The sequence below is a fragment of the Labrus mixtus genome, chromosome 8 (genome assembly GCF_963584025.1).
Source record: "Labrus mixtus chromosome 8, fLabMix1.1, whole genome shotgun sequence".
Lineage (NCBI taxonomy): Eukaryota > Metazoa > Chordata > Actinopteri > Labriformes > Labridae > Labrus > Labrus mixtus.
Genome location: NC_083619.1, coordinates 1,405,750 through 1,472,047, shown reverse-complemented (window position 1 = coordinate 1,472,047; position 66,298 = coordinate 1,405,750). Strand labels below are relative to the sequence as shown.

Sequence of the window (66,298 nt, the reverse complement as noted above, 5' to 3'; positions counted from 1 at the left end):
TTGAGTTGTTTTGTTCACTGTTATTGACATGCTTTACATTGGGTTGTTTTGTTATTGACATGCTTTACATTGGGTTGTTTTCTTATTGACATGCTTTACATTGGGTTGTTTTGTTCACTGTTATTGACATGCTTTACATTGAGTTGTTCTGTTATTGACATGCTTTACATTGGGTTGTTTTGTTCACTGTTATTGACATGCTTTACATTGGGTTGTTTTGTTCACTGTTATTGACATGCTTTACATTGGGTTGTTTTGTTCACTGTTATTGACATGCTTTACATTGGGTTGTTTTGTTATTGACATGCTTTACATTGGGTTGTTTGTTCTCTGTTATTGACATGCTTTACATTGGGTTGTTTGTTCACTGTTATTGACATGCTTTACATTGGGTTGTTTGTTCTCTGTTATTGATATGCTTTATATTGAGTTGTTTTGTTATTGACATACTTTACATTGGGTTGTTTGTTCACTGTTATTGACATGCTTTACATTGGGTTGTTTTGTTCATTGTTATTGACATGCTTTATATTGAGTTGTTTTGTTCATTGTTATTGACATGCTGTACATTGGGTTGTTTTGTTATTGACATGTTTACATTGGGTTGTTTTGTTCACTGTTATTGACATGCTTTACATTGGGTTGTTTGTTCATTGTTATTGACATGCTTTATATTGAGTTGTTTTGTTCACTGTTATTGACATGCTTTATATTGAGTTGTTTTGTTATTGACATGCTTTATATTGAGTTGTTTTGTTATTGACATGCTTCATATTGAGTTGTTTTGTTCACTGTTATTGACATGCTTTACATTGGGTTGTTTTGTTATTGACATGCTTCACATTGGGTTGTTTTGTTATTGACATGCTTTACATTGGGTTGTTTTGTTCACTGTTATTGACATGCTTTACATTGAGTTGTTGTGTTATTGACATGCTTTACATTGGGTTGTTTTGTTCACTGTTATTGACATGCTTTACATTGGGTTGTTTTGTTCACTGTTATTGACATGCTTTACACTGGGTTGTTTTGTTCACTGTTATTGACATGCTTTACATTGGGTTGTTTGTTCACTGTTATTGACATGCTTTACATTGGGTTGTTTGTTCTCTGTTATTGACATGCTTTATATTGAGTTGTTTTGTTATTGACATGCTTTATATTGAGTTGTTTTGTTCACTGTTATTGACATGCTTTACATTGGGTTGTTTTGTTATTGACATGCTTTACATTGGGTTGTTTTGTTCACTGTTATTGACATGCTTTACATTGGGTTGTTTGTTCACTGTTATTGACATGCTTTACATTGAGTTGTTCTGTTATTGACATGCTTTACATTGAGTTGTTTTGTTCACTGTTATTGACATGCTTTACATTGGGTTGTTTTGTTCACTGTTATTGACATGCTTTACATTGGGTTGTTTTGTTCACTGTTATTGACATGCTTTACATTGGGTTGTTTTGTTCATTGTTATTGACATGCTTTACATTGAGTTGTTCTGTTATTGACATGCTTTACATTGAGTTGTTTTGTTCACTGTTATTGGCATGCTTTACATTGGGTTGTTTTGTTCACTGTTATTGACATGCTTTACATTGGGTTGTTTTGTTTACTCTTATTGACATGCTTTACATTGGGTTGTTTTGTTCACTGTTATTGACATGCTTTACATTGGGTTGTTTTGTTATTGACATGCTTTACATTGGGTTGTTTTGTTCACTGTTATTGACATGCTTTACATTAGGTTGTTTTGTTCACTGTTATTGACATGCTTTACATTGGGTTGTTTCTTCTCTGTTATTGACATGCTTTATATTGAGTTGTTTTGTTATTGACATGCTTTACATTGGGTGGTTTGTTCACTGTTATTGACATGCTTTACATTGGGTTGTTTTGTTCATTGTTATTGACATGCTTTATATTGAGTTGTTTTATTCATTGTTATTGACATGCTTTACATTGGGTTGTTTTGTTATTGACATGCTTTACATTGGGTTGTTTTGTTCACTGTTATTGACATGCTTTACATTGGGTTGTTTTGTTCACTGTTATTGACATGCTTTACATTGGGTTGTTTGTTCTCTGTTATTGATATGCTTTATATTGAGTTGTTTTGTTATTGACATACTTTACATTGGGTTGTTTGTTCAATGTTATTGACATGCTTTATATCGGGTTGTTTTGTTATTGACATGCTTTACATTGAGTTGTTTGTTCAATGTTATTGACATGCTTTACATTGGGTTGTTTTGTTATTGACATGCTTTACATTTGGTTGTTTTGTTATTGACATGCTTTACATTGAGTTGTTCTGTTATTGACATGCTTTACATTGGGTTGTTCTGTTATTGACATGCTTTACATTGGGTTGTTTTGTTATTGACATGCTTTACATTGGGTTGTTTTGTTCACTGTTATTGACATGCTTTACATTGAGTTGTTCTGTTATTGACATGCTTTACATTGGGTTGTTTTGTTATTGACATGCTTTACATTGGGTTGTTTTGTTCACTGTTATTGACATGCTTTACATTGGGTTGTTCTGTTATTGACATGCTTTACATTGCGTTGTTTTGTTATTGACATGCTTTACATTGGGTTGTTTTGTTCACTGTTATTGACATGCTTTACATTGAGTTGTTCTGTTATTGACATGCTTTACATTGGGTTGTTTTGTTCACTGTTATTGACATGCTTTACATTGGGTTGTTTTGTTATTGACATGCTTTACATTGGGTTGTTTGTTCTCTGTTATTGACATGCTTTACATTGGGTTGTTTGTTCACTGTTATTGACATGCTTTACATTGGGTTGTTTGGTCTCTGTTATTGATATGCTTTATATTGAGTTGATTTGTTATTGACATACTTTACATTGGGTTGTTTTGTTCATTGTTATTGACATGCTTTATATTGAGTTGTTTTGTTCATTGTTATTGACATGCTGTACATTGGGTTGTTTTGTTATTGACATGTTTACATTGGGTTGTTTTGTTCACTGTTATTGACATGCTTTACATTGGGTTGTTTGTTCATTGTTATTGACATGCTTTATATTGAGTTGTTTTGTTCACTGTTATTGACATGCTTTGCATTGGGTTGTTTTGTTATTGACATGCTTCACATTGGGTTGTTTTGTTATTGACATGCTTTACATTGGGTTGTTTTGTTCACTGTTATTGACATGCTTTACATTGAGTTGTTCTGTTATTGACATGCTTTACATTGGGTAGTTTTGTTCACTGTTATTGACATGCTTTACATTGGGTTGTTTTGTTCACTGTTATTGACATGCTTTACATTGGGTTGTTTGTTCACTGTTATTGACATGCTTTACATTGGGTTGTTTGTTCTCTGTTATTGACATGCTTTATATTGAGTTGTTTTGTTATTGACATGCTTTATATTGAGTTGTTTTGTTCACTGTTATTGACATGCTTTACATTGGGTTGTTCTGTTATTGACATGCTTTACATTGCGTTGTTTTGTTATTGACATGCTTTACATTGGGTTGTTTTGTTCACTGTTATTGACATGCTTTACATTGAGTTGTTCTGTTATTGACATGCTTTACATTGAGTTGTTTTGTTCACTGTTATTGACATGCTTTACATTGGGTTGTTTTGTTATTGACATGCTTTACATTGGGTTGTTTGTTCACTGTTATTGACATGCTTTACATTGAGTTGTTTTGTTCATTGTTATTGACATGCTTTATCTTGAATTGTTTTGTTCATTGTTATTGACATGCTGTACATTGGGTTGTTTTGTTATTGACATGCTTTACATTGGGTTGTTTTGTTATTGACATGCTTTACATTGGGTTATTTTGTTCACTGTTATTGACATGCTTTACATTGGGTTGTTTTGTTCACTGTTATTGACATGCTTTACATTGAGTTGTTTTGTTATTGACATGCTTTACATTGGGTTGTTTTGTTATTGACATGTTTACATTGAGTTGTTTTGTTCACTGTTATTGACATGCTTTACATTGGGTTGTTTTGTTATTGACATGCTTTACATTGAGTTGTTTTGTTCACTGTTATTGACATGCTTTACATTGGGTTGTTTGTTCACTGTTATTGACATGCTTTACATTGGGTTGTTTGTTCTCTGTTATTGACATGCTTTACATTGGGTTGTTTGTTCACTGTTATTGACATGCTTTACATTGGGTTGTTTGTTATCTGTTACTGACATGCTTTATATTGAGTTGTTTTGTTATTGACATGCTTTACATTGGGTTGTTTGTTCACTGTTATTGACATGCTTTACATTGGGTTGTTTTGTTCATTGTTATTGACATGCTTTATATTGAGTTGTTTTGTTCATTGTTATTGACATGCTGTACATTGGGTTGTTTTCTTCTTGACATGTTTACATTGGGTTGTTTTGTTCACTGTTATTGACATGCTTTACATTGGGTTGTTTGTTCATTGTTATTGACATGCTTTACATTGGGTTGTTTGTTCACTGTTATTGACATGCTTTATATTGAGTTGTTTTGTTCACTGTTATTGACATGCTTTATATTGAGTTGTTTTGTTATTGACATGCTTTATATTGAGTTGTTTTGTTATTGACATGCTTTATATTGAGTTGTTTTGTTCACTGTTATTGACATGCTTTACATTGGGTTGTTTTGTTATTGACATGCTTTACATTGGGTTGTTTTCTTATTGACATGCTTTACATTGGGTTGTTTTGTTCACTGTTATTGACATGCTTTACATTGAGTTGTTCTGTTATTGACATGCTTTACATTGGGTTGTTTTGTTCACTGTTATTGACATGCTTTACATTGGGTTGTTTTGTTCACTGTTATTGACATGCTTTACATTGGGTTGTTTTGTTCACTGTTATTGACATGCTTTACATTGGGTTGTTTTGTTATTGACATGCTTTACATTGGGTTGTTTGTTCTCTGTTATTGACATGCTTTACATTGGGTTGTTTGTTCACTGTTATTGACATGCTTTACATTGGGTTGTTTGTTCTCTGTTATTGATATGCTTTATATTGAGTTGTTTTGTTATTGACATACTTTACATTGGGTTGTTTGTTCACTGTTATTGACATGCTTTACATTGGGTTGTTTTGTTCATTGTTATTGACATGCTTTATATTGAGTTGTTTTGTTCATTGTTATTGACATGCTGTACATTGGGTTGTTTTGTTATTGACATGTTTACATTGGGTTGTTTTGTTCACTGTTATTGACATGCTTTACATTGGGTTGTTTGTTCATTGTTATTGACATGCTTTATATTGAGTTGTTTTGTTCACTGTTATTGACATGCTTTATATTGAGTTGTTTTGTTATTGACATGCTTTATATTGAGTTGTTTTGTTATTGACATGCTTCATATTGAGTTGTTTTGTTCACTGTTATTGACATGCTTTACATTGGGTTGTTTTGTTATTGACATGCTTCACATTGGGTTGTTTTGTTATTGACATGCTTTACATTGGGTTGTTTTGTTCACTGTTATTGACATGCTTTACATTGAGTTGTTGTGTTATTGACATGCTTTACATTGGGTTGTTTTGTTCACTGTTATTGACATGCTTTACATTGGGTTGTTTTGTTCACTGTTATTGACATGCTTTACACTGGGTTGTTTTGTTCACTGTTATTGACATGCTTTACATTGGGTTGTTTGTTCACTGTTATTGACATGCTTTACATTGGGTTGTTTGTTCTCTGTTATTGACATGCTTTATATTGAGTTGTTTTGTTATTGACATGCTTTATATTGAGTTGTTTTGTTCACTGTTATTGACATGCTTTACATTGGGTTGTTTTGTTATTGACATGCTTTACATTGGGTTGTTTTGTTCACTGTTATTGACATGCTTTACATTGGGTTGTTTGTTCACTGTTATTGACATGCTTTACATTGAGTTGTTCTGTTATTGACATGCTTTACATTGAGTTGTTTTGTTCACTGTTATTGACATGCTTTACATTGGGTTGTTTTGTTCACTGTTATTGACATGCTTTACATTGGGTTGTTTTGTTCACTGTTATTGACATGCTTTACATTGGGTTGTTTTGTTCATTGTTATTGACATGCTTTACATTGAGTTGTTCTGTTATTGACATGCTTTACATTGAGTTGTTTTGTTCACTGTTATTGGCATGCTTTACATTGGGTTGTTTTGTTCACTGTTATTGACATGCTTTACATTGGGTTGTTTTGTTTACTCTTATTGACATGCTTTACATTGGGTTGTTTTGTTCACTGTTATTGACATGCTTTACATTGGGTTGTTTTGTTATTGACATGCTTTACATTGGGTTGTTTTGTTCACTGTTATTGACATGCTTTACATTAGGTTGTTTTGTTCACTGTTATTGACATGCTTTACATTGGGTTGTTTCTTCTCTGTTATTGACATGCTTTATATTGAGTTGTTTTGTTATTGACATGCTTTACATTGGGTGGTTTGTTCACTGTTATTGACATGCTTTACATTGGGTTGTTTTGTTCATTGTTATTGACATGCTTTATATTGAGTTGTTTTATTCATTGTTATTGACATGCTGTACATTGGGTTGTTTTGTTATTGACATGCTTTACATTGGGTTGTTTTGTTATTGACATGCTTTACATTGGGTTGTTTTGTTATTGACATGCTTTACATTGGGTTGTTTTGTTCACTGTTATTGACATGCTTTACATTGGGTTGTTTTGTTCACTGTTAATGACATGCTTTACATTGGGTTGTTTGTTCTCTGTTATTGATATGCTTTATATTGAGTTGTTTTGTTATTGACATACTTTACATTGGGTTGTTTGTTCAATGTTATTGACATGCTTTATATCGGGTTGTTTTGTTATTGACATGCTTTACATTGAGTTGTTTGTTCAATGTTATTGACATGCTTTACATTGGGTTGTTTTGTTATTGACATGCTTTACATTTGGTTGTTTTGTTATTGACATGCTTTACATTGAGTTGTTCTGTTATTGACATGCTTTACATTGGGTTGTTCTGTTATTGACATGCTTTACATTGGGTTGTTTTGTTATTGACATGCTTTACATTGGGTTGTTTTGTTCACTGTTATTGACATGCTTTACATTGAGTTGTTCTGTTATTGACATGCTTTACATTGGGTTGTTTTGTTATTGACATGCTTTACATTGGGTTGTTTTGTTCACTGTTATTGACATGCTTTACATTGGGTTGTTCTGTTATTGACATGCTTTACATTGCGTTGTTTTGTTATTGACATGCTTTACATTGGGTTGTTTTGTTCACTGTTATTGACATGCTTTACATTGAGTTGTTCTGTTATTGACATGCTTTACATTGGGTTGTTTTGTTCACTGTTATTGACATGCTTTACATTGGGTTGTTTTGTTATTGACATGCTTTACATTGGGTTGTTTGTTCTCTGTTATTGACATGCTTTACATTGGGTTGTTTGTTCACTGTTATTGACATGCTTTACATTGGGTTGTTTGGTCTCTGTTATTGATATGCTTTATATTGAGTTGATTTGTTATTGACATACTTTACATTGGGTTGTTTTGTTCATTGTTATTGACATGCTTTATATTGAGTTGTTTTGTTCATTGTTATTGACATGCTGTACATTGGGTTGTTTTGTTATTGACATGTTTACATTGGGTTGTTTTGTTCACTGTTATTGACATGCTTTACATTGGGTTGTTTGTTCATTGTTATTGACATGCTTTATATTGAGTTGTTTTGTTCACTGTTATTGACATGCTTTGCATTGGGTTGTTTTGTTATTGACATGCTTCACATTGGGTTGTTTTGTTATTGACATGCTTTACATTGGGTTGTTTTGTTCACTGTTATTGACATGCTTTACATTGAGTTGTTCTGTTATTGACATGCTTTACATTGGGTAGTTTTGTTCACTGTTATTGACATGCTTTACATTGGGTTGTTTTGTTCACTGTTATTGACATGCTTTACATTGGGTTGTTTGTTCACTGTTATTGACATGCTTTACATTGGGTTGTTTGTTCTCTGTTATTGACATGCTTTATATTGAGTTGTTTTGTTATTGACATGCTTTATATTGAGTTGTTTTGTTCACTGTTATTGACATGCTTTACATTGGGTTGTTCTGTTATTGACATGCTTTACATTGCGTTGTTTTGTTATTGACATGCTTTACATTGGGTTGTTTTGTTCACTGTTATTGACATGCTTTACATTGAGTTGTTCTGTTATTGACATGCTTTACATTGAGTTGTTTTGTTCACTGTTATTGACATGCTTTACATTGGGTTGTTTTGTTCACTGTTATTGACATGCTTTACATTGGGTTGTTTGTTCACTGTTATTGACATGCTTTACATTGGGTTGTTTGTTCTCTGTTATTGACATGCTTTATATTGAGTTGTTTTGTTATTGACATGCTTTACATTGGGTTGTTTGTTCACTGTTATTGACATGCTTTACATTGGGTTGTTTTGTTCATTGTTATTGACATGCTTTACATTGGGTTGTTTGTTCACTGTTATTGACATGCTTTACATTGGGTTGTTTTGTTCATTGTTATTGACATGCTTTACATTGAGTTGTTCTGTTATTGACATGCTTTACATTGAGTTGTTTTGTTCACTGTTATTGACATGCTTTACATTGGGTTGTTTTGTTCACTGTTATTGACATGCTTTACATTGGGTTGTTTTGTTCACTCTTATTGACATGCTTTACATTGGGTTGTTTTGTTCACTGTTATTGACATGCTTTACATTGGGTTGTTTTGTTATTGACATGCTTTACATTGGGTTGTTTTGTTCACTGTTATTGACATGCTTTACATTAGGTTGTTTTGTTCACTGTTATTGACATGCTTTACATTGGGTTGTTTCTTCTCTGTTATTGACATGCTTTATATTGAGTTGTTTTGTTATTGACATGCTTTACATTGGGTGGTTTGTTCACTGTTATTGACATGCTTTACATTGGGTTGTTTTGTTCATTGTTATTGACATGCTTTATATTGAGTTGTTTTGTTCATTGTTATTGACATGCTGTACATTGGGTTGTTTTGTTATTGACATGCTTTACATTGGGTTGTTTTGTTATTGACATGCTTTACATTGGGTTGTTTTGTTATTGACATGCTTTACATTGGGTTGTTTTGTTCACTGTTATTGACATGCTTTACATTGGGTTGTTTTGTTCACTGTTATTGACATGCTTTACATTGGGTTGTTTTGTTATTGACATGCTTTACATTTGGTTGTTTTGTTATTGACATGCTTTACATTGAGTTGTTCTGTTATTGACATGCTTTACATTGAGTTGTTCTGTTATTGACATGCTTTACATTGGGTTGTTTTGTTATTGACATGCTTTACATTGGGTTGTTTTGTTCACTGTTATTGACATGCTTTACATTGAGTTGTTCTGTTATTGACATGCTTTACATTGGGTTGTTTTGTTATTGACATGCTTTACATTGGGTTGTTTTGTTCACTGTTATTGACATCCTTTACATTGGGTTGTTCTGTTATTGACATGCTTTATATTGCGTTGTTTTGTTATTGACATGCTTTACATTGGGTTGTTTTGTTCACTGTTATTGACATGCTTTACATTGGGTTGTTCTGTTATTGACATGCTTTACATTGAGTTGTTCTGTTATTGACATGCTTTACATTGAGTTGTTTTGTTATTGACATGCTTTACATTGAGTTGTTCTGTTATTGACATGCTTTACATTGGGTTGTTTTGTTATTGACATGCTTTACATTGGGTAGTTTTGTTATTGACATGCTTTACATTGGGTTGTTTTGTTCACTGTTATTGACATGCTTTACATTGGGTTGTTTGTTCACTGTTATTGACATGCTTTACATTGGGTTGTTTTGTTATTGACATGCTTTACATTGAGTTGTTTTGTTCACTGTTATTGACATGCTTTACATTGGGTTGTTTTGTTATTGACATGCTTTACATTGAGTTGTTTTGTTCACTGTTATTGACATGCTTTACATTGGGTTGTTTTGTTATTGACATGTTTACATTGAGTTGTTTTGTTCACTGTTATTGACATGCTTTACATTAGGTTGTTTTGTTATTGACATGCTTTACATTGAGTTGTTTTGTTCACTGTTATTGACATGCTTTACATTGGGTTGTTTTGTTATTGACATGCTTTACATTGGGTTGTTTTGTTCACTGTTATTGACATGCTTTACATTGGGTTGTTTTGTTATTGACATGTTTACATTGGGTTGTTTTGTTATTGACATGTTTACATTGGGTTGTTTTGTTCACTGTTATCACAGGTGGAGACGTCTGTTAACTAGCCTTCAAACATATTTGTCTTTTGACTCTGTTTATGAAATGTAGTCTGCTGTCTGAAATAATAAAGGATGAAAAGCTAAATAATAAAGTTTAGAAAAGCTCTGGCATGGTCCTTGTGCCTCTTGTTTTGTTGCCATGGCTGCACTGAATGATCATGTTGTGTTTTATTATGCCAGGTATCACTAATTCATCCAGGGTTCAGAAATCAAATGAATCAATAACTTAACTAATTTTATTTTCAGTATTTATACCAAAGATTTTGTTGTTACTTCCGCCTCATCTGGATAAAATATCAAGTTTTAGTGTGTACTGCTTTTATCCCCTACCCTGCACCATTCCCTCTTCTCTCAATCTCTGTTGTATTCCTCTTTCCTCGTGGACCTATTCAACGTCCCCTCCCTCATCATCACCATCAGCACAGGCTGCAAGTTCCTTCACAGGTATCAGGCCATAATCATTGAGGAAAGCCTCCACGTCTGTTGCAAAGAACTCGTCACTGAAGTGTTTGGTAACTGCCAGGAAATTACCAAGTAATTCACCAGCTTTATAGACCAACAGAGCAGGAAGGACCTAGACGGACAGTGACAGGGGTTAAAACATACTTTAGCTTTTTTAGAAAAATATAGTTCTTAATCATATATGACAATAACAAATAAATGCATAGAACAGAATCCATCTTTGTTGTTGCTGTAACATACAGGGGTAAATGATTATAGCACACTTTAGTGTCCAAATACATCGATTTATTTTAGAAACTTAAAAAGTATTGTAACTTTGAAGTATAAAGACAGCTTTTATTTATCATTGTTTTTCAGATTTTTATTCAAGATTTCAGCTTTTGCTTGCAGTTGAAATATGAATGCCTTTGCTATGTTTGCACAGAAAGTAGAAAGTAGTGCTATGATGTTGGATGTCACAGAGACTGTGACAGATGGAAACTACCCTGTTCTGACTTCATAAAGAAAGTAATCTTTTTTTTCACCCAGATTTTATGACTTTGGTTATATGCTCTTTAAAATGGAATTTTTCATAAATAAAGATTTAAAAGTGTATGCATGCATGAGACAGTGAAACCTGCATGAGGGGGTGGGAACATAGTAGCTAACACGTAGCTTCTGGATGAGCTGTTTTTGTTTTGCTCATCTCCTGTTTCTTATTTTAAAAACCCTCAATAAAAAGTGAATTAATAAAAAAAAAAGAAGCAAACACTTAGACTCTTAGCCTCAATAATCGATTATTGCTCTTTAAAGTTGTTGGATATAATTGAGTTTTGGGTTTAATTGATAATTAGCCTCTCTGTGTTTATACACTCAGTTAAGATCACAGGACTAAATCACACCTGTAATACTCCAGCTCTTTATCCCAATTCTGATGAATGTATTATTATCAGTATTGAATAATAATGACCCTCATCATTGCCTGCTGTTACTGTTTTAAACAATCAAAGACCAACCTCAGAGGAGAAGCGCTCGGCAGCGCCTGTTGCCACAGCATCAATTCGACAAAATTTAATGCTGGAATACTCGGAGGCCAGGCAGTCCAGACATGAGTTCAACTGCTCACAGCCTGAAGAGGGACAAAGAAAGTGCACATGTAACATTACTGATGTCACATAAGGGAGGCCTTAAACACACATATCTAACCTTTCACACCATGCTGGTAAATGTGCACTATCACAAGGGTCAGCCGGTGCTCCTTTTCTATGACTTCCAGGAACGCCTCTCCACTCTCCAGCTCGTAGACCGCTTCAAACTTTGGACCAAAACTCAGGCGTTCATGCATTTCCTGCATGCATTGTTTTCTGTAGTGTTTGAGGCAACGCTCATCCTCTTCTTTGATCAGTTCATACTCCTGAACACTCATCTAGAGGTGAGAAAAAATGTCTTATTGTTTTGTTACTTTATATGTTTTCCTTTGGCAAGCAGAGGCATAAAGTACATACCCAATCATTGCATGGTTTGTGTATTTTCTTTGTTTTTGTCTTTCTTCTGCCACAGTTATGGCAGGGGGAAAGCACTCTAGTGTAGAGTCAGCCTCAAGTTGGACACTTTAATGCTAACCTCAATTATTATTAACATTATCTTTAATGTTTGCACTGACTGTTATTTAATGTCTGTTTTTGATAATTTTATTCTTTTTAAACATTGCAAAAAAATTTGATTCATCTAATCTTTTTTTCAGGTTAATATATATGTATGGGGGGGGGGTTGTGGTTAATTTGTAACAAATATTTCATGTCATGTACGTCTTAGTAACCTGCTACTGGATGCTTTACATTTTTTAAATAAAGTATCCATCCATCCATCCTCTCAGTTTGAATTTTTAGCTTAGGTTAAATTCAGGTTAATTGCTTCTAGGTTACAACTTCATGTTTAAGTTACAGACTATATTTAATCCACTCGCAGCCCAACTCTTGATAAGATGATGAAGAAAACATTCATCACACCAATAGTTTTTGTCCTTTTGCTTTATAACGCATACTGGTGACAAGGAAAGTTAACAGAAAGGCCTTTTTGAAACATTTTTTATATCAAATATTTACAATAAGTGACACAGTTAAGTGTATGAAGAAAGCACAACAACCTTTTTTTGTTGGTAAAAAATGCTTACTAATGTACAGGACAAAATCTGCATGAAGCTATAGGAGGTACTGATTTGTTAACAGGTCACTGAGATCACAGTAGAGGTGGTTTACAAGGTGCAATTAACATGTTGAAAAAGAGAAAATATACTACCAATATGAATTCTCTCACAAATGTTCAATTAACATGGCGTGCATCAAACTTTCTCCCCCCTGAAAAAGTAGGGACTCCAGCTCGTCGTGGACATGTCATGACAAACTTAATGTTAAACTACACAGTTTGTTCACATCATCTGTAGCAGCAGGTGGCGGTTCAACATGAGTTTGCGTCTGTTCCAGATTTCCTGTTTAAAGTGCCTGTTTAGTGCTGTGCTCAACTAATGGATTCATGTTGGGTCATTGTACATAATAACAATGAGTAAAACCTGCTCTTTTGTAGTGTCTTAAGATAACATTTGTTTAAAAATAGCGATATATGAATTGATTGATGATCCTCTGTTTTTCCTTCATGTGAAGTTGTGAGTGTTACTATCTCACCTTTCTTTGCGATCTCTCCTTGTCATCTTCTCGTGTGCTTGACATTTGTCTGAGAAGCTCTCTCTTGCTTACAGGAGCAGACTGATCCACACTGTCCAACTTAAACTGACGCCAGTCATTGATTACCCCTTTAGGACCTGCAGACACATACATGTTTATAATGTGCAGAAGAAGCAGCATTGAAGTTTGGGATATCATCAAGTGGGTCAATCAATCAAACGTTTTTTAATCTGTTCATGTCATTGCAAACTATTCCTCTGACCTGTGTGATTGGCAGGTAACTCCTCTTCTGGGTAAGGGCCAGACATCCTGATAGTCTGCAATACAGAGAATACACAACCTGTATGACCTGAGCAGGTCCTTAATGAGTATTGGAGGTGATCTGGTATACGAAGATATGTTGCATGTCAATCTGAAGTCCAATTGTCTAAATACATTTTAGATATTTTTGCAGCACAAAAGATACTTCTGTAAGATTACCTTTATTAAAGCAAGCACAAAAAAACAATAGCTTTCAAAATAAACATGGCTTTTACATATTGTCTCGAATGCTTGTCTCCACCTCAGACACAATCTAATGGAGCTGTAAATTCAGTCAAGAAGATTACATTCTTTATACTGCTTTATTGTTCATATATACACTCATAATTGAATGTAGTCATCATCTGTTCTCATCAGCTGGTCATTCTTATCTAATATCATTGTTAGCTTGCTGCCCCTCTCATGAAAATGGCTTTCTCTTCCTCCAGTTCATTCCTGCCATCATTACGTGAGACCCTCCACTTCTCCATTAACGACCAGTCTTCACAGTTTAATCAGTTTAGTCTCATCAGCCTCAGACAACATCCGATTTTGGTGCTACTCAGGGTAAATGGACTTGAGTTTGTATAGCGTTTTTCTAGTCTTCTGACTACTCAAAGCACTTTTACACAGCAGGTCACACCTACACATTCACACACTGATGGTAGAGGCTGCTGAGTAAAGAGTCCATCAGTATTAACTCATCCATTCATACACATTCACACACTGATGGTAGAGGCTGCTGTGTAAAGAGTCCATCAGTATTAACTCATCCATTCATACGCCGCCGAGGAAGCAGCGGGTGCAACTTAGGGTTAGGTGTCTTGCCTAAGGACACATGTTGCTGCAGGCATGTTGCTGGGGATCGAACCCTTGACCACCCGGTTGAGAGACAGCAACTCTAACAACTGAGCCACGGCTGCTCAATAGTTGTAAAATAACTTTTTTTAATCTTGAATCAATTTACACCTATAAAAAAGACAATAGCCATCTTATTGTAAACAGAGTTTACAACAATATGTAGACCATTGACACATCTATTAACTTCCAACAAACCGATTTTTTTGTGTTGCATGTCCCAACAACCAACAACCTGTTGACCTGTTGTCACAACCATTTACAATAAACCTATCGGACATTCATTCATCAGATTATATAAGATTAGCTGGAATCTGATACGCTCAACTAGGCTATTGTGCAATAATAATAGATTGCCTGGAACAACTGTCCACTCTCTCTCTCTCTCTCTCTCTCTCTCTCCATATATATATATCTATATATATATATATGATGTGAGGATAAAGGTGGATTTAACCACAATCTTCTAATGAAATACCACTGCCATTTTATTTTGGAACAATTAATTTACTGAGACACTTACAAAAGCTTTTTATTATGAAATAACCTGAACTAATGTATTTTTCAATTTAAGTTAGTTAGTTATTAAATAATTTTATAATCTATTGATTCCGGGATATTGCTGGCTTTCACTATAACATAATGAAAAAAGTAATAGAACTATATTTGATTGATATTTGATTGAAGTAATTACCAGATTGTCTTGAAAAAAACAGAAACAAAGTAATATAAAGTGCTAGACCTACCTACCAAATACCTAAATGATACTTACCTCTGTGTTGTGGCTGAGTTTTTCCTAATCTTTTCTGTATCTCTTTGTCCTTTTCACAAACTATTAGGCTATGTCCACATGCAGTCAAATGATATGACAGAGGTGGACGCAGGTTTTGGATAAAGTGGGGATTAAGATTAGGGAATAAACTCCATCGATCGTCATCATCACCTTCACGACAATATCTTGTTATCTAAGATGATTAGTTTCTATTCCTGGCTCAGAGTTTTTGAATTGTCGTTGTGCACAACACAATAAACTTGTGCACACGGAATATCATCCAACTGGTGCGCACAAGATTTTAACTTTTTTTTTCTGGGATTTAAGGGGCTCCGTATGCAACTAGATTATGTTTGTACTCTAGTAAACCAGAAACCGTCCAACATTGCACAATTACAATGTCAGCTGTATGAGCAGAAAAGAGAGAATGAGGAAGCATTTAAGCAACTGAAGTAGAAAACCTTCCATGACAAAAAATAGACCAAACACATGAACAGTTGATAGTGCTCCTGAAAAGAACAGAGTTAATAGACCCTTTCAAAATCATTTTTATTATTGTTGTTTTCCTGTGCGAGAATTCTGATCCACACTCCAGTTCAGCAGGTGGCGGTAATGCACCAGTATGCTGGAAGGAGGAGGAAATAAGCAAAGCCGGATGAGCGGAGTGAACCCTCTTTGACAAGCTGCGAACCAATCACATCGCTCAGTCAATGTTTATCAGCAACTAGGACCAATGTGAGCTAATGCTAGTTAGCTAGAAAACAGATTGCTATTCCCCCTCCTGTTCATGAAGATTGTTTCTTATTATAACTGTGTGCACGAGTATTCATGCTATTGAGTGATGTCACTGTGGGTCGGTTATAGTTTACATTACCTGTGAGTAATCCACATTTAGCTACATGCTAACCAAGCATTAGGGGATGTTTGGGCTGTGTTTGAGAACAGATTGCTCAGGTAGTTTCTTTTTTTCTTATTCCCAATCTACGTCAATGTTTTACTGAAAACCTAATCATGTTATTGTAATAAATACACATTCTTTATATCTAAACTCATTCGCGGATTTCTTTAACAGAGAAAGTGTGAACGTTACTTAAAAGGCGTGACTCGCAGCTCATTTGACTTATAGCAAACTTTGTTAGATCAGTTTCAACCACTTCTTTTTAGTGAAGCTCAGCTCCTAAATATAGAACAATTTGTATAAAGTTAACTTGAATATATAACTTTAACATCTTTAAATTAAGATATCTCATCTTATTTTGTTCCCAGCTGTTCACCATGAAGGCCAGTAAGTCGTATAAGCTTGTGCTGCACAAGAAAGGTTTTGGTGGAAGTGGTAAGCAATGTATTTTAATTCACGCAGTTTAAAATGATATTTCGCTTTTCAAAGATTTACCTGTTTCTAATTTGTTTTGCCTTTGAGCAGACGATGAGTTGGTTGTCAATCCGAAAGTATTCCCACAAGTCAATCTGGGGGATATTATTGAGATTGCTCACCCTACAGATGAATACAGGTGAGCTTGAATAATAGGATCCAATGTGGGTTTTTTTTAAACATCATTTTATCTTTCATGTTCATTTATACTATGTTTTACTACTGAGGATATAATCAGGCATTGTCTCTTTTGAAATCCCCAGTCCTCTCCTGTTGCAAGTGAAAAGCCTAAAAGAGGATCTTCAGAAAGGTAAAAGCATGATAATAAGCTATAAGAAATAAGCTATATCAATTTTAAAAGAAAGAGAAGATTCCACTAGATTTTTAGACAGTAGTTGTAAGTGGTGTAACTGTATTTGATGGACCTAAATTGAATTGATTTTACTGCTTTTGTTTTTGTATAGAGATAATCAGTGTGGACCAGACTGTTGCACAAGCGTTCAAACTTCGTGCTTACCAGGATGTGATTATTAGCATTGTAGACCCTAAGGTATGTTTACTCTGAGCTGTGCACATCGTCACCATTTGTCAGTTCAACAGAATCTCAACAAAGTTTCTGTTTCTTCTTGCAGGATGTAACGTTGGACCTTGTTGAGCTGACGTTTAAAGATCAGTACATTGGTAGAGGAGACATGTGGAGACTGAAGAAGTGCCTGGTGGGTTTTGTGAAGGTTGGGTTATGTGCTGCGGCACAATGTGTAACAGCACATTTACATGATGATGTAACTGTTAAAATCTTTATTCCAGGTGAGCACATGTGCTTATGTGACACAGAAAGTGGAGTTTGCAGGAATTAGGTACTATGCTTACATTTCAATTCCCCACACTGATAGTAAAATTCATAAATCACTTGTATGTAAAATAAATAATCATGCACTTGCATTAAATTTTTTTTATTAAATTTAATTAAAATTAAACAGCACTGACAGTAGATCTCTGCTAATGTTAAAAAAGACAATGGACATCTATGTAGCTGGACACTGTGTTTTTCTTTTTTAATTTCTGGTGTCCTGGCCATGATAACTGCAATGATGATGACAAACTCAATTTTTTCCATACATTTATTCTGCAATCATATACATGCTTTTGATTGTTTTAATTCTTCAGAGCACAAGCCAGTGAGCTCTGGGTGAAGGGGGAGAAGGTGACCTGTGGATACATCAGTGAAGACACCAGGGTAAGACAAGTTTTGAAAGCAGATGCTTATGTATATGCATGTGCATAGATAACACTTATATCTTTTACATATACAAAATATTTCACAGTCTTTTTTTTATTTCATGAAACAGGAATAGCATCTAAGTGTGTTACTTCAGAAGAAACTGTAATGTTGCCAGGCTTGGATAAGACTTGTCTAGAGTGGCACATGCACTTCTAAAGACATTATCAGTGTGGGCTGTACACTAGATTGCAAATATTCAATCCATTCATCCTGACTTTAAACAGACAGATTTTTTTCTGCAAGCCCAAAGTACAAATGCTGTGTGATGTGCAAGCCAGCTGAGCCAACTTAAGATGCTGCGATTCATATTGGGCAGGGGTTTTTGCCTCAAACTCGTTACTGCTTGTCTTAATTTGGGTGTTTCCCCCATTTTTTCCAGTCTGTATTTAAACTTATTTACAAGGTATGTAGACAGGATCATCCTGGGGGTGTGCTACTTAGTGAGAGTCCAGGGTAAGCCAGGTCTGTTAAGCCTTTGGTCAGTGTCACTAATCTAGCTCCCTCTTAACCTGGCTAAATCACCATGGTTACTTGTTCTGTACTCCTTAACTGATCAGTATTTGGTCATGTTAAGGTTTTGGCTTTAAACTGTCCATTCATTGATGATTATTACCAGACAATAGTCTCCACTGGCAGTATAGATCCTCAGCTGAGGGACTCTTGAATTGATACTTTTCAAATCAGATAGTAATGTTACGTTTGTAGTGCCACAGAACAAGGCATGCAGTTACAGTATCACATACTGAATGTATATTATCACAGGTACCAGTGCATTCAGTTAGTTATCACAATAATCTGAGCCCACCCTCCAGTCTCCTTCCTCTCAGTTTGCTTCAGGTCAATTTGACACTTTATTTCAGCAGAGCATCCAAACAGTGATGGAATGATGAGGGCACAGCATCTAAGACCACTAGATCATGTTTTTATGCTGGGTCCTAATACCCTGTCCAGTCCAGTCCATATAACACAGCTGGTCCATATAACACAACTGCTCCATATAACACAGCTGGTCCATATAACACAGCTGCTCCATATAACACAACTGGTCCATATAGCTGGTCCATATTACACAGCTGCTCCATATAATACAGCTGGTCCATATAACACAACTGCTCCATATAGCTGGTCCATATAACACAACTGCTCCATATAGCTGGTCCATATAACACAGCTGGTCCATATAACACAGCTGGTCCATATAACACAACTGCTCCATATAACACAACTGCTCCATATAACACAACTGCTCCATATAACACAACTGGTCCATATAACACAACTGGTCCATATAACACAGCTGGTCCATATAACACAACTGGTCCATATAACACAACTGGTCCATATAACACAGCTGGTCCATATAACACAACTGGTCCATATAACACAGCTGGTCCATATAGCTGGTCCATATTACACAGCTGCTCCATATAATACAGCTGGTTTATGTGCAGGAGATGCATGTGCTAAAGGCCCCCTTTATATGAGCGCACAGCCTGAAGCTGAGTTTACAGAGAAAGTTTCTAACCACCTCTGGGTGTTTCTGACTGGAACTACAGACTTTGTCGAGTCAGCTTACTCAAACAAAGCCTTTCATTCATCTTGGAGTCTTCATTCATCTTTGATTTTGATTTTGTGACATAGGTGGTGTTCAGATCCACATCTGCGATGGTGTACATCTTTATTCAGATGAGTTGTGAGATGTGGGACTTTGACATCTATGGTAAGTTGCACCTTTTTGATTCATACTCATACTTTGAAGAGCTGTTAATCAATCTTTGATTTCAGTGAAATACATTTTGCTATCTTGATTTGTGGCAATGAAGGAAAATCTTACTAGAATGTTTTGTTTTACAGGTGATCTCTACTTTGAGAAAGGAGTCAATGGTTTCCTATCTGATCTTTTTGCAAAGTGGAAGGTTTGTAATTTTCTTTTTGTCTGCCTCTGTTGTAAGGTGAAGTTTGGTCTTAATTAGGGTCTCAATGTTTATTGTTTTAACAGGAGAAGAACTGCAGTCATGAGGTGACAGTGGTACTCTTCTCACGTACATTCTATATTGCAAATACGATAGGTAAGTCTGTTTTATTTATGATCACAGTGGGTTATGATGCATAACAAAACAAATCCTGCCATCTTCTGGCCCCCTGTAGGAACACATTCAGCCTTTTGCAAAGAATCTGGGTGTTTTATAGAAACGAAAGCATTGTGCATTACACTAAGGAACATTTCTAAAACACCTTCTATTTTTATCAGCAAATATCCTACATGCTTAATCTCCTAACGCCTTTAAAATTGCAAACAGCCTTTTCACCTGCCACTACCAAGGCGCTGTGCGCTAAAGCGCTGCTGTTATTATTATTATTATTATTATTACTTTATTTTTGTTGTTTTTGTTGTTGGTTTATACTGATGCTCTTATCAATTTCCTCAGAGGAATTTCCAGAAATTCTGCGAGGGTCTATCAGACAGGATCATGAGGGACGCTTTTATGAAGATTTTTACAGGTACAGTAACTACAGTTACAGTACAAAGCCTTTTCCATTAACCTTATCTTAAGTTCAGCTGCTTTACAGATTGGATGGTGAAGGTTTTTATTTTGACCTTTAACTTACTTGTGATCAGGGTTGTTGCTCAAAATGAGAGACGGGATGAGTGGACATCACTGCTGGTCACCATCAAGAAGCTTTTCATTCAGTATCCTGTCCTGGTGCGGCTGGAAGAAGCAGGTAGTGACTGAGTCAAGTGTGTGTCTGACCATCGCATCCATGGATCAGAGGCCTGTAACCAAGATCTTGTGTTTATTTACTTTTACCAGATGGTTTTCCTGTTAGTTATAACTCAACTGCTGCTGAGGGAAACTACTTGGAGGCCATTAACCTTTCCTTCAATGGTAAGTAGTGTAACATCAGAGACTGTTATGATTCAGGTTCCCTACAGCACTGGGTTGTCTTGTCAATGTTTGTGACCAGACAGTAATCTACTGTACGTAGTACACTCACTATTGATACCTCATACAACCCCACTTCAAAAAACCTGAACTATCCCTTTAAGGGATCCATCTCTAAACTGATTTAAGTTTGAATGAACCCAAAGTCCTCATTCAGGTCAAAGATACATCTTTGACCTGAATGAGGACTTTGGGTTCATTCCAAAGTGAGTCTGATGATTATAGGAGGTTTGAATTGAACAAATGAAGTGAAATTAATGTATTTTGCTGAAAACAACCAAGAAGTATAGTTGACAATATTCATGTCTTCCACAGTGTTTGACAAGCATTACATCAACCGCAACTTTGACCGCACTGGGCAGATGTCAGTGGTCATAACACCCGGTGTAGGGGTTTTTGAAGTCGACCGTTTGCTTATGATTCTCACCAAACAGCGAATGATCGACAACGGTTAGTGTGACAACACAAACACATTTGAACAAAAAGGCATAATGAACAAATGAATACTCTCTATTCATTTATGAAATAATCTTCTCTCTTCAGGTATTGGTGTAGACTTGGTGTGTATGGGGGAGCAGCCGTTGCATGCAGTACCATTGTTCAAGGTAATATTCATATTGTAGGTCTCAAAAAGTGCTGGCACAATACGTGTTGCTTACTGAAGATCATTCCCTCTGTAGCTGCACAATAGGACCACACCTGGAGACTCTCGTGTGGGTGATGACTATAACCTCCCTCACTGGATCAACCACAGGCATGACAATATGACTGATTACGATCAACTTCACTTCCAGTGATATGGAGTTGGAATTTACTGATGTACGTCTTGCTGTCATGTTTTTCATTGTTTAGCTTCTACACCTCTAAAAGTCAGAACTCCTGTGGCTCCTTCACTCCTAGAATTAAACTGGCTGGCCGAAAGGTAAATTCACAATTTTTAAAGAACTGTTGTGAATTGAAAAAAAATGAAATCAGCTTTTTTTCTTCGATTTCACATCTTAATAAATACCTTCTGTAGATTCATGCAGAGAAATCCAAGATCAGCAAGGACCATAGTAAGTTATGACCTTTTTTTTCCCACCAACATCCCTTTCTTTTGAAGCATTAATTAAAAAGCTATAGGATTGGATCAAATAGCAAAATCTGATTAGATCAGATAATCCAATATTTGCTATACTAGGATAGGATAGGATAGTACTTTATTGATCCCCAGAGGGGAAATTCGGGTGTTGCAGCAGCACAGACAAGTAAGGTCAAAATACTCATTAAACAGAATAGATTAGATAAGATAAATAAAAATAGGGGGTATATACAAGTACAAAATGAATGATGAAGTTAACTGCAGGGAATTGAGACAGTATGTGCAGGGAATGGCAAGATAGTATAATATAATATAATATAGTGCCATATATAAAAAATGTAGTGTAATATGATGAAATGTAATATAATATAGACTAATGTAATAATATAATAAAACTACTGTCATAGTAGATAAAGTATAGTGTGTATATACACTGTCATTATCACATATTTGTAAGGACAACCTACGTATACCTAGTCAAGTTTATTCTTGGTGCAAGAAGTAAAGAATGATTTTCTCTAACTCCACACCTCACTTTCACGTCCTTGTCCAGCTCTCGGTACTCCAAAAGACACTGACAACAGCCTACCTATACAGGTGGACTATGATGCCTATGATGCTCAGGTGTTCAGACTACCAGGACCATCACGAGTTCAGAGGAGCACAAACTTCAGGTATTTGACTGCTATCACTAAATACTCAAGTGCACAAAGAATACCAAGTTGCTTTATTTTTCTTTATTACAAAAAATTGGGCAAAATAACCATTTTGTTTTCTTCTTTTGCATTCTATTATTGTTTTTTATAACATTATTTAAAAAAAAGAATAATGATGCAAGAAATGAACATGTCTGGATAAATGAACTATGTCTGGATAAATGAACTATGTCTGGATAAATGAACTATGTCTGGATAAATGAACTATGTTTGGATTGCCCAATAAACACAAAGTTGCAAAAAAAAAAAAAAAAGAATACCAAGTTCTTTTTAGTGATCCTTTGGACCTGTCCCTGTTGATTTGTAACAACTGTGTGTCCAACAGAATTGGTCGGGACAAAGAGATAAGTGGGAGGAAGAGCTGGGGCTCTGTTGATGTCACTGCTGGCATAGGTGTGTCCCCACCGATTCGCTCTGTAGGGCCTGAGGAACAGCGTAGCTTGGCCTCTGATGATAGTTTGGGCCCTGTGTCCAACGTGCTGCTGATACCCCGTTTGCCTCCTGCCCAATATGAAGTCAGTAGCTCCCTTGGATACACCAGCACCAGAGGTAATTCTCCTACAGCTTAGAACATGTAAATGGTTCCAGTAGGATTCATCTAATCTATAAATCTCTTTTCCAGAGTTGTTGGAGAAGATGATGGACTCTCAGCGGGACTCCAGTGCCCCTGGCCGGTTCACAGTGGGAAGTGCTGAGTCTACTCTGCACATCCGTCCTGGAGGTTACACTCCTCAGAGAGCACTCATAAACCCTTTCACCCCATCCAGGATGCCCATGAAGCTCACCTCAAACCGCAGACGCTGGATGCACACCTTCCCTGTTGGTCAGTTATCAACCATTCATATCAAATCACATTCCTTTCTGTAGTGAGTTAGGGCCTAGTTTAAAACATGAGAAGGATTTTCATAAAATGTTTAGTACAAAAAAAATCAGTGTGTGGTTTCATATTGCATTACAGCGTTACAGAAGTGTAACTCAGGTACAGTCATAGGTGTGACAGCCAGGTTCACCCAGAGAGCTAAGCAACATTTGACCAACACAAGAGGAAATTACATTCAATAAAGAATGACATTTCTTTCATTGCTGTGCATGACATGGAATCGATTAATATTAACAATGGATGACTTTTAAGGACTACTGCTGCTTCCAACATTACACCATGGACACCATTAGCTGCAGCTCATCCCTCCATGTCAAGAGCTGGAACTTAGTTCATTCACAACACAGAAGACTGAACACAAAACTTGAAATTGTAATTTTACTTCAAGGTTAATAATAGAGTGAGGTCTTGGCTAAACCCACAGATCAATCAGAAAACAAAACCTAAACCAATGGAAGCCCTTAGCAAAGAAATTAAGTCAAAGAAAGAAGTCATTGTGGATCTGCAAACTTGAAGCATCTTCCAATTTATCCCAAATCTGTTTGCTGGCGTCTTGGTCCTTTGAAATGTTCTGGAGTTTTTATTATGGTTTGACTTGCTTTGTTAGTTTATTTTTTTATCTTTTGAAAATAACTTTTAATTTATTTTTGATTAATTCCAGTGTTCTTTTTTGTAACATGGGGCATTTCTCCAGGGTGAAACCCAAAAGGGACAAAGTAATGTGTAAACTGAAATCATCAGGCAATACAAAATCAAATATAAGAGATCAACAACCACAAACATTCTTAATTTACAAAACATAAAGAGGACTTTAACCAAAAAAACATCAAGTGTCAACAACACGAGCTGCAATGGATCACAAAACTCTCAGTTTGATGGGTTCACAGTTTGTAGTAAGAGATCTTAAAATGTTTTATATCCCTCAGCTGGCCATCACTGTAACTGTGTGTCTCTATGCATCAAGATATTTCATCCTCAATGGAGTTGCTTCTTCTTTGTTTGCATAAATGATGTTTTTCACCTGATTGATGTAGAGTCTTGCTATTGCTAACACATGAACAGAATTAGATAGATAGATACTTTATTGATTCCCGAGGGAAATTCAAATTAGTAATATAATTGAAAATATAGGTCATGGCTTACAGAGGTTGACTAAAACCGTTTCTGTGGGTTTGAACCCCCCCGACTTTTGAATGTGTCAGAAATTATTTTTTAAGACTCCCTGTTACTTTTTGTAGCGTTGCCACAACCCAAAGGTGAAGGTATCCACTGATTGAAGCCGTAGCTAGACGCTCCCAAAAATCCCTCTTCCGTAATTCACATCCAAAAAATCCACAGGACCACTCGATCAAAGTTTAAGTGTTTTCTTCAACAAAAATAAACAAAAAAACTGATTAATCCAAAGTTATACAAAAGATCAAACATGAGAGAGAGATGAGGAGAGGTTAAAAGACTGGCTGCACTCACTGCTAGCTTCAACTTAGCCCAATTAACTCCACAAACCCCTCCCATTCCCAGATCCAATGAATTTAAAGCTCTTTCAATTACTGTGGCAAAGTTGCTGTTTTCCACTCACAAGTAACATGTTCTGCATTTGAATTATCCATATACATTTTTTATGTAAATATTTAAACTTATTAAATTACTGTAAATAATGAAAATATTCCTTCCTCTCATATTTATTAACCATAAAGACTGTCCACATATATAACCCAAATATTACATGCTGACCACATGATGAGCAATATGGCTCCTACACAAAGTTTGAATTTGTGCCCAACAGAGATCTGAGCTAATAGTAAGTTTGACATTTCTAAACCCATTTATGTGTGATTAAAGACTTTATATGTGATTTTTTTGATCCAGCAGATGTCGCCCTTGAGCACCAGCATGAAACCAAAACAACTTGTGCTGCATTGTTGTGTTAGCATGCTAATGCTAGTGATCTTTATTATGCTCGTATTTTCACACTGCATGTAAATTTACCTGAAATGAGCGTGATCTAGAAACACAGTTAATCAGTGAGTACAGTATGTTATTCTTCTTTTCTCTAGTCCCTCAATTAAACAACTTTTATACACGAGGGGAGGAGTCATCCGGCCGTCCCGACGACGTAAACAAACTGAAGATAGGACTCTGAAAACATCACAGACAGTGGGACTCGGGTGTTACACCCATTGTAGACAGTCATGACTCAGTCATGACTGAGTTATTTTCAGAGGATATACTTGATTTCTATTTAAGTGTGAAAAATCACATATAAAGCCTTTAAGAGACTGTAGATTTGCAAGTGATGCCACTTAATTTAGCCCCACAGGATATTGACTTCTGTTGTTCCTTAGGTCCTTCTGGAGAGGCGATACAGATCCATCACCAAACCAGACAGAATATGGCTGAACTGCAAGGCAGCCAGAAGAGAGATCCTGCACACACCTCTGCTGAGCTGCTGGAGCTGGCATATCATGAGGCCACTGGACGGTGGGCTCAACGTACCTACAAAAAAAAAAAATCTTTTCAATTTTTAAAGAATAATATCATACAGAACATCTTTCATATGAATTCTTGTTCTTTATCTTTTATTTCAGGCGAACAACTTTACGGCAAGGAGGAGACAACAGCCTTTACATTGGTGGAGGGATGGAAGAGTTGACTGGAAGTCCTGGGAACAACAGTAGTGGTGATATGCCTCATTAAACACACTATTGAACGATACTCGGCTGTTCTACAACCTCCTTTGTGCCACATATGTCACGAACCCCATTGTGCCACAGAGCTCCATTGTAGTTCAAAATCAGTAAGAATTTCACAAATGAGGCAGAAAGTGTCACTGGTTGACATGTTGTTATGGACAAACAATCTACAGTTTATAAAGACACCACACACACACACTCCTGCTGGGAAAAAGATCACCTGAAAGCCACATTTGGATATGTCTTTTATTCTAGTCAGACAGGGAATTCATTCTCTCAGTTATCCCATATAAGTTCCAAACTATAAATGTGTTATAGTTCTGAGACTATCTGCTTACAAGTGGTGCCCGTGTTGGTTTGCCTCTGACTGTTATTTTAGGTTGGCAAGAACCAACAAAAAGGAAAATAAATCTAATATTATGCATGTCATAATAGTGTTCCAGCATTTCACCCATCCCAGTTTGATCATTTCACTAGTCTGAGACCGGACAGAATTGTGAACTTTGAACACTTGTTGAGTGAACTGCTTCAAAGACCTCCAACTAGGCACTGATTTACATTTACCAGGTCATAAATAATTAAAGAGTTAGCTAGCGAGAAAGCTACTTCCTTCATTCTGTTATTTCTGATGTGTGACATAGGGGATTGTGAGTAATGATAAGTACAGATATCACTCTGTCACTCTGTGTTTATTTTGATTGTGCTGTCTGTGCAGGAATGATAACCAACCGGGGCTCATTTGAAGACTTTTCCCTCAGCGGTGCTAACCCGAGTGAGTTCATCTTGAAAACAGAAACATGTCAATTGATACAAAAATGGTCACGCTGCCAATACCTTAAGTTTGGGTTTGATATTCTTAATAATCACCAAATATTAGTGGTGCAAAGGATCATAGTTGTTTCCGTGTTCCAAGATCAGGCCCGCCCCACTTGCTTAAGACAGCACCTCATTCGGGGAACCCCAAGAGTTCAGGTTCATCATACTGCTCGTTTAAATTGGAGTAGTAGCACTATGTGTAATAAAGGCATTGTGATCTAACGTCCTTAAAATGCATAATTACAGCCAATGCTAGCTGAGGAGTATAAAAACTTCTTTTGTGGTTATCTTTTTCTGAAAAATGTTCTGGTCCATGACACACATTTGTGAAATGCTTGGAACCATGAGATTTGTGATTCTTTGCACCCTAACAAATACTATGAGAGCTTAGACTATCTGAGTTAGCCAATGGGAACTCATTCATCTTAAGCAGGCAGGTTGCACCACTGGTCCTCTGTCTCCATATTAGAGATCATAAGGCTTGGGTTCCCTTCCATTCCTCCCTGTGTATCCTCACTTTCTCTATCAGACTATTATCTACCTTTTTTTCTGGGCCTTCTGTTGATCTTGTTTTCAATAGATAAATGTTCCATAAATGAGGCTACTGCAGGCAAAGGGAGCACAAATGAGCTGTTTTTTTTCTCTCGTGTGGCTCAGATGGGGTTTTTTTTTACGACGAAATCAGCTGGTCAGTACTCACAGAATCTGCTTTATCATCTGATGAATGTTTATATTATACTGACTTCTGTGGCCTTCATGATTATTTCCAAAAAGCAGTGCATGACATCAACTTTATTGTTCTTTTGCATAAACAGGTAAGTTTAGGACCAGGACCAGTTCACAGAGGATTCTGGTCTTATTTAAATTTATTTGCAAAACCAAAAAGGAAATTAGAGCTAAGCAATGAATCTGAATCAAATCAAATATTGCTGTTGTAGTATAGCCTCAATAATTACCGTATAATTGTTCTATTCCATGACCTCTTTAAATAAGCAAGCTTGTGTTGCGATCTGGTTTCTGCATGGGGGTTTGCAAAGTGTATGTCACTGGATTGTTGTCAAATAGTTGCTTCTGCCAACAAATGGATCTTGGCTGAAATATTTCAAATCTTTTTCACTAAAATGTTTGTTGCATGCTGTGATTTCTCTGCTTAAATTCACTCGGTCACTTAATGGTTCACGCCCTTGCTGAGCTCAGGACACAGTTTGCATTTCCCTGTGAGTCAGGCAGATCACACACTGACTATGACAAGGCCACTATCTGCATGTTTGATTACTGTTTCACAAGTACACGCCCCTCTGGAATCACCATTTGGGCTGACAAGGCTAGTATGAATAACACCTAACTTGTTTTTTCTCCCCTTTTCTTCCCTGTTTTTGTTTCTTTATTCCCTCTTTCTCTTCCCTTTTCATATCTTCATCTCTTTTCCTTATTTCTATTAACATCATCCCACTATACTTTCCCTCCCTTCTCCATCCCCCACATGTACCACTCTACTGCGGGTACATGCATTTGTCTTGTTGTGGGGATTTTTTATTTTTTTTGTATGTGTGTATGTACGTATGGTGGGTGTGCTCCTGAAGCCCTGCTGATATCTGCACCCCCGACAGTGCCCAGCTTCTGCTGCACAGTTGGGGTAGACTGGAAGTCCCTGACCACACCAGCCTGCCTGCCCCTCACCACTGACTACTTTCCAGAGCGCCAGACGCTGCAGAACGACTACACTGAAGGCTGCTATGACTTGCTTCCGCACAGTGACCTGGAGAGGTAAATGACATGATGTCTTAAGAGTGAAAATCTCTTAAGCCAATCAATGCATGCCTGAAATTGGCTCTAGCAGGGATTATGTCTTTTACAGGATGATCATTTTAATTTTTAAGAGCACAAAACTGATTCCTGTATCTCAGACTCCTAACAAGCATGAAGCTGGTGAAAAGCTCAGGCTGTGTCTTTGGTTCATCTTTATTTTTGCTTTTGTCTAATTCCTAGGCGGGAAGATGAATCCCCAGTGATGAGTGCGTCTCAAGTGTTTGAGGAGTTCATATGCCAGAGGTTGATGCAGGGGTACCAGATCATTGTTCAACCCAATAACAGGAAACAACAACCCTCTGTGGCCACACCACTTGGCAGCAGCCCTCATTACAGCAGAGGTGAAACATTGTTTTATATAATTAGTTTTTTTTTAGTGGACATTGATTTACAATTCTTTACATATTCAGATTGTTTGCTGTATTCTCAAGTCTGGAGTTCTTAACCTGTTTCCTAAACTACATCGTGTTTTTCCCCCCAATGCTACTCCTCCTTAAATTTGTTGCATTTCAGCTTTGGGATATGTGAAGCATGCTAGAAGAAATGGGGTAGGGGTTGTATGACAGATGAGATATTAAACTGCTGTTCTGGGATTGTCTTGTCAATAAAATACTGAGTGACTTTATCTCGAGGGAGATAATCATCACAGTGATTTGCATCACACCGGAGCTAAATACAGATGCGTCCCTATTGAATTATTGTTTTGTTACTTACTATTGTATAAGTTATAAACTGCTTATAGGCAGGTGTTACTGATTACTGAGTTCTTCATAGCCAGAGACATCAAGCTAGCTTAGTCTCAGAATGGTTAATGGACTGCACTGACCACTCTGTGTTTCTCTATGCCTTATGGAGCCATTTAGGGTTCAGTATGTAGCTAGAAGACACATCCTTAGGTTATCAAAAGGACTTCCTGACCTCCACCCAAATATTGACACACTCTGAAACACTACTACACAACATTCAAATACGACTACAAAGCACAAACCCTATTCATGTTCCTGAGGTCAAAGTACAGCAACAGACTACAAAAACTATAATGACCCCAGCTAACATCACTGATGACAACCCTAACGTAGCATTATTAACTGGTTTCTCAATGACTACTTCTTGGGAAACCAGTAACTACCTGGTATAAGACTGTTGGGGTTGTATCAAGTCAACTTTGGTTCTATTCTTTAATAATTATACTTAATTATTAATAATATAAATAAAATATGATTAAACTATGTTTAATCTCGTTTTGGGGCACCAACCTGTACTCAGGTAAATATAACCAAAATGTCGTGTGTGTGTGTGTGTGTGTGTGTGTGTGTGTGTGTGTGTGTGTGTGTGTGTGTGTGTGTGTGTGTGTGTGTGTGTGTGTGTGTGTGTGTGTGTGTGTGTGTGTGTGTGTGTGTGTGTGTGTGTGTGTGTGTGTGTGTGTGTGTGTGTGTGTGTGTGTGTGTGTGTGTGTGTGTGTGTGTGTGGGGGGCGCAGTGGTGGAGTTAGTCTCCAGATGTACGTCTACACAGGAATATGTGTGTGTCTGTTAGTAAAAGGGGAAGAAAAGAGGATAAAAGAGGAGAGTAGAGGAGGAGAGAAATGCGTGCCTGAAGAGGCCGGATCACAGTCTAACTCCTGCGCCACAACTCGGAGTAATTCCCTTCATTCACAGAAACAAACCAATGGCCGAATTCAAGTTAATATGGCTTACACTGGCCTTTCTGATCAGAAGAGTAATACCCGGTTATAACGCTGTTACGCTAAACACATATAGGACGCAGCGGTCCGAAACGGGAACAACAAGAGTTTTAAACAGGTAAAACTCAGGACGCAGCGGTCCAACAAAGATAAAAATTACAGTTTCTGCTTCAATCAAACAATTGTTAAAAAACACTCTCTAAAGCTAATTCTGCCCAGACCTAATTAAGCCTCACTTGTGAATCGCTTTGCCCGCGATTGGTGAAGGAAAAAGAGTCTGGCAATAAAACAGATCTTCTGTCCGTCCTGGTGCAGAGGCGTCTGATGGCAGCGAGGGTCCCTTACGGCAAGAGTGGCTTTGTTGGTTCTCCGTCGAGTGGAAAGATGTCCGTTGATGTCCTTTCGTTGCAGGACGGAATAAGACCGTTATCTTTCTGATAATCTGTTATAGTCTGACGCTCTCTGAGAAACTGAGATGCGTTCACTGGACAATCCGAGCTCGGGATTTAGAACACTGCCGGCCGCGGATTACCTGCGCGCCAAAACTTAAAACAAAGGGAGATTGTTGCAGGAAACAGGAGGTGAGCTTGGGTCTCCGAACACTTGAAGTCAGCACGTGGAAAGAGAAAGAACAATGGAAGTCTTGGAGCTTTGTAGCCTGGCCTGCTTCATGGGGGGTCTACCTCAGGTCTCCTCCAATGAGGAGAGAGAGGTTCCGGTCCCCCCTTACTTCACACATAGGTGTGAAGTACCGCAGGGGATTCTGGGATTAAGAGTCCTTTTAGGCCTCTTTGTGATCTCAGTGAATAACTCAAATAAGGTGCAGGCCCAAGTCCATTGTTTGACTGTCCTAAGCCTGCGTGGCCCAACAAGACCAAGTAAGTTGGTGATGACTGAAAGACAGCTGACAGATTGGGGCAACGGGGTAAACAGCTCTAACCACAGCTTCTGTAGAGTGGACACAAGTGGTGAGAAGGATAAGACTATAACACCTCAGAGACTTGAACAATTTGTATTTGTCTCTTGTCAAATACTGAACCACAGAGAGTGTCATTAATAGGAAAACTATTGCCACGTCAGAAAAACAGCAATGCATGTAACAAATAAACCTGATTCTTTGATTGATCTGTTGAGATTAAGATATTCAATTTGAAATGGCCTTTCCACCTTCACTTACTGGATGTGTCTTTTCTGTTTTTTTCTCTCTTCAGGTCTTGTGTCTTTGCATCGAGCTGAGGAGGAGAATGTGTACTGGCTTAGTATGGGCCGCACTTTCCATAAAGTCTGCCTCAAAGACAAGATAATCACAGTTACTCGCTACCTGCCCAAGTGAGTATGCAACCTTGTATGCAGCGAGTACTCATTCTGCCTTTTTCCCATGTTTTGCTATCAATCCATTTTCTCCCACTTATCGGGGTCCAGTCATGGTGGAGGCATGCTAAGCAAGTCGTCCTTCAAATCCCTCTCTCATTCTAGGTTAGAAGGGGGGAGGGGCTGTGGCTCAGTTTGTAGAATCTGTCGTCTCTCAACCTGAAGGTCGGGGTTTCTTCAGCCACATGTCCGATGTGTTCTTGGGGATGACACACTGTTTCGTTGGTGGCATATGAATGTGTGTGAATGGGATTAGTTTCTTCTGATGGTCACTTTACACAGCAGCCTCTACCATCAGTCTGTGAATGTATAGGTGTGACCTGCGGTGTAAAAGCTCTTTGAGTACTCTGAAGACTAGAAAAGCGCTATACAAGCTCAAATCTTGGTCTTGGTCTTTGTAATATAGCAATAAGTAAGGTCTTTTACCTGCTTTTTGTAACATAACAATAAGTAAGGTCTTTTACCTGCTTTTTGTAACATAACAATGAGTAAGGTCTTTTACCTGCTTTTTGTAACATAACAATAAGTAAGGTCTTTTACCTGCTTTTTGTAACATAACAATGAGTAAGGTCTTTTACCTGCTTTTTGTAAAGTCTCTCCAGATAACACTTGTTATGAGTTGGTGCTTTACAAATAAAAATTGATTGATTGATTGAAATCCATTTACAATTCATAATACTGAGCTCTGGGTCTACCCTGGAGACTCCTTCCTGGAGGCATCCTAATCAGATGCATTAACCACCTCATCGGGATCCTTTCACAATTCATTCTGGCTCAACAGTCTCATTGTCCATAGCTTTATGACCATCTGTGAGGTTTGGTGCTAGATGGTAAATTGAAAGCGTTGCCTTCAGGCTCAGGTCCCTCTAGCATCAATACAGTTCAGTACAATGCTTACATACAGTGGGTACGGAAAGTATTCAGACCCCTTTACATTTTTCACTCTTTGTTTCATTGCAGCCATTTGCTAAAATCAAAAAAGTTCATTTTATTTCTCATTAATGTACACTCAGCGCCCCATCTTGACAGAAAAAAAACAGAAATGTAGAGATTTTTGCAAATTTATTAAAAAAGAAAAACTGAAATATCACATGGTCATAAGTATTCAGACCCTTTGCTCAGTATTGAGTAGAAGCACCCTTTTGAGCTAGTACAGCCATGAGTCTTCTTGGGAATGATGCAACAAGTTTTTCACACCTGGATTTGGGGATCCTCTGCCATTCTTCCTTGCAGATCCTCTCCAGTTCTGTCAGGTTGGATGATGAACGTTGGTGGACAGCCATTTTCAGGTCTCTCCAGAGATGCTCAATTGGGTTTAGGTCAGGGCTCTGGCTGGGCCAGTCAAGAATGATCACAGAGTTGTTCCGAAGCCACTCCTTTGTTATTTTAGCTGTGTGCTTAGGGTCATTGTCTTGTTGGAAGGTGAACCTTCGGCCCAGTCTGAGGTCCTGAGCACTCTGGAAGAGGTTTTCTTCCAGGATATCTCTGTACTTGGCCGCATTCATCTTTCCTTCAATTGCAACCAGTCGTCCTGTCCCTGCAGCTGAAAAACACCCCCATAGCATGATGCTGCCACCACCATGTTTCACTGTTGGGATTGTATTGGGCAGGTGATGAGCAGTGCCTGGTTTTCTCCACACATACCGCTTAGAATTAAAGCCAAAAAGTTCAATCTTGGTCTCATCAGACCAGAGAATCTTCTTTCTCATAGTCTGGGAGTCCTTCATGTGTTTTTTGGCAAACTCTATGCAGGCTTTCATATGTCTTGCACTGAGGAGAGGCTTCCGTCGGGCCACTCTGCCATAAAGCCCCGACTGGTGGAGGGCTGCAGTGATAGTTGACTTTGTGGAACTTTCTCCCATCTCCCTACTGCATCTCTGGAGCTCAGCCACAGTGATCTTTGGGTTCTTCTTTACCTCTCTCACCAAGGCTCTTCTCCCACGATTGCTCAGTTTGGCTGGACGGCCAGGTCTAGGAAGAGTTCTGGTTGTCCCAAACTTCTTCCATTTAAGGATTATGGAGGCCACTGTGCTCTTAGGAATCTTGAGTGCTGCAGAAATTATTTTGTAACCTTGGCCAGATCTGTGCCTTGCCACAATTCTGTCTCTGAGCTCCTTGGGCAGTTCCTTCGACCTCATGATTCTCATTTGCTCTGACATGCGCTGTGAGCTGTAAGGTCTTATATAGACAGGTGTGTGCCTTTCCTAATCAAGTCCAATCAGTTTAATTAAACACAGCTGGACTCCAATGAAGGAGCAGAACCATCTCAAGGAGGATCAGAAGAAATGGACAGCATGTGAGTTAAATATGAGTGTCACAGCAAAGGGTCTGAATACTTATGACCATGTGATATTTCAGTTTTTCTTTTTTAATAAATTTGCAAAAATTTCTACATTTCTGTTTTTTTTCTGTCAAGATGGGGTGCTGAGTTTACATTAATGAGAAATAAAATGAACTTTTTTGATTTTAGCAAATGGCTGCAATGAAACAGAGTGAAAAATGTAAAGGGGTCTGAATACTTTCCGTACCCACTGTAACTGCTGATGCTGTGCCAACCTTTCTGTTAATTTACAAATACATTGTACCCTCATTCATGAACAAGACCCTGGATACTTTAGCTCCTTAAATTGAGGCAATGACTCATTCCCCACTCGGCGGGAGCAACCCACCATTACTTAAAGATAAACTTTATTGCTCCCCCATGGTGGAAATTTGTGCATTACAGCAGCTCCAGAAAACAGGGGACGGAATATAATTATTAAAAATAAAAATATGAGTTAAAATCAAATCAAACATATTTCCATCAGTTAAATAAAAAAATACAATAATGTAAAATTACAGAGTAACTACACAGGAAAGGGTTTTGTTCTTAAAAAACACACACACAGTGTGTAGCATGAGGTGGTGATGCTGTTAAAGAGTCTGATTAAACAGTCTGACGGCAGATGGGATGAACGACCTGCGGTAGCGCTCTGTCTTGCAGGGTGGGTGTCTCAGTCTGCTGCTGAAGGAGCTGCTCAGGGCCCCCACAGTGTCATGTAGGGAGTGAGAGGGGTTGTCCATGATGGATGTCAGCTTCACTAACATCCTCCTCTCACCCACCTCCTCGACAGAGTCCAGAGGACAGTCCAAGACAGAACTGTCTGTTCAGTCTCTTCCTGTCTCTCTCTGTGCTCCCTCCTCCCCAGCAGACCACTGCATAGAAAAGTGCAGACGCCACCACAGTGTCATAAAAAGTCTGTAGCAGAGTCCTGCACACTCCAAAGGACCTCAGTCATCTCAGCAGGTGTAGTCGACATTGGCCCTTCTTGTACAGGACGTCTGTGTTGTGGGACCAGTCCAGTTTATTGTTGAGGTGAACACCCAGGTATTTGTACGTCTCCACCCTCACCCACCCTGGATGTTCACCGGTGCAGTCTGCGGAAGTCAATCACCATCTCCTTTGTCTTGCTGATGTTGAGCTGAAGGTGGTTGAGCTCACTCCAGTCGACAAAGTCCATGATGACCTGCCTGTACTCCTGTTCGCTCCCCTTAGACACACACCCCATGATGGCTGTGTCATCGGAGAACTTCTGCAGGTGGCAGCTCCCAGAGTTGTAACAGAAGTCCGAGGTGTACAGGGTGAAGTGAAAAGGGGAGAGAACTGTCCCCTGCGGGGCCCCTGTACTGCGGACCACCGTGTCAGACTCACAGTCCTGAAGCCTCACGTACTGTGGTCTGCTGGTGAGGTAGTCCATTGTCCATGCAGCCAGGTGACAGTCCACTCCTGCCCTCTCTAGCTTCCCCCTGAGCAGTGCAGGCTGGATTGTGTTGAAGGCACTGGAGAAGTCAAAGAACATGACCCTCACAGTGCTGCCGGTGTTCTCCAGGTGAGTCCAGGATCTCTGCAGCAGGTAGATGACGGTGTCATCCACCCCGATGTTCGGCTGGTAGGCAAACTGCAGAGGATCCAGATTTGAAGTCACCAGGGGGCGGAGGTTGTTGAGGATGATCCTCTCCATGGTCTTCATCAGGTGAGAGGTGAGGGCCACAGGTCTGAAGTGGTTAGGCTCCCTGGGGTGAGATGTCTTTGGGACTGGCACCACGCAGGACGTCTTCCACAGAGTCGGTACCCTCTCCAGTCTCAGGCTCAGGTTGAAGATGTGCAGAAGAACCTCACTGAGCTGGTCTGCACAATCCTTCAGGAGTCTGGAGCTGATGCCGTCGGGACCTGTGGCCTTCCTCGCCTTGATCTTCCTCAGCTGACTTCTCACCTGATCAGCTGTTATGGAGAGGCCGTCGGTGGAGGAGGAAGAAGAGGAGGGGGTTGTTGGGGGGTCGTCTGAGGAGGAGGAGGAGGAGAGGGCTGTTGAGGGGGGTGGCAGGGTACTCAGATGGAGTGTCTGAGAAGCGGGCTGGTCTGGTGGGTGGGGGTAGGGTTGGGAGCAGAATCAAATCTATTGAAGAACAGATTCAGTTCATTGGCCCACTCCCCTCCCACGCCTTCTGCTGTGGCCTGAGATGTTATTCAGGCCCCTCCAGACTTCTCTTGCATTTTTATGTTGTAAATGCTCCTCCATCTTTTCCCGGTAGCTGGCTTTACCCTCTTTGATTTTTTTCTTGAGCTCCTTCTGCACCCTCCTCAGCTCCTCTCTATCTCCAGCTCTAAAAACCCTTCTCTTTTCATTGAGCAGGGTTTTCAGCTCAGGGGTCACCCAGGGTTTGTTGTTGGAGAAACACTGTATTTTTTTGGTGGGTACAGTGTTCTCAACACAGAAGTTTATGTAGTCTGTGATGCAGTGAGTTAAACCGTCGATGCCCTCCCCATGTGGGCTGCACAGCACCTCCCAGTCGGTGGTGTCAAAGCAGTCCTGCAGCGCCTCAGTGGCCTCCTTAGACCACTTCTTCACATACCTGGTTGTGGGGGGTTGTTTTTTCACCATAGGTATGTAAATGGACTGCAGTCTCACCAGGTTGTGGTCTGAGCGGCCCAGTGGGGGTGGGGTGATGATCTGTATGCATCCTTGGTGTTTGCATACAGTAAGTCCAAAGTTTTATTTTCCCTGGTATGGCAGTCAACATACTGAGTGAAAGTAGGGAGAGTGGCAGACAGGGAAGCGTGATTAAAGTCTCCTGAGATGAGAATAAGAGACTGGGGGTGTGATGTCTGTAGCTGAGACACTACACTGTGGATGAGTTCACAGGCTGCAGCAGCGTCTGCTGAGGTAATATAGCCGAATGCTTACAGCCAGCAGCTCCACATCCTTAGTGCAGCGCTGTTCTTTAACAGTGATGTGCCCAGAGTTACACCACCTCTCATTCACATACATCGTTATTCCCCCGCCTTTCTTCTTACCGCTCTCCCTCGCGCTCCGGTCCGCTCTGATGAGGTGGAAGCCGTCCAAGTTTACGAGCGTGTCCGGAGTGAGTTCATTCAGCCATGTCTCCGTGAACTGCATGATGCTACATTCTCGGTACTCCCTCTGAAGCCGGGTGAGCGCTGTCAGCTCCTCCATCTTATTAGGGAGAGATCTTACATTCCCCATAATTAAAGACGGCACGGATGGTTTGTACCGTCTTTTCTTTCACTTCACTCCGGCTCTGCATCCCCTTCTCTTCCTCCGTAGTTCTGCGGGGATGTCCGGTCTTTCGGCTGAATGTAACCGAGGTTGGCACAGCACAATCAGCTGTTCACGGGTGTAAACAATGGAGCCATGACTGAATGGGTCTCCAGAGGAAGTTTTAAAGAGTCCACAGAGAAAGAAAAACAGCACCAATACTCCAAAAAGAAGAATATCCATGTTTGTTGTTTGGAGTTGGAGTTACTCGCGAAGTTACAGCAACAAAAAGTCAATATTAACAAAATAAACTAAAAAACAATAACGAGGGGGGTCAGAGCTGCCGTAACAAGCGGCCACCCAGAGCGGCGCCGGATACGGACTTCAGTAGAGAACCATAACCTTGGACTTGGAGGTGCTGACCCTCTTCCCAACTTTTCACACACACAATGCCTAATGGATGCACAGGCCTGAAGAAGCCAACAGAGCATCATCTGCAAAAAGCAGAGATGAGATTTAGAGGCCCCCAATCCGAAAAGCATCCTCCTCCTGGCTCACAGCCGAGAGATCCTGTTATGCAGTGCATGCTTACATGCACTCTGCATGAAATTGGAATCATAGGCTATCCATCTCAACAGCTTGAATGGTCCCTTGGCTCGATGTACTGTCATCACATGAAACCAGGGTTTAAGAGAAGTCTTTATCCAAGGATTGGCCTCTTTTATGTGTTTAATTAAAGCACTGTCCCCAATAACAGCTTACAGGGGAATATCACTCGATAACAGGCATTCTATTTCTTTCCACCATGCTTTATAGGATGGATTACATATCTCAACCAGGGTTTTTAGTTGTGCAGCTCTATAGTAGTTTCTGATATTCGGGAGCGAAAGGCCACCTTTCTCCTAAGGTAACTGGAGGGTCTTGAACCTTTCCCGAGGTTTCTTGCCCTGCCAAATAAACCTTGAAATCATTTTGTCAAGTTCTAGGAATTGTCCGTTTGGAGGTTCAGCTGGGATGGTTTGAAACAAATATAGAAGTCTGGGTAAAGTGTTAATTTTAATTGCTTCTACTTTTTGTGCTATACTCAGAAAGGGCAAAAGACCCCACCTCGACAGGTTCGATTTAATTTTGGATATTAAGGGGTCATAATTCAATGGTAAAAGTTTTTCCAAGTTTTTTGGGATGTTCACACCCAAGTATCTCATCGCTTCAGAGTCCCAGTTTATTTTAAATGTCTCTTTAATAGATTGATTAGGGATGTAGTTAAAAGTCAAAACTTGAGATTTGTGAGTATTTAGTTTATAACCAGATAAGGACCCATAATCTGTGAGGGTTGAGATTAATTCGGGGAAGGAGGAATTGGGGTGCCCTAAATAAATTAAAATATCATCTGCAAATAACGCAATTTTTTGTTCTCCCTGGCTCATCCTGATTCCGTGTATTTTCTCATTTAGTCTGATCCATTGACTTAAAGGTTCAATGAAGATCGCAAATAAAAGTGGGGACAGAGGGCATCCTTGCCTGCAACCTCGTTGTAATGCAAAGTTGTTTGATAGGGAACCATTAATTCTTATCTTTGCTGTTGGTCTGTCATATAATGCTTTAATTGTCATAACAAACTTTTCATGGAAATTGAACCCGAACAACACTCTATACAAGAAAGACCAGTCTACAGAGTCAAATGCCTTTTCGGCCTCTAATCCTAGTATTACAGCTTCTATATTACTACGCTTTATATGGTTAATTACATGCAGTGTACGTCTGATACTGTCACAGGTTTGTCTCTGTCTAATAAATCCCGTCTGATCTAAGTTGATGATGTCTGGGAGTATTGTATCTAGTCTCTTGGCTAGAATAGAGGCGAAGAGTTTGTAGTCCTGGTTTAAGACGCTAATTGGCCTGAAGTTAGAACATTCCAGCCTATCCTTCCCTTCTTTTGGTAATACAGCAATAACAGCCTCGCGCCAGGATGGAGGAATTTCCCCCTCTTCAAGCACCCAGTTGAAGGTCCTTAATAATAGTGGTAATAAAGAATATTTAAAGGTTTTGTACCACTCTGCACTGAATCCATCAGAACCTGGCGATATGCATGTTTTGAGTTTTGATATTGCATATTCAAGCTCTTTTGCTGTTACTTTTGCTAACAGGGCTGCATTCTGGTCGTCTGTAATTGTAGGAAGTTTTAGTGAGTTAAGAAGGTTGTCTGTACTCATGTCTCCTTTACTGCATTTTTTGGAGTATAGGTTTTTATAGTATAATTCAAAACAGCTTTGGATTTCCTGAGTTTTGTGTTTTACTTCGTTATCGGATCTTTCATTTTAAATATAACTCTATCTGCTTGCTGTTTCTTTAGTTTGTAGGCCAAGTATTTGGTAGACTTACTACCAATTTCGTAGTATCTTTGTTTCAAAAATACCAATTTCTTCTGAATTACTTGTGAGTGTAGTTCATTTATTTGGTTTTTAACTTCTTTAATTTTGTGAGTAGTGTCCGGTTCAGTATTGTCTTTATTTTTTCTTTCTAGGTCAGTCAATTCTTTTTCCAAGTCAGTCAGTTTTTTTTGTCTGAGTTTCTTCAGGAGAGATGACTTGGCAATAATTTTACCTCTCATAACTGCTTTACAGGCATCCCAAAGTATAATTGGGGAAACCTCCCCATTGTCATTTTCTTTTAGGTATGTCTGTATATCTCTTAGCAATTCTTCTTTAGTTGGTCCTTTGAGTATGCTTGCATTCAAGCTCCACAAAAAACAGTTTCTTCTGTTTAAGATTTAAGATTTACTTTTATTGATCCCCGCAAGGGGAAATTTCAGTTTTTACACTCTGTAGGTCATGAACACACACATGAAGAAACAGGATCCTATGGACATAGGACATGCAGTGAATGCATGCATTCTTAATGTCTAAGTCCATATACACAGGGCTATGGTCAGATAGATCCATCAATCCAATTTTACAATTACTTATTCTACCGATATCTTTATTAAACATAAAAAAAAGAATCAATCCTGGAGTAGGATGAGTGGGGAGAAGAAAAGAAAGTGTAGTCCCTTGATGTAGGATTTAACTCCCTCCAAACATCACAAATTCCTATTTCTTTTAACAACCCTCTCATTTTCCTACTAATTTAATTATTTGGATTACTGTTATTTCCTGAGGCATCTCTCATTGGATTCAGTTGTAGGTTGAAATCATCACTACAAATTATTATACCTTGTGCTTTTGCAATCATTAAATCAAATATGTGTTTATAAAACGCCCATTTAGCCCCTGGAGGGGCGTATACATTTAGCAGAGTGAGCTCTACACCATCTAATCTTCCAATAACCATATTAAATCTACCTTCTTTGTCTTTGATGTCAAAAAGTTTTTCAAAAGATAATTTTGCAGATATTAGTGTTGCTACACCTCTTCTGCATCTTGACTTATACGATGATGATGACACCAGGTTGAAGCCCTGTCTGCTAAGTTTAGTATGTTTTAGATCTGTTAAGTGAGTTTCTTGTAAGTAAACTATTTCTGCTTTTTCTTTTCTCATTTTGTTAAAAAATGTGCTCCTTTTTACGGGATTGAGGACACCTTTTACATTGTAGGTAACTACTCTGACAGGTGTTGTTTGCTCAGCCATGTATTTCTGGAGTGCAGTGACAACACAGAACGTACCTTTCCCCCTTTGCTACTCGAACAGACACAAAACAAAAACACAACAGAACAATAGAACGTTTAAATGTTTCGAATAAGAAAAATGAAACTTCAAATACCGAGGTCTTATTTGTGACCCTAAAGGAGCTGCGATGGATTGACGGCTCAGAGGGATTTTCTCCGCTCAGGTTGTGGAGAGCCCTCCTCTTCCATACAGTGCTTGCGTACAGTCATTCGTTTAGCCCGCGTCAGAGACCCTTAAATGAACAGTGTCTTTGACAGGTCCCAGGGAAGCACCCATAAGTTTTTGCATTGCTATTTATTTCACTACATCACGATAGGAAAAAAGACAAGCCCATATACAGGCTAACGAAACATTTGTCAAAAAGGTTTTACCTCAGTGTAGTGAAATTCCTCACACGCCGTGCATGGTCCCGTGTAAAAGTCAATCTTTTCTGAAAGCCTCCAGTTTCTTTTTATATCCCATTTGCGGAGTTTCTGCTGGTTTTTCTCCTTCCGATGCCCTAGATGTGTGCCACATTGAAGATTTAATCCTGTCGGACCAACTCGCGGGTGCTTTGAACACAGACACTGGGAGTCCACGTCTCGCCATATCCTTGGTGGCCTCAGCTGCGGAGTTGTACACACGCGTCTCCTCCTCATAGAATACTCTCATCCTAGCCGGGAACGGGGTTTGAAATCGAAGTTTCCTCTCTCTAAGGACCCTCTTTGCCTCTGCGTATTCCCGACGCTTCTTAAGGACATCTGGGGCATAATCATGGTCGAGTATCACCCTTCTCTCCTGATGCATAAACCCTTTTTTCTGCCAGGCGATCTTTAAAGTTTCCTCTTTAGTTTTGAAACTTGCAAACTTGAGCACTATTGATCTTGGGGGGACTCTGGTGGCGGCTTTGGTCCCAGGGATCGGTGTGCTCTTTTGATCCTAAGATCTGTAATGCCAGGAATTTCCAGCTTCTCTCTTAGCAAACCCTCTACGAATGTGATCATCGATGCTGAGTTATCCTCCGATCCTTCTGTTATGCCGTGCAGTCTAATGTTGTCCCGTCTGGTACGACCCTTAGTAGTTTTAATGTCTTCTTTAATATCTCGGAGAGAGACCCCGTTTTCACGACGAAAGTCCCTCAGTTCCTGGAGTATGGTCTGCAGGTTAGCCATTTCGTTAGCTTGTTGCGGAGCTAGCCCCTCCTGCTCGTGGAGTTCGCCGTCACCTTCCTCGTCTGCAGAATTTTTGTTTGCTAGAGAGAACTGTTCTTTAGCATGCACGGCGGTTTTTCGTCTTACCCCTCTCATATCTTCAACGCCTTATTCATATTTCGCGATTTTTAATCAATTTAAAGTGCAACAAGACAGCGTTTTAGACGTAGGGTCAGGGAGCTCTGAAGACAGGCTGTTACCTTCATGGCCGCTCAACCGGAAGTCTATATTTTACATTTCTAAATTATATTTTATATATTGTAATAGCTTCTTATTCTGTATTATTTAAGTTGTTGCTAGTTCTGCTTTATTTCCTTGTTAATTGTTTAACACCAATACACCAAGTCAAATTCCTTGTATGTGTAAATGTACTAGGCAATAAAACCCAATTCTGATTCTGATTCTGATTCATGAAAATCCCAAACACTATCGGTAACAAGGGACAACCCTGGTTGAGGATAACAAGCACCGTGAACATGGTGAAGGGAATGCACAGGGACCAGATGGACCCCATACTCCCACATGACCCCTAGTGACACAATCATAGACCTTCTCCAAGTTCACAAACCACTTGAGACATGTAGACTGGAAAGGCAAACTCCATTGCGTCCCCTTAAAGTCCTGCAAGAGTAAATAGTTGGTCCACTATCCTACAGCCAGGACAGAATCTGCAATGTTTCTCCTGCATCCGAGGTTCCACAATAGGCCAGAGAACATATATACATGGAAAAGGAATTTATATATAGCATATTGAGCTCAACAAATAACTAATTCTTCTCTAATTCTAGGTATCCGTATGAGTCAGCTCAGATACCGTACAGCTACAGCTTGTGTCCTCCACACTCTGATGCTCAGTTTGTTTTCTGCTGGGTGGAGTTTGGCCATGAAAGACTGGAGGAATATAAGTGGAACTACCTGGACCAATACATCTGTTCTGCTGGCTCTGAAGACTTCAGGTATATAAACTCAAACCACTGCTTTAACAAAAGGCCCTGAGACTCAAACATGTGCTTTCACCCTTTGGTGGTTTCAGAGCTGAAACTGTTAATATGTATTAAATTTGTGTTTGTTGTGAAGTAACTTTATTTATTTATTTTTTTAATTAAATTTTTCTTCAGAGCAAAATTGAAACATGTTTTCATGCTAGTCAAAGTTACAAACATTTTTCAGAAAGTAAAGAGATACAGTAAAACAGGAATAAGACACAGTTGTCTAAACATTCTTATATGAGGTGGTGAGACAAATAAACATTTTGTAAAAGGAAATTCAAAGCTTGGCAAAGCCATTGTGAGTAATATGCCGAGAATAGGATTGTTGTCGTATATACATGTACATGTCCCCGCTTACATAGAAAAACTTAATCTAGGCCTAGCTGCTTGCATGTGTTCCTGGATCAGGAAAACTTGTATTGACAACAATAAACTATGTACAATTTAGTAGCTCAAAAAATAAATGAAAACTTAGGGGGAAGAGGTGTATTAGGTCCATATTTTGAGATTGGTTGTAGTAGGATTTAATGAGGATGTATAAGTGGTCCAAGGTGTCCAACAACTTTTAAACTTCTGTTGTTCCAGTCGTAAAATAAATGTGAGTTTCTCCATCACGAAAATATTATGGATTACATCGATCCAGTTCTCAACCGTGGGGGCGTCTGTTGATATCCATTTTCTGGTGAGAGCTTTCTTGCTTAATATCATTAGAATATTAAACTATATTAAAGTATTTTTTGGAAAAGCCCTCAATGCTGTCTGGCTGCAGACCTAGATAGAGCGTTGCAAAATTGAACGGGATCAGCACTTTGAGCACCTTTTCCATAACGTTTTTAACTTGAATCCGGTAATTCTGGAGCAAAGGGCATTGCCAGAATACATGGTAGTGGTTTGCCTTTTTCTCCCCACAAGACCTCCAACAGGATGTGTTTTTATTGACAAAATGAGGGTTAGGGTTAGGGTTAGGCGGTGGCTCTGTCTCTATAACCTTCATTAGCAGCGCCTGCGGGATTGGTTTTGAGTGGAAGAGAAGCCACACAACACCTCTTCTGCCTCCTGACTCCTGACTTATACGATGATGATGACACCAGGTTGAAGCCCTGTCTGCTAAGTTTAGTATGTTCTTGATCTGTTAAGTGAGTTTCTTGTAAGTAAACTATTTCTGCTTTTTCTTTTCTCATTTTGTTAAAAATTTGCTCCTTTTTACGGGATTGAGGACACCTTTTACATTGTAGGTAACTACTCTGACAGGTGTTGTTTGCTCAGCCATGTATTTCTGGTGTGCAGTGAAGAGGTCAGAATGCTCCAGCAACACTTGTAGTAAGACGATCAACTTTATTATCACTTTAGACCAACGCGTTTCGGCTCTTGGCCTTCATCGGGGTCATCAAGAAACAGATTTACAAACATAATTTAAATAGGGAGGGTACACAATTGAAGGAAAGGTAAAAAAAAAAATCTAAAAGGTAGGGACAACCAGACAACACAGAATGTATCTTTCCCCCTTTACTGCGAACAGACACAAAACAAAAACACAACAGAACAATAGAACGTTTAAATGTTTCGAATAAGATGAATGAAACTTCAAGTACCGAGGTCTTATTTGTGACCCTAAAGGAGCCGCGATGGATTGACGGCTGGATTGGTCGAGTATCACCCTTCTCTCCTGATGCATAAACCCTTTTTTCTGCCAGGCGATCTTTAAAGTTTCCTCTTTAGTTTTGAAACTTGCAAACTTGAGCACTATTGATCTTGGGGGGACTCTGGTTCCGGCTTTGGTCCCAGGGATCGGTGTGCTCTTTCGATCCTAAGATCTGTAATGCCAGGAATTTCCAGCTTCTCTCTTAGCAAACCCTCTACGAATGTGATCATCGATGCTGAGTTATCCTCCGATCCTTCTGTTATGCCGTGCAGTCTAATGTTGTCCCGTCTGGCTCGACCCTCTTGGTCCGAGAGTCTGGCCTCCAGATTCTCTTGTACTTTTAGCATCTCCAAAACGGCTTCTTCAACTACTTGTACTTTGTCATCTGTTTCTGAGATTCGGAGTTCGGCATTGTCAATTCTTTTGTTAGTAGTTTTAATGTCTTCTTTAATATCTCGTTTTCAGTCCCTCAGTTCCTGGAGTATGGTCTGCAGGTTAGCCATTTCGTTAGCTTGCTGCGGTGTTAGCCCCTCCTGCTCGTGGAGTTCACCGTCACCTTCCTCGTCTGCAGAATTTTTGTTTGCTAGATAGAACTGTTCTTCAGCATGCACGGCGGTTTTCCATCTTCCCCCTTTCATATCATCAACGCCTTATTCATATTTTGAGATTTTAAATCAATTTAAAGTGCGGGGAGCTCTGAAGACAGGCTGTTACCTTCATGGCTGCTCAACCGGAAGATCCTTGAAGTAACTGTAATCAATAATTCAGGTGTTTATTCATATACACAAGTGTTACTCATTGGGGGGGGCGGCTCGCCAAGCTTTAACTTGCGGCTCGCACGGCAGTAAATAATTATTAATGAATGGGGGCGGCCTCGTCGTTGCCTCTCACATCTGTCTGATGTGTCCTTGGGCAAGTTACTTATTGCTCCCTCTGCTTTGGTGGGTGTATGAATGGATTAGTGTTGTACTTATATATAGATAGAAGCGTCTGCTAAGTGAATTGTAACATTGTAATGCAGGGAATACAGGTGTTTCATAAAAACACTCTAAACAAGTGCTATTACATGTTACCCCTTCAAAACATTTAAAACTACTGCTCTTTTAAAAATAATTCATAAAAATACTCAAAACCGAAATTACAAGAACGGTGTTAAATAGACTAATGTTAGAAACAAGCTGTTCGGCACTGCAATGACTCCGGCAGTGTTGCCAGATTTAGCGCCCTCTCCAGAACTATCATGGCAAATGAGCTGCTGAACGGGTAAATCAATTGTGGACTGGTGTAGAAAATCAATCATTTTAAGTCATTAACAATGTCATGCATACCCTCATCAATGGCTTGATAGTTTTCACAAAAATATTTGGGCTTAATAAAAATATATTGCTCAATTAGAGGACACCGTGACCAACCTGCCAACACAGCACAATAGTGTCATAACAACAATAACTCGGCTAGAGCGAGCGGCTTTTTCAACATTCATGCTAGCTAGTTCACAGACAAAAAATGGATCGATTTTTGATCAAAAAAAGTCGCTAAACAGTTGGACAGAATCAACAATGTGATAATGTGATGAGGAAAATGAAGCTCATCAAGAAGATGCCGGAGAGGGGACTAGTGGACAGTCAAAAAAAGAAAAGTAGGAGCCCTACAAGATGAGCATCGGAAATTCCAAGACAAATGGACAGAAGATTTTTTAACCCTTTGTGTTTAATATGCAAACAAACCCGGTCAGGTTTAAAGCCAAGTAATTAGGAGCGCCATTTCCAAACAACACATCAAAAAAAGTAGGCATGCTTTAAATTAGGATTGTATTGGCTGCATTATATAATGTATGTTGTGGGATGACAAATGAATAAGCAGACATGATTTTAATGACTGGAGACAGCTTTTGATAAACTGTGGTAAAAATGGCTCTCATGGTGACTTTGTCCTGTCGTATGGCTCTCATAGAAAAATAGTGAGGATCACTGATGTACACTAAAGAAGACATTTTGTAATACGATTTGACTAAATATATTAAATGTGATACTTTGCCTTTGTCCTGCCCAATAGTTTGATTGATTCCCTGAAGTTCTGGCGGACTCGCTTCCTCCTCCTTCCAGCTGGTGGAGCTCGGCGTGTGGCAGATGGGGAGGGTCACTGGGATGTGTATGGGGATGGAGCTGGTGCTGGGATGAGCAGCAGCGGAGACTGGGTCTTACTGGATGGCTTTATCCGCTACCTGGAGGGCCTCAATCGCATCCGTCGTCGCCATCGCTCTGACAGGATTATCAGAGTGAGCCTCTCCTGGTTTACGCTTGTACATTGAATGCATCATGAAAACATTATCACAATTAGTGTGTCCTCAAAGTGAGCACTTTGAAATCAATTGTAGTGCTTGTAAATATCAGACAGATTTGATAATAAAGTGGATCGGTGGTTTTAGCTGAAACATATTATAATGGTATGATGAATGTATTCCTTACAGAAGAAACTTAGCAAAATAAGTACGTTTTCATACTTAAGACGTTCACTGAAAATAGTTGTGTACTACTGCATTTACTTTTACGTCACACATGTAGAGTTCTGATCTGGAGATTTCAGTTTAATGAATGTCTGTTTCATCACTGTATTTTGCCTGGTGACTGAGCAGTGTTGGCCAAATCATGAATCATGAGTCATTCGCAGTGTTCTTGGGTTTTGTGAACTAGATGTTGAGTTGCCATTTCATATAAAAATTAAAGGGGGTCCATCATTCCGGTTTGTCCACCACCAGAGGAGTGGTACACAGGAGTGGTACGCAGTTTTCTCTTGACTGTGAGTAAAAAGTTATTGACTAAGAAAACTAGGATAAGGTAATTGCATAGCCCTCCCCCAAATCCAAAGAAGAGGAACAAACAATCAATCAAATTGTATTTATTTCACAAAAGTTATACCAGAACACTTAACAATAAGAGCAGGTCTAAAGCAATATGTTGTGGATGTTCAAACATGTAATGAGCATTGTTTGTTGTTCTTAAAGTAAGGTTCAAAATCAGAATTGTTCATCCCAAAAGAGAACTGAACCGAAGGTTTAATAGTTACATTTTGGTTTTAACTTTTCTGCTCAATGAGAAACATTTGAACTACTACTACAGAATTATCCATGGCGCAATACATGTGTGACCACCTCCCCTTGTCCCCTCAAGAGCCAAAATATTTCAGTGCTGTGCTGAAAGAGATTGCACTCTTCATTTTGATAATCATGGCATTTAATGTTATTCATCATTTACAAAAAAAAACGTTTTATAAGGAAATAATCAAGAGCACTCTTCTTTGATCAGAGGTCATTTGAAACTTTTGTATTTGTGAGTTTATAGTCGAGGTCAACTTAGGGAAGGGAAGACTTGAGAACAGCAGTGGTCAGATGTCCTACAGATGACTTGTTACACATGCAGCTACTAATAATACATAACATTAAATATTGCCTTTTTCTTGTACAGAGGTACCCGTTTAGAATCATGAAGTAAACCAGCAGTTTTTACTGTATCTATGTGCTAATGTACACTCAGCATTTTTATTTTACCCTTTTTTTTGCATAACAGAAGGGCACACCATTGAAAGGACTTCAGGTTACCACTCATCCCCTTCCCTTTCCTACTGAATCTTTGGCACCCCCTCAAGGCAAAAAAGGCACTTCAGCTTTGTCAGCGTTGCTGGAGATGGAGCAGAACCAGAAGTGAGTGTCTCCCAGGAAAGCAATCCCCAAATATTTGCATTTGCCCTTCAAATCTCACTGCTAACTCTTTCCATTTATTTTGTCCCAGGACACTGGAGGAGCAGCAGCAGGCAAAACCCCAAACAACTGTCGGTGACCTCACAAGTGTGGCCACAGCTCCCACATACGTAGACAGTCCCCGGAGGGTAAGCATCTTTAATGTGTATGATTAGAAAAAGTTAATTCACATTGCTGTAGAGAAATTGGAATATATGTTAATCAATAACAGATACTTGGAAAACATTGATTTTGTTGCTTGTTCTTGGGACTGGGACTTTTGGTGTTGTGTCTCTTTCCATCTGCTTTATTCTCCATGCCTTAGTTCTGCTCCTTTTGCTAAGCTTTGGGTGTTTGATCCTTGGTTATGTTCTTCCTGTATGCTGACAGGATGCTGCCTTTATTTTGGATTTTATACGTAGCCCTCGCTCGTCCTACATCTATTGCTCTCAGGTTAGTAACGAGGTCCCTGTGCATCACTGAAGCTGTGTGTTTTGTTGTGTGTGTTGTAGTTTCATCAAATCACTTTGCATCACTGCATTTCTGCTTTGCTGCATTTGCATTGTGTGTACAAACATTGCGGTCTGTTGGAGTCATGATGTTTAAGTGGCGGTGCCCCAGCAGATTGTAGTTATCCCCTTTTTTTTAAAATGTTCTCTGTGACCAGTATTGTTGGAGCCTGCTCGAAGTGTGCCATTGTCAACTCTTACACCAGGACAGCATTTAATTAATCAATCAATCAATCAATCAATCAATTTTTATTTGTATAGCTTCAACTCATAACAAGTGTTATCTCGAGACACTTTACAAAAAGCAGGTAAAATACCTTACTCATTGTTATGTTACAAAGATCCGGCCTAGCCATCATGAGCACTTCAGCAAAGCAGCAAAAGTTACAGTGGTAAGAAAAAACTGTCTTATTAAAAGGCAGAAATCTTCGGCCGGATCCCCGGCTCATGACGAAACAGTCTTCACAGGCCTAGACTGCGCCGGGCTTGGAAAGAGATAGGGGGAGAGATGGGATAAAATGCAGGAAGAGGGATAGGGGGGCGGGTGTGGGGAGGTGTGTGTGTGTGTGAGGGTGTGGGGAGGTGTGTGTGTGTGTGTGGGGGGGGGGGGGGGGGGGGGAGAGCTGACTCTCTTCAGCTCTCCTTTCTAATGAAGGCAAAAAAAAATACAAAGGGTCCAAGCTGCTGATAGTTGTATACTGCTGAAATAAGATTTCTCCGTTAGTTTTCTGAATATAGTCTTACTAAATAAATTACTAACTTTTGCCCAACTGTTTTTGCCTGTGAGTACAATCTATATCTAGATTATATATATATCTACCATCCCTCTGTCCTACTTTCCCGTGCACGTATGGGATCCACTCCCATCGATGAAAGTCTTTCCAAAAATGTTTCTGGAGAATTGGCCACTTTTCCTAAATCCAACATTTTCTACACAAACCAAACAGAGGAAAAAAATGTAGTTTGACAATTAATAGATCACTCTTGTACACAACACACACACTTTTAAGGTGAACCCACATTACTAACATGACTAACTTGAGTTAATGCATGAGCAGGTCATTTACACTAGGTCTGAATATTTTGGATTATATGAAATTCTCCATGTATATCCATTGACAAAAACCTGTGCTCTGAGTCTGAATACATTTTACTACAGTTATAATAATGCAACAAATTAAACTGCTGGTAGCTCCATAATCTTACCTTAAAGAGCATATGCAGATTGGTTTGAGACCATGCACACGTATATAAAATCTTAAATATGATCAAAACCAGAATACCATTCATTACCAAAACAGGTGACTTCAGAAAGCTGCTCCTATTTGCACGCTACCAAGGTGATAAGATTGTCTTGTTAGGCATTGGGAGATATTGGTCATCTGACCAGTCAAATGGGATGTTTTCACATTGCAGACCACAAATTAAGAGATAGAAGAAACATTCCATAATGCTTTGCAAAATGAGGCAGTCTAACATGGAAATGCATTATTTTAATCAAACAATACAGAGACATTGGGACATTGATTTAAGATTTTGAGGAAAATGGGTTCTCAAGTTGTCAGAAGGACTTTGTGTAAGCAATGATTTTTGACTGAGTGTACAGTTCATGTTGCATGTATGAATTTGAAAAGTAAGGCATATTGAGCTGTGTCCCTTTTTCTTATAAAAAATTCAACCCTTGTAGCTTTGTTCCCAAAGGCCACTTCCCTAATCAGGGGTAGGGTAAATGTGTCGGAGTTAGGATGATGCAGTAGTCCAATAAAAGCTGTATTAGTCACATTTTGAAACAATGACATAGAAGCCTGATCGATGCATGAAGTAAAAGATGAAAGATATATAGGCAACCAATGATCATTTCAGTACAAAAAGTCAGATGTAAGGGATGTTGAGGAGTCATACCTGGATATGAATAACCAGGTTTCTTATCTTCTATATGAACATAATGCTTTCTCTTCAGAAAAGAACCATGAACATTTTCACAGTATTGAGGTACAGACATGTTCCGTCTGCATGTCGGGCTAGGGGACCAATACTTCTGTCAGTATGTGATCTAAACACTGAAAACTAATGCTCTCCAATTTGCTCTGATTTGGGGAAACATGCTGACCATCTAATGAATGAAGTGCCTTTATCTGTGTAGTTAGCTGATGCCAACGAGGCTGTAGATAAAGGAGTCCCTCCTTCAATGACAGCTGGAGCAGCAGCAGCGTCTGTATCAGAGACTGCAGCCAGCAGCAGCAGCAGCACCACAGACACCAGGTAACCTCATACCTCATGTACTCAATACTTAACACTATCAATTTAAAGAAAGAAGCAATTTCTAGATAAATATTTTTACAATTGTTACATTTGTATTTTATAGCATCAAACTCCTAACTCTGAAAAACATTTGAATGGAAAAGTGACTCAAACTAAATCTTTCTTTGTTTGCTTATATTAGTTGACTTCAATGAGGCAGGCCTAAAATACAACCTGTGCATACCACTGATCATGTATGTGTTCTCAGTGGGCAGTCTGCAGCAGGAGCTCTTTCCCTCTCTTCTTCCTCAACACTCCTGGAGATCCTGGAAGCCATCAAACATCCCACGTAAAACTCCATTTTTTTTGGTTTGGTTTCAGGAGCATGGCTCAGAAAAAAACATCTTCTTAGTTGTTCTTCTAATGCTTTATTTATTCTGATTCTTCATAGATCAGACACCTTTAAAGAAAACTTTAGTATTTAATCTGAATCATTCTTTATTGTCATTGCTTCATCAGTCTTCTCATAGTATTGTGTTTTCTGTAACAGGACAGGGGTACAGCTGCTTCCAGAACAAAAGGGCCTACCAATCAACTGCTTCATTAGTGCCGAGGTCGTTCATTGGCTTGTCAACAATGTGGAGGGCATGGCCACTCAGGGAATGGCTGTAGATATCATGCAGGTAATAGTTGTTCTAAATGAGCAGGTTTGCAGACCAGATGCTTCTTTACTGCAGACATTAGTGACAGTCTAAGCTCATCCAAAGTATCCCTTAAAAAGTCAGAGGATGTTTAAAAAGAAGACACCCTTTTTCTTTCTGAAATTTTGTTCTTTAGGATTATGTAGTCAATGTTTTCTGTTTGTTTGCTTTGTGTAGAAAATGCTGGATGAAGGTTTGGTGGCTCACGCTTCAGGAGATGCCATGCGCACGTTTGTCTATGGATTCTACTTCTACAGGATAGTGGGAGAGAAGGATGGTGAATCCATATAAATGCATTCAGAGGCCATAGGGATCTTTAATATTCAACGTAGAAATGCAATTGTCAGGTCATATGTAAAGGTTTGGAGAGCATATTGTCAACATTCTGTTGTGTCCTCTGCAGGTCCAACCTCCCCGCCCCCTCCCTCTGCGTCTGTAGGGTGGTCTACTGCAGCACGGGAGGACTTTGCCATGTTCCAGAGGAAATGGTTTGAGGTGGCTTTTGTGCTGGAGGAGCCTCAAGCTTGCAACCTCCCGGCCTTTTTATTGCCCTGGTTGCCCAGCCGGCCAGCCTCTTACGCAAGTAGGCACAGCTCCTTCAGCCGCAGCTTTGGAGGACGCAGCCAGGCTGCTGCACTGCTAGGTACAGCCAGCCCCATCCTCCCAGCCCAGTCCACACCGCCGAGGAGCCACAATCTGCCTTCAACCAGTTCAATGCAGATCATCTTGATTTAAAGGCTCTTTGGTTGGCAGTGTCATAAAACCCTGAAACGGCATCAACCCATATTAGATGCTACTAAATCCTACAAACTGATCATAAATATTTCAACATCTAACTTATTGTGATGGAGTTGGGCCATGTAGTTTTTAAACTCTGAATAGTTATAATAGGAGAGCCACTCCACTCACTGGTTCTACCACTGGTAAACAAGGTTCTCATTTAGAAGACAACTCTTCCAATGGTTAAATAAAATGTTTACATAAATAGTTAAAAAAATGCAAATAAGCTGCCTGAGTTAGTGAAGCTATTAAAAAAAGTGATCTGAGTGTAATGACTAGGTTTTTGTAAAAAAAACAAAAAAAACGAAAGATGTTTTTTTTTTATAAACCAAATGTTGAACATTCAAAACAAAATGTAATGTAGCCAAAGAATGAGGCCTTTATTTAAACATCAGATGTTGTTACAAATCATTAATAATCATCCATCTCCAACACTACGATTCCAATCTTCAACACAGAACTGATTTGATATCTGGTGACATGATTTGTCATCTGTTTGTAGTGTGATGAGGAGATACTGGACCTCTCAGTGGTCTGTAGATCTGCATTGAACATCTGATCTATAGATCAGTGTGTCTCCTCTAGTCCTACTTTTATTTATCTGTCATTACCAACTCTGTCAATGTTTGATGAAGCCACCAAACTGAATGATGACCAAATTTTCAATCAGTGCATGCGGTGTAGTCAGTGTGTAGTATTTGGTGTGCATGCTGTGGGTGTTAGTGGCTGTGGTTCAGTAGTCATGTGGTGTGCTCTGTCCTCCCCGTCGCTCTCCTCTCGACTTTTGAACATGAATCACTTTCACAACAACACAGAATGTTGTGACAGTGTTTTTATTCTTGCTTCATGCCACTATCACCTGTGACCTAACATCTTCTTCTGCATCATATACGTCTTTAAAACAACAACTTTGCAACTGACTTCTTTTCCTGTTTGCTGTCTCTCATCTTTTATTGGTTTCCTGCAGAAGTCTTTAATTGATGCTTTTATCATTAATATATATTTATATTTGTTGACCTTAGTGTTTGTGGGTCAATGTGGAGATGAACACTGTTTGTTGAAATACACACTTCAATGTAAATCTATACAACACTACGTTACAGTATTATTAATAATATGGTTAAACTGCTTTACAAATGAGATGGAAGAAAATATAAACAAATGAAGGTCAAATGAAATGTCCATGGGTCGTACATATTTTAGTAAGACTCCCCAAATAACTCTGTTTTCTGTTTTAAACTAAAACATTTTATATTCATTTAAAAAAAAATAGTATTCGGGATACGTTTATTTTACATTTATTAGTATAGTATTGTACAAGTAGTTTGCCCTGACATAAAATGGTTTATTGGTGTATATATTGGACTTTCTGAAACATCTTATTTATGTAACAAAGTCATGTCACAAACACTATTCATGAATATGTAAAGACGTTATTTCAGATTGAGCCCTGGGTTTTATATTTGACTTTTCACCAACGTCTCATCATGGCAGACTCAAACACACTCTATAAATATAAAGTTTGCTTTCACTCCTCCCTCTGCCTGCTGCTATCATCTCTCCATCTTTTGCATTCCTGCTTTGTGTCTTACTGTCTCTCCGTCTGTCTTCCAGCTGCTACTGTCCCCGAGCAGAAGACGGTCACTCTTGACGTGGATGTAAACAACCGCAGTGATCGGACCGAGTGGTGCAGCTGTTATTACCATGGAAACTTCTCCCTGAATGCTGCCTTTGAGATAAAGCTTCACTGGATGGCCGTCACTGCTGCTGTGCTCTTTGAGATGGTAATTACATCACATGTACATCAAGTGACACATTGAGGCGTTCTATATGAAAACGTAGATTCTAATAAACGGGGATCTCAACAAGTTCTGAAAAGTTTAGCAACTTGATCCCATACAAAGTTTGATCATAGGACAGAGGGGAGACATACAAAAACTAACAGCATTCAATAACGATTAGGTAAAAAAAACAGAATTAAGAGTGAAAAGCCAAATCAATCTACCAGAGCTTTCTAAAACGGGATGAAAGGATTTATCACTATCTTATCTTTGACATGTTTGTGTTTCTTATGCAACAATATAATCAACTGACATTGTAGAATTTCTCTAAAAATTCTACTTAATAGTCTTTCTAGTTATTTACAATGCATTATGACCGGTGACAGAACTGTCAACAACCGGGTAAACACCCAGGAGTAGCTGCTGCAGAGTGGAGTGCTGAATCTTCAAGTGTTACACCTTTTGGCACTCAAGCTTAAATTACAGAACACGCAAAGACACACAAGAACCCTTTGTTCAAAGATCACTCATGTGCAAGTACTTGAGTTAAAGTTGGTCCTGGGTTAGGGTTCGGGATAGGATACAGGACAGAAGGAATAACTCAAATCTTCTCTCTCAGGTTCAAGGCTGGCACAGGAAAGCAGCCTCCTGCGGCTTCCTGTTGGTCCCTGTGCTGGAGGTTCCCTTTGCACTGACCTCTTACCTTTATGGAGATCCACTGAGGGCCCAGCTCTTCATTCCTCTGAACATCCACTGTCTGCTGAAGAACAGCAGTGACAACCTGTTTGAAGGTACAGAGGCTATGTGACTTAATGTTCCTGTGTGCATAAGCTCAGCCACTAAACATGTTGATTTTGATCCAACAGGTTTTGAACCAGAGACGTACTGGGACAGGATGCAGCTCTTTCAGGAGGCCATACTGTACCGGTTTGTGACGTTTTGTTTTTCTTGACTTTAATAGGGACAACATGGAACCTTTTGAGAAGTGAATACTGAGTGGTGGAAGGACAAGTTTAGCACACAAAGACTTTCAGATTTAACAAACAGAATATCTCTTTGTTCTCAATGATTCTTTTAACATTCATGGTGTGCAAAAAAAATAAGATGCCATAGTCAATGGAAAGAAGAGAAGGTACTTTCTAATTAAATGAACATTTTTCATTGTTAAGTATGATTCAAAACGTTACATGATTCCTGAAAAATCTTATTTTTGCACTGATTGTTAGCCACATAGCCAAGTTAGATCTAAAATATAATTCATCTTATTGCAAAATTATATTTATTTTTTGATCAAAATGTCACATTTTACAGTCAGAATGCTTTCAAGTATAACCTCATTTTTGAATTTAGGATTCTGACGTTCTGAGTCCTGACCCTAATATTCTGTGTCATTGTGCTTTTTTAACCAGATTTGGATTTGTGCACGACAAGTTTTCTCCTTCTGCTTTTAATTTTCCTTCTGAGAACAAGCCCCAGTACATCCATGTAACAGGTTTGTCACATCACAGCATAAAAAACAACAAAACTGCACTGTTTTTTTGTTTTCTTGAACTTGACAAGCTTCTGCGTTCCTTCCTTCAGGAACTGTTTTCCTGCAGCTGCCGTACTCCAAAAGGAAGTACTCGAGCGGCCAGCAGCGCAGACGCAGAAACTCTACCACCTCCAACAGCCAGGGGGCGTTTGGCGGCGAGGAGCGGGTTGGTTATTACTGGGCGTACAACACCATGCTGACCAAGGCTTGGAGGACGGGCGTGCTTGGTGATGAGCGGCTGGCTGAGCGCCTCCTCAGAGACTTCACTGACTTCTGCATCAATAAGGACAATAGACTGCTCAACTTCTGGGACAGCTGCCAGGAGAAGATGAATGCCAGCGCACCTTGATGGGAGGAGAGACAACTGAGGGGATACAAAAATGTAGTGGAGAATCAAAAAACGACTTTGTTATCCAACACACTGTACCACTGTTCAGTGGAAAAGAAGTGACTTTGAACCCTCCAAGAATGAAGCCCTGATCGCTTTGGAATATTACAATAATATTACAATATTACCTGATGATGGAAATCTAAGTATTAAATATCAAAGAGATTCTGCCACAGTATTTAGTTTTCTCCTTATAAAGACATCTATTCTTTAAAATGTTTTATAATTATTATTCCAATGCTCAGAAATGATTGTTCCTAAGATTAAATACATTTTTGCTTTGGCTTCTTCAGGTCAAGTGTTAATCTCGTCAACGAAATAAATTACGAAGGTCTTTTTATATTAGTCAACTATGACGATGGCGAGACGAAACTCTGCTTTTTGTCGATTTGACAAATAATATTACTAGTAGAGGAACTTGGGCCCCTAAAAGTTGAGAGACCCCTACCCGAGGTAGAACAAAGCACAACCATATTTTTTCATAACTTGAACATGTCTAGTTTATGAAACGGATGGTTGTATAAAAATATTTTACTGCAAAATAACTTTTTTTGGATGTTTTATGCATCTTACCAAAAAAATGAAAATAGGTCAAATTAGGGCTTCTCCAAAAGGGACAGCTCTAGCCTCATTACATGTATCTCTGGGAATCAGAATCAGAATTATTATTTTACCTCATTATATATAATGACATTTACAGAGGATGATTTCCACTTTTAGACAAAATGACTGAACCTGAGAGCTTAACACCTTGCAACTAAAAACCTTGGTGTCACACTAAGCATCCCCTGGGGAGAAAGTTTTACCTCTTACCTCAGGAGCTTTGAGAAAACAATTGCTGCAGAAAATAACCATCAACAAAGTCCACCAACCAAACAAAGATAATCCAACCATGTCAAGGTATCACAACAAAATCAAGACACCACAAAATAATCAAGACACCACAAACAAATCAAGACACAATAACTAAATCAAGACACCATGACTAAATCAATACACCACAACCATATCAAGACATCACAACCAAATCAAGACACCATAACCAAATCAAGACTTCACAACCTAATCAAGACAACAAAACCAATTCAAGACAACAGAACCAAATCAAGTCATCACAACCAAATCAAGACATCTCAACCAAATCAAGTCATCACAACCAAATCAAGTCATCACAACCAAATCAAGACACCACAACTAAATCGAGACATCACAACCAAATCAAGACAACACAACCAAATCAAGACACCACAACTAAATCAATACACCACAACCAAATCAAGACACCACAACCAAATCAATACACCACAACTAAATCAATACACCACAACCAAATCAAGACATCACAACCAAATCAAGTCATCACAACCAAATCAAGACATCTCAACCAAATCAAGTCATCACAACCAAATCAAGTCATCACAACCAAATCAAGACACCACAACTAAATCAATACACCACAACCAAATCAAGACAACACAACCAAATCAAGACACCACAACCAAATCAAGACACCACAACCAAATCAATACACCACAACTAAATCAATACACCACAACCAAATCAAGACACCACAACTAAATCAATACACCACAACCAAATCAAGACACCACAAACAAATCAAGACATCACAACCAAACCACAACCAAATCAAGACACCACAACCAAATCAAGACACCACAACCAAATCAATACACCACAACTAAATCAATACACCACAACCAAATCAAGACACCACAACTAAATCAATACACCACAACCAAATCAAGACATCACAAACAAATCAAGACATCACAACCAAACCACAACCAAATCAAGACACCACAACCAAATCACAACCAAATCAAGACATCACAACCAAATCAAGTCATAACAACCAAATCAAGACATAACAACCAAATCAAGCCATCACAACCAAATCAAGACACCACAACCAAATCAAGACACCGTAACCAAATCAAGGCACCACAACCAAATCGAGACACCACAACCAAATCAAGACACCACAATTAAATCAATATACCACAACCAAATCAAGACACCACAACCAAATCAAGACACCACAACCAAATCAAGACACCACAACCAAATCAATACACCACAACTAAATCAATACACCACAACCAAATCAAGACACCACAACTAAATCAATACACCACAACCAAATCAAGACACCACAAACAAATCAAGACATCACAACCAAACCACAACCAAATCAAGACACCACAACCAAATCAAGACACCACAACCAAATCAATACACCACAACTAAATCAATACACCACAACCAAATCAAGACACCACAACTAAATCAATACACCACAACCAAATCAAGACATCACAAACAAATCAAGACATCACAACCAAACCACAACCAAATCAAGACACCACAACCAAATCACAACCAAATCAAGACATCACAACCAAATCAAGTCATAACAACCAAATCAAGACATAACAACCAAATCAAGCCATCACAACCAAATCAAGACACCACAACCAAATCAAGACACCGTAACCAAATCAAGGCACCACAACCAAATCGAGACACCACAACCAAATCAAGACACCACAATTAAATCAATATACCACAACCAAATCAAGACACCACAACCAAATCAAGACATCACAACAAATTCAAGACAACAGAACCAAATCAAGACATCACAACCAAATCAAGTCATCACAACCAAATCAAGACACCACAACTAAATCAATACACCACAACCAAATCAAGACATCACAACCAAATCAAGACACCACAACCAAATCAATACACCACAACCAAATCAAGACACCACAACCAAATCAAGACATCACAACAAATTCAAGACAACAGAACCAAATCAAGTCATCACAACCAAATCAAGTCATCACAACCAAATCAAGACACCACAACTAAATCAATACACCACAACCATATCAATCAATCAATCAACTTTTATTTGTATAGCGTCAACTCATAACAAGTGTTATCTCGAGACACTTTACAAGAAGCAGGTAAAATACCTTACTCATTGTCTGTTAACATTACAAAAGAGCAGGTAAAAAGACCTTACTCATTGTTATGTTACAAAAAGCAGGTAAAAGACCTTACTTATTGCTATGTTACAAAGATCCGGCCTATCCATCATGAGCACTTTAGCAAAGCAGCAAAAGTTACAGTGGTAAGAAAAAGCTGCCTTATTAAAAGGCAGAAATCTTCGGCCGGATCCCCGGCTCATGACGAAACAGTCTTCACAGGCCTAGACTGCGCCGGGCTTGGAAAGGGATAGGGGGAGAGATGGGATAAGATGCAGGAAGAGGGATAGAGAGCAAGGGGGTGGGGGTGGGGGGAGGTAGACCGTCCATCAGCAATCCGGTGGGGAGGGGAGGGGGTGTGTGTGTGTGGGGGGGGGGTTGTTCTGGCAGGCCGCCAACCCACGATCCGGTGGGGAGGGGGTAGTGGTGGGGTGGGGATTGTTCTGGCAAGCCGTCAACCGACGATCTTGAGGAGCCTAGGAGAGCTCAAGAGCTCCCAGGAAAGTAGGTGGTTAGTGACTGAGATTTATAGATAGATACATGCAGTAATATGATGTACTGTATATGCAGAGAGAGAGAGAGAGAGAGAGAGGAGCTCAGGGTGCCAGTTCCCCCGGTAGTCTAAGCCTATAGCAGCATAACTAAGAGCTGGTCTACACCAGCACCAGCCCTAACTATAAGATTTATCAAAAAGGAAAGTTTTAAGTCTAATCTTAAAAATACAGACTGTGTCTGCCTCCCGGACCCCGGCTGGAAGGCGGTTCCAGAGGAGAGGAGCCCGATAACTGAAGGCTTTACCCCCCATAGTACACTTGGAGACTGTAGGTACCACCAGCAGGCCTGCACTCCGGGACCGCAACGCTCTCGAGGGACAGTACGGCACTAGTAGCTCCTTAAGATAAGATGGTGCCTGGCCATTTAGAGCTTTGTAGGTGAGAAGAAGGATCTTGAATTCTATTCTAGACTGTATAGGGAGCCAGTGCAGAGAAGCCAGGACAGGAGTAATGTGGTCCCATTTCCTGGTTCTGGTCAGTACACGAGCTGCAGCATTCTGGACCCGTTGAAGAGTCTTTAGAGATTTGCCAGAGCACCCTGACAAAAGAGAGTTACAATAATCCAGTCTGGAGGTAACAAATGCATGAACTAGTTTTTCTGCATCACTTTGCGACAGGATATTCCTGATCTTGGATATATTACGAAGGTGAAAGTAGGCTGTTCTTGAAACTTGACTGATGTGAGAGCTAAAAGACATATCTTGATCAAAAATAACTCCTAGATTCCTAACAGTGGTGCTAGATGCCAGGCTGATGTCATTAAGGACAGTCACATCACTAGAAAAAGTCTCTCTGAGGTTCTTAGGGCCTAGCACAATAACTTCAGTCTTGTCTGAGTTAAGTAGCAAAAAATTTCTGGTCATCCAGGTCCTAACGTCCTTAAGGCATGTTTCTGGCTGACATAACTGACTGGTACCATCGGGCTTCATTGATACATAAAGCTGAGTATCATCTGCATAACAATGAAACTGTATGGAGTGTTTCCTCATAATATTTCCCAGAGGAAGCATATATAATGTAAAAAGAATTGGTCCAAGCACTGAACCTTGTGGGACTCCATGGCAAACTTTAGTGTGCATAGAGGACTCATCATTAACATGTACAAACTGAGATCGGTCTGATAAGTAGGATTCAAACCAACTTAAAGCAGTCCCTGTAATTCCAAGCAAATGCTCCAGTCTGTACAACAGGATCCGATGGTCAATGGTGTCAAAAGCAGCACTAAGATCTAACAAGACGAGCACAGACAGAAGTCCCCTGTCTGAGGCTAGAAGTAGATCGTTTGTAACTCTAACTAGTGCAGTCTCAGTGCTATGGTGGACTCTAAATCCTGACTGGAACTCTTCAAATAAACTGTTGTCATGGAGAAAGTCACACAGCTGTTTAGCTACCACCTTCTCCAGGATCTTCGAGATAAAAGGAAGGTTGGATATAGGTCTGTAGTTAGCCAGAGTTCCTGAGTCCAGAGTAGGCTTTTTAAGTAGAGGTTTGATTACCGCTACTTTAAATGTCTGTGGTACATAGCCTGCCAGTAAAGACATATTGATCATATCTAATATGGAGTTGCTAACTAAGGGAAAGACTTCCTTAAACAGCTTGGTTGGGATTGGGTCTAAAAGACAGGTTGACGGTTTCGATGCAGAAATAATGGAATATAACTCTGAAAGGTTGATTGGAGAAAAACAGTCGAGACTAATATCTGGTCCTGGAACTGTCTCTGCCGTATCAGACGTATCTGCACCAGGTAAGGGCAGGAGGTTACCAATTTTGTCTCTGATGTCTAGAACTTTGTTGTTGAAAAAGCTAAGGAAATCATTACTGCTGAAGGCTAGAGGAATACAAGGCTCAATGGAGCCATGACTCTCTGTCAGCCTGGCTACAGTGCTGAAAAGGTATCTAGGATTGCCTTTGTTTTCCTTGATTAGAGAGGAGTAGTAGGCAGCTCAGGCGTGACGTAGAGCCTTCATATATCTTCTATGACTATCCTGCCAGAAAAAACGAGATTCTACCGTTTTGGTCGAACGCCATATTCTTTCAAAATTCCGTGATGATTGTTTCAGAGTACGGGTTTCTGAGTTGAACCATGGAGCCACTCTCAGCCGCTTGACAACCTTCTGTTTCAGGGGAGCAATCGAATCCAGAGTAACTCTCAGCGAATCCACTGCACTATCAACAAACTGATCTAGCTGAGAGGGACTAAAGTTATCGTAAGAGTTTCCAACTGGGTTGAAACACGGTACTGAATCAAAAACAGCTGAAATAGCTTCCTTAAATCTAGCCACAGCACTATCCGACAAACTTCTAGAAAGCACACCTCTTCCAGGCAGAGGTAATTCTAGTAGGACAAAATCAAATGTAATAAAAAAAAAAAGGTCTGATAGCAGAGGATTTTCTAGGAAAACTGTAAGGTTATGGATTTCAATTCCATAAGCTAAAACAAGATCCAGGGTGTGGTTAAAATGATGAGTAGGTTCGTTTACACCCTGGGTGAAACCAATAGAGTCTAATAGTGACATGAAAGCTGTGCTCAGGCTATCATTATCAACATCCACATGGATATTGAAGTCACCTACAACAATTATTCTATCACTGCTAAGGACTAAGTCTGATAAAAATTCTGCAAACTCAGATAAAAACTCAGAATATGGGCCAGGAGGGCGGTAAACTACAACAACTAGAACTGGCTGAAAGGTTCTTGAGACTGGATGTGGAAGACTAAGAACAAGGCTTTCAAAAGAAGAAAAATTCAGCTTTGGTCGAGGGTTAACTAAAAGACTGGAATTAAAAATAGCTGCTACTCCACCACCTCGTCCCGTGTCTCGAGGTATATGAGTACAAAAATGACTGGGAGGAGTGGATTCATTCAAACTAACATATTCTAACATATCACATATCAAGACATCACAACCAAATCAAGACTTCACAACCTAATCAAGACAACAGAACCAATTCAAGACAACAGAACCAAATCAAGTCATCACAACCAAATCCGGTCATCACAACCAAATCAAGTCATCACAACCAAATCAAGACACCACAACTAAATCAATACACCACAACCAAATCAAGACAACACAACCAAATCAAGACACCACAACTAAATCAATACACCACAACCAAATCAAGACACCATAACCAAGTCAAGACTTCACAACCTAATCAAGACAACAGAACCAATTCAAGACACCACAACTAAATCAATACACCACAACTAAATCAAGACATCACAACCAAATCAAGACACCACCACCAAATCAAGACATCACAACCTAATCAAGACATCACAACCAATTCAAGACAACAGAACCAAATCAAGTCATCACAACAAAATCAAGACATCACAACCAAATCAAGTCATCACAACCAAATCAAGACATCACAACCAAATCAAGACACCACAGCCAAATCAAGACATCACAACCAAATCAAGACATCACAACTAAATCAATACACCACAACCAAATCAAGACATCACAACTAAATCAATACACCACAACCATATCAAGACATCACAACCAAATCAAGACACCATAACCAAATCAAGACTTCACAACCTAATCAAGACAACAGAACCAATTCAAGACAACAGAACCAAATCAAGTCATCACAACCAAATCAAGACATCACAACCAAATCAAGTCATCACAACCAAATCAAGACACCACAACTAAATCAATACACCACAACCAAATCAAGACATCACAACCAAATCAAGACACCACAGCCAAATCAAGGCAAGATTTTTCATCAGTAAACACAACTTACACAAGCACAGGACAAGACCAGCGAAGAGATGAAAGGTCAAACTTAATCCCCAGGCGATGCTTAGTGTGACACAAAGGTTTTTAGTTGCACGGTGTTAAGCTCTCAGGTTCACAGTCATTTTGTCTAAAAGTGCAAATCATCCTTTGTAGTTAGCATTTAAAATCAAATGTCATTATGTATAATGAGGTAAAATAAGTGTATAAAGAAGTTTCTTATAAACATGTTTGCATGATTGTTATCCTAATTCACCTCACACACATTTAAGCCATCATAAGAATTGCTTTGTATCCCAGCTCCATTGGCTGCCTGATAAATCATTCAACAAAAATAGCTATTGTAGCTTTTTTTTAATACTTTATCATACTTAGGGTATTATAAAAACTATCCCTTCATCCAGTGTATCCTCTGGAGTAACTAGGGTTATTCTTAAAAGCAGGAGATATGGTGACTACACACCATCTTTATATGACTGAAATACATTAAAAAAAAACTACAACAGGCTGTATGGGTGATATACAAATAGACTATATGAAGTATATTTAATTTCTAAGAACTCAAGGTTATATATATCAATACTGTTTTTTAGTTCATTAATATTTCACAACTGATGGCAAGACAATTCTTTAATTTTTTTAGAATGAAATAGAAACAATGTCATAAGTGACAATATTGTTGAAAGCAGCGGGTTGACTCTGAGTGTCATCATATAAATCATATGTAAGATATAAAATATGAGACAAAATGTATTAGGAATAACTATTAAATGTTTAATTATATATATATTACAAAATACAATTATATTGTGTCTTGTTGTTAAGTCTTAATCTATTGTTTGTGGCCACCTCCTCCCACATACACATCCATAGGGCCCCATTGTACCAGGTCCCCTGAAATCCTGGCTACACCAGTTTCCTGTTAGGGGCTGGTGACAGCATAGGGTCGAAACAAAAACTACATTACAAGTGAGGATTATCACGTACCCACTCAGCCGTTCTAAAATCATTGTAAACCATATCAGACTTCATCAAAGGTGTGTGTGTGTGTGTGTGAATTTAAGCCAAGGATTTTTTACACTGATTATTTTTCAGATTTCTATTTTATAGAGTGGTCCATCCATCCAGCAAGTATTGTTGTTATGGAAAAAAAAGAGTACAAAAATGTTGGTAGGTAATAAAATCACATCAATCGTACTTCCTAACAAAAGGTAGTCCAGCTGTTGTGGGAAATCTTTTCCATTTCTCTCTGATGACTGACATTTGTTGCTTGACTTCAAACATTGTTATTAAATACGTTTTATCTTCAGGTAGTTATGGTTGTGGCTTTTTGCTTCACTTTCATATGGAAAAGGAATTTCCATTTAGATTTGAAGGTGCAGACCTAGCACCTTCAAATCTAAATGAGTTGCACCTCATGAATCACTTTTAATACATCTCTTAAAAAAACAACACAAACCCTTATTAAATATCAAAAAGACACAAAAGGGAGGCAATACAAACATTTATTAAAATGCAGATGAGGATTCTCTCAGAGAGCTTTGTCAGAGATATGGAAGAACATCGAAAAATGCCCCTGAATTAGAACAGAACGCAGTCACACATTTCAATACACTTTATTGCACAAGTCCTTTAAAAATTAGTTTAAATCACAGACAAGCCCTTTCAAGTTTCCTTTGATTAAAGAAAATATGTTTCATATTTTAATTTTAGATACAAAATATATTCAGATTGCATTTGGTCTGTGATTATACAGAGGTCAAACTATGTACAATGAAAACAATTATCAAAAACAAACAATGTACTCTGATCCCCTTATTTCCAGAATCCCTTGTGTCCATAACAACTCTTATTGTACAGCTTTATATTTAACTTTGAAATATACCTGAGCAACACATCAAACACTGTGAAGCTCCTCTGAGTTTAGACAGAAGCAGACATGAGAATACAAAGAGCATGGTGAACACCTCAGACAGCTGATTTCATGACTTAAGTTTGATACCACAGTAACAAAGGTTAAGTGCTTCGAAGACAGGGTCTTTAACCTCTTTCATCATGATGGATTGGATTTTGGATTTTAGAGTTGGTTTTGAATTACCTTTCAATGAAACATTCCACCTAGAAATGAAAACCAGACTGAGCTGTCTTTCACATGAACCAAACTAACTATTGCAAAGTGCTGACAAGACATCAGCTGTTACTGTGAAGACACTGAGTTGAAAACAATACAAGTTGTTCCTGAGCATAAAGCTACACCCTGACATAGTAATTTAA

General features: G+C 38.9%; 4 protein-coding genes across 12 annotated transcripts in view; 2 read left to right on the top strand and 2 right to left on the bottom strand.

Moving 5' to 3' along the window:
- Positions 1-10,263: 10,263 nt before the first annotated feature.
- Positions 10,264-15,485, bottom strand: pdca (phosducin a). The gene is made up of 6 exons (XM_061043778.1): positions 15,360-15,485; positions 13,692-13,746; positions 13,430-13,566; positions 11,955-12,174; positions 11,765-11,877; positions 10,264-10,881 (listed from the first exon to the last, which is right to left on the bottom strand). The coding sequence occupies exons 2-6, from the start codon at positions 13,735-13,737 to the stop codon at positions 10,693-10,695; spliced, it is 705 nt and encodes a 234-aa protein (XP_060899761.1). The 5' UTR covers positions 13,738-13,746; positions 15,360-15,485; the 3' UTR covers positions 10,264-10,692.
- On the top strand, positions 11,985-51,554 carry depdc5 (DEP domain containing 5, GATOR1 subcomplex subunit). Of its 8 annotated transcripts, XM_061043770.1 has the most exons (35): positions 11,985-12,180; positions 14,179-14,296; positions 16,626-16,692; positions 16,783-16,870; positions 16,995-17,041; positions 17,196-17,281; positions 17,364-17,447; positions 17,539-17,588; positions 17,899-17,968; positions 19,655-19,733; positions 19,868-19,929; positions 20,013-20,082; positions 20,443-20,515; positions 20,634-20,737; positions 20,827-20,901; positions 21,274-21,408; positions 21,502-21,563; positions 21,639-21,712; positions 21,811-21,880; positions 21,977-22,013; positions 22,593-22,713; positions 23,081-23,304; positions 23,378-23,578; positions 25,978-26,113; positions 26,221-26,312; positions 27,041-27,097; positions 28,725-28,908; positions 29,131-29,291; positions 31,845-31,962; positions 43,186-43,353; positions 47,084-47,306; positions 48,595-48,728; positions 48,817-48,913; positions 49,155-49,217; positions 51,417-51,554. In XM_061043770.1, exons 3-35 carry the CDS (start codon positions 16,635-16,637, stop codon positions 51,537-51,539), a joined length of 3,426 nt encoding a protein of 1,141 aa, XP_060899753.1. In that variant the 5' UTR covers positions 11,985-12,180; positions 14,179-14,296; positions 16,626-16,634; the 3' UTR covers positions 51,540-51,554. The 8 variants fall into 8 exon arrangements, 7 of the variants coding, with proteins under 7 accessions (XP_060899753.1, XP_060899752.1, XP_060899755.1 ...); XM_061043769.1 differs by lacking the exons at positions 11,985-12,180; positions 14,179-14,296 and adding an exon at positions 16,045-16,235; XM_061043772.1 differs by lacking the exons at positions 11,985-12,180; positions 14,179-14,296 and adding an exon at positions 16,045-16,313 and having other exon boundaries at positions 28,752-28,908.
- Positions 51,555-51,717: 163 nt separating this feature from the next.
- LOC132978568 (GATOR1 complex protein DEPDC5-like) lies at positions 51,718-56,979 on the top strand. Of its 2 annotated transcripts, none has more exons than XM_061043777.1 (9): positions 51,718-51,863; positions 52,065-52,197; positions 52,393-52,492; positions 52,619-52,798; positions 54,610-54,779; positions 55,396-55,567; positions 55,643-55,703; positions 56,186-56,268; positions 56,358-56,979. In XM_061043777.1, exons 2-9 carry the CDS (start codon positions 52,162-52,164, stop codon positions 56,654-56,656), a joined length of 1,101 nt encoding a protein of 366 aa, XP_060899760.1. In that variant the 5' UTR covers positions 51,718-51,863; positions 52,065-52,161; the 3' UTR covers positions 56,657-56,979. The 2 variants fall into 2 exon arrangements, with proteins under 2 accessions (XP_060899760.1, XP_060899759.1); XM_061043776.1 differs by having other exon boundaries at positions 52,619-52,858.
- An 8,645-nt stretch (positions 56,980-65,624) lies between these two features.
- The window catches only part of LOC132978564 (major facilitator superfamily domain-containing protein 12-like), an 11,722-nt gene continuing 11,048 nt past the window's right edge, over positions 65,625-66,298 (bottom strand). Inside the window, exon 11 of the mRNA XM_061043763.1 lies at positions 65,625-66,298. This exon is cut by the window's right edge and continues 2,551 nt beyond it. The gene's annotated coding sequence lies outside the window, so the exon portion shown is untranslated.

Excerpts from the sequence above, each read along its gene's own strand:
- pdca (XM_061043778.1), bottom strand. The coding sequence starts at position 13,737 with ATGTCTGGCCCTTACCCAGAAGAGGAGTTACCTGCCAATCACACAG. Across the intron at positions 13,567-13,691 it reads GTTACCTGCCAATCACACAG|GTCCTAAAGGGGTAATCAAT; the intron begins GTCAGAGGAATA and ends ATGTGTCTGCAG. Across the intron at positions 12,175-13,429 it reads AGGAGAGATCGCAAAGAAAG|ATGAGTGTTCAGGAGTATGA; the intron begins GTGAGATAGTAA and ends TCTCACCTCTAG.
- depdc5 (XM_061043770.1), top strand. The coding sequence starts at position 16,635 with ATGAAGGCCAGTAAGTCGTATAAGCTTGTGCTGCACAAGAAAGGTTTT. Across the intron at positions 20,083-20,442 it reads CTATATTGCAAATACGATAG|AGGAATTTCCAGAAATTCTG; the intron begins GTAAGTCTGTTT and ends CAATTTCCTCAG. Across the intron at positions 49,218-51,416 it reads CCTACATCTATTGCTCTCAG|TTAGCTGATGCCAACGAGGC; the intron begins GTTAGTAACGAG and ends TTATCTGTGTAG.
- LOC132978568 (XM_061043776.1), top strand. The coding sequence starts at position 52,162 with ATGGCCACTCAGGGAATGGCTGTAGATATCATGCAG. Across the intron at positions 52,493-52,618 it reads GATAGTGGGAGAGAAGGATG|GTCCAACCTCCCCGCCCCCT; the intron begins GTGAATCCATAT and ends TGTCCTCTGCAG. Across the intron at positions 55,568-55,642 it reads CAGTGACAACCTGTTTGAAG|GTTTTGAACCAGAGACGTAC; the intron begins GTACAGAGGCTA and ends TTGATCCAACAG.